The sequence below is a fragment of the Coregonus lavaretus genome, assembly GCF_964263955.1.
Source record: "Coregonus lavaretus genome assembly, contig: HAP1_SCAFFOLD_47, whole genome shotgun sequence".
Taxonomy (NCBI): domain Eukaryota; kingdom Metazoa; phylum Chordata; class Actinopteri; order Salmoniformes; family Salmonidae; genus Coregonus; species Coregonus lavaretus.
This window is the reverse complement of record NW_028161510.1, coordinates 4,094,262-4,162,278: the sequence shown is the minus strand read 5'-3', so window position 1 is coordinate 4,162,278 and position 68,017 is coordinate 4,094,262. Positions and strand designations below refer to the sequence as shown.

General features: G+C 40.1%; 1 protein-coding gene across 1 annotated transcript; it reads left to right on the top strand.

The window, feature by feature from the left end:
- The first annotated feature begins 7,943 nt into the window (after nucleotides 1-7,943).
- On the top strand, nucleotides 7,944-61,694 carry LOC311120609 (uncharacterized protein). Its single transcript, XM_084195195.1, has 4 exons — nucleotides 7,944-8,512; nucleotides 10,197-10,294; nucleotides 14,893-15,076; nucleotides 59,414-61,694. The coding sequence occupies exons 1-4, from the start codon at nucleotides 8,170-8,172 to the stop codon at nucleotides 60,793-60,795; spliced, it is 2,007 nt and encodes a 668-aa protein (XP_084051321.1). The 5' UTR covers nucleotides 7,944-8,169; the 3' UTR covers nucleotides 60,796-61,694.
- The last annotated feature ends 6,323 nt before the right edge of the window (nucleotides 61,695-68,017 follow it).

Sequence of the window (68,017 nt, the reverse complement as noted above, 5' to 3'; positions counted from 1 at the left end):
GTGTGTGTGTTCGTGCAAGTAGAAAAGCATGTTGACTCACCCTACTTGTAGAGAAACACCAATGCCAATCCTCCTCTCTTTCATGTTGATGAAACGGTCTATCACTCTGTCATACAGTACACGCTTTTAGTTTTTGTTGTCCTAGGCTACCTGGCTAAAATGCTAGCTAGCTAGCCTAACTTCCATTCATGGGCAACGTTAGCTAGTTAACGTTAGCCTTCTACATCTAGCTACATATTGAACTTCCATCCTCTCAGTCCAGGGGCACAGCAATGAATGAATTTAATGGGTGGATCAGAATCGCCATTATAACCATTGGCCAGTATGGAGAATTAAGTCCAAATCCCTATCTCCATCCATGGCTAATTTAGGAAAGGGACCATTTAAGCTAGCTAGCTAGCTAGCCACCAGAGGACAACAAGGCAACAATTCAAGTTGTTTCTGTTAATGACATCTGCTCTCAACGCCATTTGATAGGAGTGAGGCCAAATCCAACCTGGCTTCCCTTTACACTTTTTTTCTTTTCGCCAGGACCAGTCACAGTTGAGCTCAACGCTGATTAGCATTTATTTATTTTGTGTGCCTTTTTTGTCAAGGGAGGGCGAATGCTCGCTGACTTCCAATGCATTCAATGCTACGGGCAGAAACAATGTCATACTCGTTTGGACCAGACAGCATCAGATCGATGGCCTACACGTAGAGAGACAGAGGGGCGCTGTTTCGCTCGCTCGGATGTTTTCTCCTGTGAGATACAGTCAGCATCTTGCGAATTATGAAACGCAGAGAGACGAAAGATAAATTGCTTGATGTTATTTAATTATTTTCTGGGTAATTTTTTTGGGGGGGAAGCCTGGCTTCCCATGGCGTCCATGAATACACGCCACAACACAAAAAGGTTTATCTGGTAATATGGGCCATATTATTATTATTATTATTTTACAATATAGGCTAGAGACAAGCCGTTTTCTTTGCTGTAAAGCTGCAGCCATGGCAGTCGCTCCATTCTCCTGGCTGACACTCAGAGGCGGCATGATAGTGAACTTGCAAAGTCTACTCAAGACTGGTCTGTGATCTTGGTTTATAACAGACGACGAAATGATACAATGTATCAATATTGCTCGCTGCTCCAATGTAATAAATGTACAAATCTTTAACGGAAGACTCATCTGGGTCTGCATCCCCGCTCGCCATCACTGCTAAGCTCTACCAGCTGTAGCTCAGCTGGTAGAGCACGGCGCTTGTAACGCCAAGGTAGTGGGTTCGATCCCCGGGACCACCCATACACATATCTTATAAGCCTGTGGTCCTCTGTAGCTCAGCTGGTAGAGCACGGCGCTTGTAACGCCAAGGTAGTGGGTTCGATCCCCGGGACCACACATACAACAACAACAACAAAAGAGTCGGTAGTATCACATGAAAGGTATTCTAAAATGTTGGTACCATTATGTTCGGGTACCATGATATTACCGTGGTACCAGTATACCATGTGACACTAGATCCTAGAAGCTGTCAGATTTAGATGGAGATCCTAGAAGGGGGTGGTTGTCACGATCAACCCCATTATAATATATCTAGTGGTGGAGGGGGGTGGTTGTCACGATCAACCCTATTATAATACATCTAGTGGTGGAGGGGGGTGGTTGTCACGATCAACCCTATTATAATACATCTAGTGGTGGAGGGGGGTGGTTGTCACGATCAACCCTATTATAATACATCTAGTGGTGGAGGGGGGTGGTTGTCACGATCAACCCTATTATAATACATCTAGTGGTGGAGGGGGGTGGTTGTCACGATCAACCCTATTATAATAAATCTAGTGGTGGAGGGGGGTGGTTGTCACGATCAACCCCATTATAATAAAATCTAGTGGTGGAGGGGGGTGGTTGTCACGATCAACCCTATTATAATAAATCTAGTGGTGGAGGGGGGTGGTTGTCACGATCAACCCTATTATAATAAATCTAGTGGTGGAGGGGGGTGGTTGTCACGATCAACCCTATTATAATAAATCTAGTGGTGGAGGGGAGTGGTTGTCACTATCAACCCCATTATAAAACATCTAGTGGTGGAGGGGGGTGGTTGTCACTATCAACCCCATTATAATACATCTAGTGGTGGAGGGGGGTGGTTGTCACTATCAACCCCATTATAATACATCTACTGGTGGAGGGGGGTGGTTGTCACTATCAACCCCATTATAATACATCTAGTGGTAGAGGGGGGTGGTTGTCACTATCAACCCCATTATAATACATCTACTGGTGGAGGGGGGTGGTTGTCACTATCAACCCCATTATAATACATCTACTGGTGGAGGGGGGTGGTTGTCACTATCAACCCCATTATAATACATCTAGTGGTGGAGGGGGGTGGTTGTCACGATCAACCCCATTATAATAAAATCTAGTGGTGGAGGGGGGTGGTTGTCACGATCAACCCCATTATAATACATCTAGTGGTGGAGGGGGGTGGTTGTCACGATCAACCCTATTATAATAAATCTAGTGGTGGAGGGGGGTGGTTGTCACGATCAACCCTATTATAATAAATCTAGTGGTGGAGGGGAGTGGTTGTCACTATCAACCCCATTATAAAACATCTAGTGGTGGAGGGGGGTGGTTGTCACTATCAACCCCATTATAATACATCTAGTGGTGGAGGGGGGTGGTTGTCACTATCAACCCCATTATAATACATCTACTGGTGGAGGGGGGTGGTTGTCACTATCAACCCCATTATAATACATCTAGTGGTAGAGGGGGGTGGTTGTCACTATCAACCCCATTATAATACATCTACTGGTGGAGGGGGGTGGTTGTCACTATCAACCCCATTATAATACATCTACTGGTGGAGGGGGGTGGTTGTCACTATCAACCCCATTATAATACATCTAGTGGTGGAGGGGGGTGGTTGTCACGATCAACCCCATTATAATAAAATCTAGTGGTGGAGGGGGGTGGTTGTCACGATCAACCCCATTATAATACATCTAGTGGTGGAGGGGGGTGGTTGTCACTATCAACCCCATTATAATACATCTAGTGGTGGAGGGGGGTGGTTGTCACGATCAACCCCATTATAATACATCTACTGGTGGATGGGGGTGGTTGTCACTATCAACCCCATTATAATACATATACTGGTGGAGGGGGGTGGTTGTCACTATCAACCCCATTATAATACATCTAGTGGTGGAGGGGGGTGGTTGTCACGATCAACCCCATTATAATACATCTAGTGGTGGAGGGGGGTGGTTGTCACTATCAACCCCATTATAATACATCTAGTGGTGGAGGGGGGTGGTTGTCACGATCAACCCCATTATAATACATCTACTGGTGGATGGGGGTGGTTGTCACTATCAACCCCATTATAATACATATACTGGTGGAGGGGGGTGGTTGTCACTATCAACCCCATTATAATACATCTAGTGGTGGAGGGGGGTGGTTGTCACGATCAACCCCATTATAATACATCTAGTGGTGGAGGGGGGTGGTTGTCACTATCAACCCCATTATAATACATCTAGTGGTGGAGGGGGGTGGTTGTCACGATCAACCCCATTATAATACACCTAGTGGTGGAGGGGGGTGGTTGTCACTATCAACCCCATTATAATACATCTAGTGGTGGAGGGGGGTGGTTGTCACTATCAACCCCATTATAATACATCTACTGGTGGAGGGGGGTGGTTGTCACTATCATTTACATTTACATTTTAGTCATTTAGCAGACGCTCTTATCCAGAGCGACTTACAGTTAGTGCATACATTATTTTATCGAACCCACAACCCTGGCGTTGCAAACGCCATGCTCTACCAACTGAGCTACATCCCCTGCCGGCCAAATCCCTCCCCTACCCTGGACGACGCTGGGCCAATTGTGCGCGCCGCACCACGGGTCTCCCGGTCGCGGCCGGCTACGACAGAGCCTGGATACGAACCAGGATCTCTGGTGGCACTATCAACCCCATTATAATACATCTAGTGGTGGAGGGGGGTGGTTGTCACGATCAACCCCATTATAATACATCTAGTGGTGGAGGGGGGTGGTTGTCACGATCAACCCCATTATTATAAAATCTAGTGGTGGAGGGGGGTGGTTGTCACTATCAACCCCATTATAATACATCACCTGGTGGAAGGTAAAATGCAAGACTACACAGTTTACCCACTGTTTGATTTCCCAACAGTTTACCCACTGTTTGATTTCCCAACAGTTTACCCACTGTTTGATTTCCCAACAGTTTACCCACTGTTTGATTTCCCAACAGTTTACCCACTGTTTGATTTCCCAACAGTTTACCCACTGTTTGATTTCCCAACAGTTTACCCACTGTTTGATTTCCCAACAGTTTACCCACTGTTTGATTTCCCAACAGTTTACCCACTGTTTGATTTCCCAACAGTTTACCCACTGTTTGATTTCCCAACAGTTTACCCACTGTTTGATTTCCCAAGAGTTTACCCACTGTTTGATTTCCCAACAGTTTACCCACTGTTTGATTTCCCAACAGTTTACCCACTGTTTGATTTCCCAACAGTTTACCCACTGTTTGATTTCCCAACAGTTTACCCACTGTTTGATTTCCCAACAGTTTACCCACTGTTTGATTTCCCAACAGTTTACCCACTGTTTGATTTCCCAACAGTTTACCCACTGTTTGATTTCCCAACAGTTTACCCACTGTTTGATTTCCCAACAGTTTACCCACTGTTTGATTTCCCAACAGTTTACCCACTGTTTGATTTCCCAACAGTTTACCCACTGTTTGATTTCCCAACAGTTTACCCACTGTTTGTCACCAATCTTTTGCAGATAATTGCATTGAAAGTTTGAGAGTGAGAAAGTTAGAGGGTCAAATATCAAACCCCTAAGACATGCTAACCTCTCACCATTACAATAACAGGGGAGGAAGACATGCTAACCTCTCACCATTACAATAACAGGGGAGGTTAGCATTTTATATCATACCTCCAAGACATGCTAACCTCTCACCATTACAATAACAGGGGAGGTTAGCATTTTATATCATACCTCCAAGACATGCTAACCTCTCACCATTACAATAACAGGGGAGGTTAGCATTTTATATCATACCCCTAAGACATGCTAACCTCTCACCATTACAATAACAGGGGAGGTTAGCATTTTATATCATACCCCTAAGACATGCTAACCTCTCACCATTACAATAACAGGGGAGGTTAGCATTTTATATCATACCTCCAAGACATGCTAACCTCTCACCATTACAATAACAGGGGAGGTTAGCATTTTATATCATACCCCTAAGACATGCTAACCTCTCACCATTACAATAACAGGGGAGGTTAGCATTTTATATCATACCTCCAAGACATGCTAACCTCTCACCATTACAATAACAGGGGAGGTTAGCATTTTATATCATACCTCCAAGACATGCTAACCTCTCACCATTACAATAACAGGGGAGGTTAGCATTTTATATCATACCCCTAAGACATGCTAACCTCTCACCATTACAATAACAGGGGAGGTTAGCATTTTATATCATACCCCTAAGACATGCTAACCTCTCACCATTACAATAACAGGGGAGGTTAGCATTTTATATCATACCTCCAAGACATGCTAACCTCTCACCATTACAATAACAGGGGAGGTTAGCATTTTATATCATACCTCCAAGACATGCTAACCTCTCACCATTACAATAACAGGGGAGGTTAGCATTTTATATCATACCTCCAAGACATGCTAACCTCTCACCATTACAATAACAGGGGAGGTTAGCATTTTATATCATACCCCTAAGACATGCTAACCTCTCACCATTACAATAACAGGGGAGGTTAGCATTTTATATCATACCCCTAAGACATGCTAACCTCTCACCATTACAATAACAGGGGAGGTTAGCATTTTATATCAAACCCCTAAGACATGCTAACCTCTCACCATTACAATAACAGGGGAGGAAGACATGCTAACCTCTCACCATTACAATAACAGGGGAGGTTAGCATTTTATATCATACCTCCAAGACATGCTAACCTCTCACCATTACAATAACAGGGGAGGTTAGCATTTTATATCATACCTCCAAGACATGCTAACCTCTCACCATTACAATAACAGGGGAGGTTAGCATTTTATATCATACCTCCAAGACATGCTAACCTCTCACCATTACAATAACAGGGGAGGTTAGCATTTTATATCATACCTCCAAGACATGCTATCCTCTCACCATTACAATAACAGGGGAGGTTAGCATTTTATATCATACCCCTAAGACATGCTAACCTCTCACCATTACAATAACAGGGGAGGTTAGCATTTTATATCAAACCCCTAAGACATGCTAACCTCTCACCATTACAATAACATGGGAGGTTAGCATTTTATATCATACCCCTAAGACATGCTAACCTCTCACCATTACAATAACAGGGGAGGTTAGCATTTTATATCATACCTCCAAGACATGCTAACCTCTCACCATTACAATAACAGGGGAGGTTAGCATTTTATATCATACCCCTAAGACATGCTAACCCCTCACCATTACAATAACAGGGGAGGTTAGCATTTTATATCATACCCCTAAGACATGCTAACCTCTCACCATTACAATAACAGGGGAGGTTAGCATTTTATATCATACCCCTAAGACATGCTAACCTCTCACCATTACAATAACAGGGGAGGTTAGCATTTTATATCAAACCCCTAAGACATGCTAACCTCTCACCATTACAATAACAGGGGAGGTTAGCGTTTTATATCAAACCCCTAAGACATGCTAACCTCTCACCATTACAATAACAGGGGAGGTTAGCATTTTATATCATACCTCCAAGACATGCTAACCTCTCACTATTACAATAACAGGGGAGGTTAGCATTTTATATCAAACCCCTAAGACATGCTAACCTCTCACCATTACAATAACAGGGGAGGTTAGCATTTTATATCAAACCCCTAAGACATGCTAACCTCTCACCATTACAATAACAGGGGAGGTTAGCGTCACAATTAATTCAGGATTATCTGTAATCATGGTAGCATCCACATTAATGTGGAAGTGTTTATAAACATATTATATTCTGGGTCAGGGAGAGAGAAAGAGGGTCAGAGAGAGAGAGAGCAAGAAAGAGGGTCAGAGAGAGAGAGGGAGAGAGAGAGATAGGGTCAGAGAGAGAGGGTCAGAGAGAGAGGGAGAGAGAGAGAGAAAAAGGGTCAAAGAGAGAGAGGGAGAGAGAGAAAGAGGGTCAGGGAGAGAGGGAGAGAGAGAGAGGAAGGGTCAGGGAGAGAGAAAGAGGGTCAGAGGGAGAGAGAGATAGGGTCAGAGAGAGAGAAAGAGGGTCGGAGAGGGAGAGGGTCAGGGAGAAAGAAAGAGGGTCAGGGAGGGAGAAAGAGGGTCAGAGAGAGAGGGAGGATGATATTAAGCAGATTCAGATTGAATCCCAACCTACATTTTTCAAATGATGACTTTGAAATTTGAGATTCCCTCTATATACATTTCATATACTGTTATTTAATATTATATTTGAAATAAAATTCAAACAATCGTTGAAAGTTATTAACTTTTTGTCTGAAAATAATATTACAAATGTCAACTGTTTTACACACTCCAGTCTGCAGATGGCGATGTGGGTCTTTCAGGCAAGTCTGCCAGAGTATGACGTATAATTTAGTGGACGGGACGCTTCTTTCAACAACAACAACAGCTAGTCGGTCGGCACTAGTTATCACAGTCACAAATATGTCTAAACCCTGCCTTTTCTACAACTTATCTTCTTAAAATCTGATTTTAAACCTAATTACACTGCTAACGCTATGCCTAACCCTGTCCTTAAATTAAGACTAAAAAGTAAATGTTTGTTTTCATGAATTTTGGCGACAGCCAATGCTGACTTTGTGGCTGTGGTAAGTAGTGACAACCCAGCTCTTTGATAGTTCAATGAAACTGGTCAGCCACCTCGGTAGCTTGCTAGCCGAAGCATTGAAGCTCTTTAGACGCTTTCTGGTATATTAGCCACTGTGTTTTGAATTAACTTCTGTCTTCTAGTTAGTTATCCCATTTAATTTCATATTTACGGTGTTGTTGTTATTGGTCAGCTAGCTGGCTGGTTAAGTTAGCACTAGCCTAACTAGCTAACATCCCCGACCATGAGCTCACTAAGCTACTCTCCTCCTGCTAAAGAAGAGGAGGTCTGCTGGACGGAGAAAGAAGCTCTGGAGGAAGAGGAGGATGTTACAATACAAAAACAAGTAGAGGGTGAAGCTGTTACCGTGAAAGAAGAAGATAAAGATGTTACAGTGAAAGAAGAGGAAGACGCGTTCAGAGTGAAAGAGGAGGAGGATGTTACAGTGAAAGAAGAGGAAGACGCGTTCAGAGTGAAAGAGGAGGATGATGAGGATGCAGTTTTTAGAGTCAAGGAGGAGGAGAAAACTGTCACATCGAAAGAGGAGGAAGAACAAGAAGAGGAGGAGAGAGATCTGATTAACACCAGTAAGTACTGAGTGATTCCTCATGAAACCAGGACAAAAAAATACCATGATTTGCACGAAATTCTACCCATTGAACGGTATTTTTGAGCAGTGGCGATTTCAGCATGTCAATCTTGGTGGGCAAACTTTTAAAATGTTTTTTAGATGCATGCCAGCAAAAACCACTACACAACACTAAACAATACATTAATTGCAGTGGCCTAAAGTACTTAAGTAGAAATACTTTAAAGTACTACTTAAGTAGTTTTGGGGGGTATTTGTAATTTACTTTACTATTTATATTTTTGACTACTTTTACTTCCCTAGATTCCTAAAGAAAATAGTGTACTTTTTACTCCCTACATTTTCTTTGATACCCAAAAGTACTCCTTACATTTATAATGCTTTGCAGGACAGGAAAATGGTCCAATTTACTCACTTATCAAGAGAACATCCCTGGTCATCCCTACTGCCTCTGATCTGGCGGACTAACTAAACACAAATAAATCGTTTGTAAATTATGTCTGAGTGTTGGAGTGTGCCCCTGGCTATCTGTACATTTTAAAAACAAGAAAATGGTGCCGTCTGCTTTGCTTAATATCAGGAATTTGAATTTGAAAATATTTATACTTTAACTTTTGATACTTAAGTATATTTTGAACCAAATACTTTAACTTTCACTCAAGTAGTATTTTACTCAGTAAACTTTCCATTTTACTTGAGTAACTTTCTATTAAGGTATCTATACTTTTACTCAAGTATGACAATTGGGTACTTTTTCCACCACTGATTAATTGCACTATAACGGTGACAAACGGTGGTGACAAACTGTTAGGGCCTCCATAAAGCTGTCCCAAACTGTTAGGGCCTCCATAAAGCTGTCCCAAACTGTTAGGGCCTCCATAAAGCTGTCCCAACAGCAGAGTCCCAACACCTTACCACCGCTACACCTGGCTATCAGCGGAGCCTTGTCTGGCAGCGAAACACTTCATTCAGCCTCATTTACTGCCTTTAAAAAGAAACATAGCCGATATGGCTGACTTGCTTAAACAAATGTGGTTTCTACTGACAATTGAGACAATGTACAAACTATGGCATAAAGGGGACGACGAGCGGATAAGAGGCAATCCGTAATTTCGATTAAGACATTAATGAGCGAGCTAGGCTGGACGTAGTCAATATAACTATTTGTTCAGCACTTTTAAAATGTACAGCGACAGAATTCAGAACATGGGCCGTTCTTACAGTGTTCTCCCTGTACACCAAGTCAGAACAATATTCAATGACAATTCTCTAAAACAGGCTATAGGCTAAATGTGCACAACCAAGTCAGAACAGTAGGCTAAGTTATGAGGGGGAAATAGACCAAATAATTAAGGTGAGGCACTCATTGTTGAATCTTGTAATATTGATTATTGATCTTATTTCCAGTGGTTTTCTCTCTGTTGTAAAGCTGATAATGAAATAATAACCATAATAATATTGGTGACCTAAAGTTCTCTGGAACACTGCCTAAGGTTTCAGCAACTGGAATAACTTATTGGAAGACTAAAATCATAGACATACTACTATGTGAAAAATGAAGACAACATATGACTATTGTTGCTCACTTGACTGTCTTATTAATTGTAGAAGACAATTGTCAAAGTTTGTGAAAGCATTTAAACATTCACTACGTTGACTGTCTGACTTTGTCGTTCACACAGGAGAGAGACATGACTATCTTGGATCCTCTGGGGAGCCTCAACAACATCATGATGCTGACGAGGCAGAGAAGAGTCTCTCCAGATCAGATCACCAGATGGTACTTACCTAACATGACAACTGTCTGGTCTAGTTGCTACAGCTTGGTCTGGTCTAGTTGCTACAGCTTGGTCTGGTCTAGTTGCTACAGCTTGGTCTGGTCTAGTTGCTACAGCTTGGTCTGGTCTAGTTGCTACAGCTTGGTCTAGTTGCTACAGCTTGGTCTGGTCTAGTTGCTACAGCTTGGTCTGGTCTAGTTGCTACAGCTTGGTCTGGTCTAGTTGATACAGCTTGGTCTGGTCTAGTTGATACAGCTTGGTCTAGTTGCTACAGCTTGGTCTGGTCTAGTTGATACAGCTTGGTCTAGTTGCTACAGCTTGGTCTGGTCTAGTTGCTACAGCTTGGTCTGGTCTAGTTGCTACAGCTTGGTCTGGTCTAGTTGCTACAACTTGGTCTGGTCTAGTTGATACAGCTTGGTCTGGTCTAGTTGATACAGCTTGGTCTGGTCTAGTTGATACAGCTTGGTTGGTCTAGTTGATACAGCTTGGTCTAGTTGCTACAGCTTGGTATGGTCTAGTTGATACAGCTTGGTCTGGCCTAGTTGCTACAGCTTGGTCTGGTCTAGTTGCTAATGCTTGGTCTGGTCTAGTTGATACAGCTTGGTCTGGCCTAGTTGCTACAGCTTGGTCTGGTCTAGTTGCTAATGCTTGGTCTGGTCTAGTTGATACAGCTTGGTCTGGTCTAGTTGCTACAGCTTGGTCTGGTCTAGTTGCTACAGCTTGGTCTGGTCTAGTTGCTACAGCTTGGTCTGGTCTAGTTGCTACAGCTTGGTCTGGTCTAGTTGCTACAGCTTGGTCTGGTCTAGTTGCTACAGCTTGGTATGGTCTAGTTGCTACAGCTTGGTCTAGTTGCTACAGCTTGGTCTGGTCTAGTTGCTACAGCTTGGTCTAGTTGCTACAGCTTGTTCTGGTCTAGTTGCTACAGCTTGGTCTAGTTGCTACAGCTTGGTAGGGTCTAGTTGCTACAGCTTGGTCTGGTCTAGTTGCTACAGCTTGGTCTGGTCTAGTTGCTAATGCTTGGTCTGGTCTAGTTGCTACAGCTTGGTCTGGTCTAGTTGCTACAGCTTAGACTGGTCTAGTTGATACAGCTACTTCTGGTCTAGTTGCTACAGCTTGGTCTGGTCTAGTTCCTACAGCTTGGTCTGGTCTAGTTCCTACAGCTTAGTATGGTATAGTTGCTACAGCTTGGTCTAGTTGCTACAGCTTGGTCTGGTCTAGTTGCTACAGCTTGGTCTGGTCTAGTTAATACAGCTTAGACTGGTTTAGTTGATACATCTTGCTCTGGTCTAGTTGCTACAGCTTGGTATAGTTGCTACAGCTTGGTCTAGTTGCAACAGCTTGGTCTAGTTGCTACAGCTTGGCATAGTTGCTACAGCTTGGTCTGGTCTAGTTGCTACAGCTTGGTCTTGTCTAGTTGCTACAGCTTGGTCTGGTCTAGTTGCTACAGCTTGGTCTGGTCTAGTTGCTACAGCTTGGTCTGGTCTAGTTGCTACAGCTTGGTCTAGTTGCAACAGCTTGGTCTAGTTGCTACAGCTTGGTCTAGTTGCTACAGCTTGGTAGGGTCTAGTTGCTACAGCTTGGTCTGGTCTAGTTCTACAGCTTGGTCTGGTCTAGTTGCTACAGCTTGGTCTGGTCTAGTTGCTACAGCTTGGTCTGGTCTAGTTGCTACAGCTTGGTCTGGTCTAGTTGCTACAGCTTGGTCTGGTCTAATTGATACAGCTTGGTCTGGTCTAGTTGATACAGCTTGTTCTGGTCTAGTTGCTACAGCTTGGTCTGGTCTAGTTGCTACAGCTTGGTCTGGTCTAGTTGCTACAGCTTGGCCTAGTTGCTACAGCTTGGTCTGGTCTAGTTGATACAGCTTGGTCTGGTCTAGTTGCTACAGCTTGGTCTGGTCTAGTTGCTACAGCTTGGTAGGGTCTAGTTGCTACAGCTTGGTATGGTCTAATTGATACAGCTTGGTCTGGTCTAGTTGCTACAGCTTGGTCTGGTCTAGTTGCTACAGCTTGGTCTGGTCTAGTTGATACAGCTTGGTCTGGTCTAGTTGCTACAGCTTAGACTGGTCTAGTTGATACAGCTACTTCTGGTCTAGTTGCTACAGCTTGGTCTGGTCTAGTTGCTACAGCTTAGTATGGTATAGTTGCTACAGCTTGGTCTAGTTGCTACAGCTTTGTCTGGTCTAGTTGCTACAGCTTGGTCTGGTCTAGTTGCTACAGCTTATACTGGTTTAGTTGATACATCTTACTCTGGTCTAGTTGATACAGCTTGGTCTGGTCTAGTTGCTACAGCTTGGTCTGGTCTAGTTGCTACAGCTTGGTCTAGTTGCTAGAGCTTGGCCTAGTTGCTACAGCTTGGTCTGGTCTAGTTGCTACAGCTTGGTATAGTTGCTACAGCTTGGCCGTGGTTGCTACAGCTTGGTATTGTCTAGTTGCTACAGCTTGGTCTGATCTAGTTCCTACAGCTTGGTCTGGTCTAGTTGCTACAACTTGGTCTGGTCTAGTTGCTACAGCTTGGTCTGGTCTAGTTGCGACAGCTTGGTCCGGTCTAGTTGCTACAGCTAGGTCTGGTCTAGTTGCTACAGCTTGGTCTGGTCTATTTGCTACAGCTTAGACTGGTCTAGTTGATACAGCTACTTCTGGTCTAGTTGCTACAGCTTGGTCTGGTCTAGTTCCTACAGCTTAGTATGGTATAGTTGCTACAGCTTGGTCTAGTTGCTACAGCTTGGTCTGGTCTAGTTGCTACAGCTTGGTCTGGTCTAGTTGCTACAGCTTGGACTGGTTTAGTTGATACATCTTGCTCTGGTCTAGTTGATACAGCTTGGTCTGGTCTAGTTGCTACAGCTTGGTCTGGTCTAGTTGCAACAGCTTGGTCTAGTTGCTACAGCTTGGCATAGTTGCTACAGCTTGGTCTGGTCTAGTTGCTACAGCTTGGTCTAGTTGCTACAGCTTGGTAGGGTCTAGTTGCTACAGCTTGGTCTGGTCTAGTTGATACATCTTGCTCTGGTCTAGTTGCTACAGCTTAGACTGGTTTAGTTGATACATCTTACTCTGGTCTAGTTGATACAGCTTGGTCTGGTCTAGTTGCTACAGCTTGGTATGGTCTAGTTGCTACAGCTTGGTCTAGTTGCTACAGCTTGGCCTAGTTGCTACAGCTTGGTCTGGTCTAGTTGCTACAGCTTGGTGTAGTTGCTACAGCTTGGCCGTGGTTGCTACAGCTTGGTATTGTCTAGTTGCTACAGCTTGGTCTGATCTAGTTGCGACAGCTTGGTCTGGTCTAGTTGCTACAGCTAGGTCTGGTCTAGTTGCTACAGCTTGGTCTGGTCTAGTTGCTACAGCTTAGTATGGTATAGTTGCTACAGCTTGGTCTAGTTGCTACAGCTTGGTCTGGTCTAGTTGCTACAGCTTGGTCTGGTCTAGTTGCTACAGCTTAGACTGGTTTAGTTGATACATCTTACTCTGGTCTAGTTGATACAGCTTGGTATGGTCTAGTTGCTACAGCTTGGTCTGGTCTAGTTGCTACAGCTTGGTCTAGTTGCTACAGCTTGGTCTGGTCTAGTGGCTACAGCTTGGTATAGTTGCTACAGCTTGGCCGTGGTTGCTACAGCTTGGTATTGTCTAGTTGCTACAGCTTGGTCTGATCTAGTTGCTACAGCTTGGTCTGGTCTAGTTGCTACAACTTGGTCTGGTCTAGTTGCTACAGCTTGATCTGGTCTAGTTGATACACCTTGGCCTGGTCTAGTTGCTACAGCTTGGAATAGTTGCTACAGCTTGGTCTGGTCTAGTTGCTACAGCTTGGTATAGTTGCTACAGCTTGGTCTAGTTGCTACAGCTTGGTCTGGTCTAGTTGCTACAGTTTGGTATGGTCTAGTTGCTACAGCTTGGCATAGTTGCTACAGCTTGGTCTGGTCTAGTTGCTACAGCTTGGTCTGGTCTAGTTGCTACAGCTTGGTCTGGTCTAGGTAATACAGCTTGGTCTGGTCTAGTTGCTACAGCTTGGCCTAGTTGCTACAGCATTCTCTGGTCTAGTTGCTACAGCTTGGTCTGGTCTAGTTGATACAGCTTGGTCTGGTCTAGTTGCTACAGCTTGGTCTGGTCTAGTTGCTACAGCTTGGTCTGGTCTAGGTAATACAGCTTGGTCTTGTCTAGTTGCTACAGCTTGGCCTAGTTTCTACAGCTTGGTCTGGTCTAGTTGCTACAGCTTTGTCGGGTCTAGTTGCTACAGCTTGGTCTGGTCTAGTTTCTACAGCTTGGTCTAGTTTCTACAGCTTGGTCTAGTTGCTACAGCTTGGTCTGGTCTAGTTGCTACAGCTTGGTCTGGTCTAGTTGCTACAGCCTGGTCTGGTCTAGTTGCTACAGCTTGGTATGGTCTAGTTGCTACAGCTTGGTCTGGTCTAGTTTCTACAGCTTGGTCTGGTCTAGTTGCTACAGCTTGGTCTAGTTGCTACAGCTTGGTCTGGTCTAGTTGCTACAGCTTGGTCTGGTCTAGCATACAGCTTGCTCTATCAGGGTCTAGCTAGGCCAGGTTTCTTTGAAGTGCTTCATGAAATCAGTGAATGACAGAATCCATAGTGAATGTGTCTGTGTCCTCTCTTTATTATTACCAGGACAACGCTAGCCTGCCCCCCTCCACCCTCCCAGAGTCCCCCGGTCGTACCTCTCCCAGTATCACCTTACTGCTGGGTCTGAAGAGGGTGTCTTTGAGGCTGGTGGACTGCAGGAAAACACTGAGGCTGAGTGGACCTACAAGAGGAGGAGAAGAGGAGGAAGAGGGAGATTTGACACATCAAAGTCAGTTCTGAACAAATACAATAGATCTGTTCCCAGGACAACCTGCAGATAGACTGGTATATTTCCACCACAGTAGACAGTCCTGTTAGTTGACATGAAGATAGATTGGTATATTTCCACCAGTCTATTACAGGAGACAATTCTGTTAGTTGACATGAAGATAGACTGGTATTTTTCCACCATAGTAGACAGAGTTATGTTAGTTGACTTGAAAATAGACTGGTGGTATATTTCCACCACAGTAGACAGAGGTCTGTTAGTTGACATGAAGATAGACTGGTATATTTCCACCACAGTAGACAGACTTCTGTTAGTTGACATGAAGATAGACTGGTATATTTCCACCACAGTAGACAGAGTTATGTTAGTTGACATGAAGATAGACTGGTATATTTCCACCAGTCTCTCACAGGAGACAATTCTGTTAGTTGACATGAAGATAGACTGGTATTTTTCCACCAGAGTAAACAGAGTTATGTTAGTTGACATGAAGATAGACTAGTATAGTTCCACCACAGTAGACAGTTCTGTTAGTTGACATGAAGATAGACTGGTATATTTCCACAAAGGTAGACAGAGTTATGTTAGTTGACATGAAGATAGACTGGTATATTTACACCACAGTAGACAGTTATGTTAGTGGACATGAAGATAGACTGGTATATTTCCACAAAGGTAGACAGAGTTATGTTAGTTGACATGAAGATAGACTGGTATATTTCCACCACAGTAGACAGCTCTGTTAGTTGAGATGAAGGTAGACTGGTATATTTCCACCACAGTAGACAGCTCTGTTAGTTGAAATGAAGATAGACTGGTATATTTCCACCACAGTAGATAGTTATCTTAGTTGACATGAAGATATACTGGTATATTTCCACCACAGTAGACAGTTATGTTAGTTGACATGAAGATACACTGGTATATTTCCACCACAGTAGACAGTTCTGTTAGTTGACATGAAGATAGACTGGTATATTGCCACCAGTCTACCACAGGAGACAATTATGTTAGTTGACATGAAGATAGACTGGTATTTTTCCACCAGAGTAGACAGTTATGTTAGTTGACATGAAGATAGACTGTTATATTTCCACCACAGTAGACAGTTCTGTTAGTTGACATGAAGATAGACTGGTATATTTCCACCACAGTAGACAGTTCTGTTAGTTGACATGAAGATGGACTGGTACATTTCCACCACAGTAGACAGAGTTATGTTAGTTGACATAAAGATAGACTGGTATATTTCCACCACAGTAGACAGAGTTCTGTTAGTTGACGTGAAGATAGACTGGTATATTTCCACCACAGGAGACAATTATGTTAGTTGACATGAAGATAGACTGGTATTTTTCCACCAGAGTAGACAGAGTTCTGTTAGTTGACATGAAGATAGACTGGTATATTTCCACCAGTCTATCACAGGAGACAATTCTGTTAGTTGACATGAAGATAGACTGGTATATTTCCACCACAGTAGACAGCTCTGTTAATTGACATGAAGATAGACTGGTATATTTCCACCACAGTAGACAGTTCTGTTAATTGACATGAAGATAGACTGGTATATTTCCACCACAGTAGACAGTTCTGTTAAATGACATGAAGATATACTGGTATATTTCCACCAAGGTAGACAGAGTTCTGTTAGTTGACATGAAGATTGACTGGTATATTTCCACCACAGTAGACAGAGTTCTGTTAGTTGACATGAAGATGTACTGGTATATTTCCACCACAGTAGACAGAATTATGTTAGTTGACATGAAGATAGACAGGTATATTCCCACCAGTCTATCACAGGAGACAATTATGTTAGTTGCCATGAAGATAGACTGGTATTTTTCCACCAGAGTAGACAGAGTTCTGTTAGTTGACATGAAGATAGACTGGTATATTTCCACCACAGTAGACAGTTCTGTTAATTGACATGAATATAGACTGGTATATTTCCACCACAGTAGACAGAGTTCTATTAGTTGACATGAAGATAGACTGGTATATTTCCACCAAGGTAGACAGAGTTATGTTAGTTGACATGAAGATAGACTGATATATTTCCACCACAGTAGACAGAGTTCTATTAGTTGACATGAAGATAGACTGGTATATTTCCACCAAGGTAGACATAGTTCTGTTAGTTGACATGAAGATAGACTGATATATTTCCACCAGAGTAGACAGTTCTGTTAGTTGACATGAAGATGGACTGGTATATTTCCTCCAAGGTAGACAGAGTTCTGTTAGTTGACATGAAGTTAGGCTGGTATATTTCCACCACAGTAGACAGTTATGTTAGTTGACATGAAGATAGACTGGTATATTTCCACCACAGTAGACAGTTATATTAGTTGACATGAAGATAGACTGGTATATTTCCTCCAAGGTAGACAGTTCTGTTAGTTGACATGAAGATAGACTGGTATATATCCACCACAGTAGACAGTTCTGTTAGTTGAGATGAAGATAGACTGGTATATTTCCACCACAGTAGACAGCTCTGTTAGTTGACATGAAGATAGACTGGTATATTTCCACCACAGTAGACAGTTCTGTTAGTTGACATGAAGATAGGCTGGTATATTTCCACCACAGTAGACAGTTCTGTTAGTTGACATGAAGATGGACTGGTATATTTCCTCCAAGGTAGACAGTTCTGTTAGTTGACATGAAGATAGACTGGTATATTTCCACCAGTCTACCACATGAGACAATTATGTTAGTTGACATGAAGATAGACTGGTATATTTCCACCAGAGTAGACAGAGTTCTGTTAGTTGACGTGAAGATAGACTGGTATATTTCCACCACAGGAGACAATTATGTTAGTTGACATGAAGATGGACTGGTATATTTCCTACAAGGTAGACAGTTCTGTTAGTTGACATGAAGATAGACTGGTATATTTCCACCACAGTAGACAGTTCTGTTAGTTGACGTGAAGATAGGCTGGTATATTTCCACCACAGTAGACAGTTCTGTTAGTTGACATGAAGATGGACTGGTATATTTCCTACAAGGTAGACAGTTCTGTTAGTTGAGATGAAGATAGACTGGTATATTTCCACCACAGTAGACAGTTCTGTTAGTTGACATGAAGATGGACTGGTATATTTCCACCACAGTAGACAGTTCTGTTAGTTGAGATGAAGATAGACTGGTATATTTCCACCACAGTAGACAGTTCTGTTAGTTGAGATGAAGATAGACTGGTATATTTCCACCACAGTAGACAGTTCTGTTAGTTGACATGAAGATGGACTGGTATATTTCCACCACAGTAGACAGTTCTGTTAGTTGACATGAAGATAGACTGGTATATATCCACCACAGTAGACAGTTCTGTTAGTTGAGCTGAAGATAGACTGGTATATTTCCACCACAGTAGACAGCTCTGTTAGTTGACATGAAGATAGACTGGTATATTTCCACCACAGTAGACAGTTCTGTTAGTTTACATGAAGATAGGCTGGTATATTTCCACCACAGTAGACAGTTCTGTTAGTTGACATGAAGATGGACTGGTATATTTCCTCCAAGGTAGACAGTTCTGTTAGTTGACATGAAGATAGACTGGTATATTTCCACCAGTCTACCACAGGAGACAATTATGTTAGTTGACATGAAGATAGACTGGTATATTTCCACCACAGTAGACAGAGTTCTGTTACTTGACATGAAGATAGACTGGTATATTTCCACCACAGTAGACAGTTCTGTTAGTTGACATGAAGATAGGCTGGTATATTTCCACCACAGTAGACAGTTCTGTTAGTTGACATGAAGATGGACTGGTATATTTCCTACAAGGTAGACAGTTCTGTTAGTTGACATCAAGATAGACTGGTATATTTCCACCACAGTATACAGTTCTGTTAGTTGACATGAAGATAGACTGGTATATTTCCACCACAGTAGACTGTTCTGTTAGTTGAGATGAAGATAGACTGGTATATTTCCACCACAGTAGACAGTTCTGTTAGTTGAGATGAAGATAGACTGGTATATTTCCACCACAGTAGACAGTTATGTTAGTTGACATGAAGATGGACTGGTATATTTCCTCCAAGGTAGACAGAGTTCTGTTAGTTGACATGAAGATAGACTGGTATATTTCCACCACAGTAGACAGCTCTGTTAGTTGACATGAAGATAGACTGGTATATTTCCACCACAGTAGACAGTTCTGTTAGTTTACATGAAGATAGGCTGGTATATTTCCACCACAGTAGACAGTTCTGTTAGTTGACATGAAGATGGACTGGTATATTTCCTCCAAGGTAGACAGTTCTGTTAGTTGACATGAAGATAGACTGGTATATTTCCACCAGTCTACCACAGGAGACAATTATGTTAGTTGACATGAAGATAGACTGGTATATTTCCACCACAGTAGACAGCTCTGTTAGTTGACATGAAGATAGACTGGTATATTTCCACCACAGTAGACAGTTCTGTTAGTTTACATGAAGATAGGCTGGTATATTTCCACCACAGTAGACAGTTCTGTTAGTTGACATGAAGATAGACTGGTATATTTCCACCAGTCTACCACAGGAGACAATTTTGTTAGTTGACATGAAGATAGACTGGTATATTTCCACCACAGTAGACAGAGTTCTGTTACTTGACATGAAGATAGACTGGTATATTTCCACCACAGTAGACAGTTCTGTTAGTTGACATGAAGATAGGCTGGTATATTTCCACCACAGTAGACAGTTCTGTTAGTTGACATGAAGATGGACTGGTATATTTCCTACAAGGTAGACAGTTCTGTTAGTTGACATCAAGATAGACTGGTATATTTCCACCACAGTAGACAGTTCTGTTAGTTGACATGAAGATAGACTGGTATATTTCCACCACAGTAGACAGTTCTGTTAGTTGAGATGAAGATAGACTGGTATATTTCCACCACAGTAGACAGTTCTGTTAGTTGAGATGAAGATAGACTGGTATATTTCCACCACAGTAGACAGTTATGTTAGTTGACATGAAGATGGACTGGTATATTTCCTCCAAGGTAGACAGTTCTGTTAGTTGACATGAAGATAGACTGGTATATTTCCACCAGTCTACCACAGGAGACAATTATGTTAGTTGACATGAAGATAGACTGGTATATTTCCACCAGAGTAGACAGAGTTCTGTTAGTTGACGTGAAGATAGACTGGTATATTTCCACCACAGGAGACAATTATGTTAGTTGACATGAAGATAGACTGGTATTTGTCCACCAGAGTAGACAGAGTTCTCTTAGTTGACATGAAGATAGACTGGTATATTTCCACCACAGTAGACAGTTCTGTTAGTTGACGTGAAGATAGGCTGGTATATTTCCACCACAGTAGACAGTTCTGTTAGTTGACATGAAGATGGACTGGTATATTTCCTACAAGGTAGACAGTTCTGTTAGTTGACATGAAGATAGACTGGTATATTTCCACCACAGTAGACAGTTCTGTTAGTTGACATGAAGATAGACTGGTATATTTCCACCACATTAGACAGTTCTGTTAGTTGAGATGAAGATAGACTGGTATATTTCCACCACAGTAGACAGTTCTGTTAGTTGAGATGAAGATAGACTGGTATATTTCCACCACAGTAGACAGTTCTGTTAGTTGACATGAAGATGGACTGGTATATTTCCACCACAGTAGACAGTTCTGTTAGTTGACATGAAGATAGACTGGTATATATCCACCACAGTAGACAGTTCTGTTAGTTGAGCTGAAGATAGACTGGTATATTTCCACCACAGTAGACAGCTCTGTTAGTTGACATGAAGATAGACTGGTATATTTCCACCACAGTAGACAGTTCTGTTAGTTTACATGAAGTTAGGCTGGTATATTTCCACCACAGTAGACAGTTCTGTTAGTTGACATGAAGATGGACTGGTATATTTCCTCCAAGGTAGACAGTTCTGTTAGTTGACATGAAGATATACTGGTATATTTCCACCAGTCTACCACAGGAGACAATTATGTTAGTTGACATGAAGATAGACTGGTATATTTCCACCACAGTAGACAGATTTCTGTTACTTGACATGAAGATAGACTGGTATATTTTCACCACAGTAGACAGTTCTGTTAGTTGACATGAAGATAGGCTGGTATATTTCCACCACAGTAGACAGTTCTGTTAGTTGACATGAAGATGGACTGGTATATTTCCTACAAGGTAGACAGTTCTGTTAGTTGACATCAAGATAGACTGGTATATTTCCACCACAGTAGACAGTTCTGTTAGTTGACATGAAGATAGACTGGTATATTTCCACCACAGTAGACAGTTCTGTTAGTTGAGATGAAGATAGACTGGTATATTTCCACCACAGTAGACAGTTCTGTTAGTTGAGATGAAGATAGACTGGTATATTTCCACCACAGTAGACAGTTCTGTTAGTTGACATGAAGATGGACTAGTATATTTCCACCACAGTAGACAGTTCTGTTAGTTGACATGAAGATAGACTGGTATATATCCACCACAGTAGACAGTTCTGTTAGTTGAGCTGAAGATAGACTGGTATATTTCCACCACAGTAGACAGCTCTTTTAGTTGACATGAAGATAGACTGGTATATTTCCACCACAGTAGACAGTTCTGTTAGTTTACATGAAGATAGGCTGGTATATTTCCACCACAGTAGACAGTTCTGTTAGTTGACATGAAGATGGACTGGTATATTTCCTCCAAGGTAGACAGTTCTGTTAGTTGACATGAAGATAGACTGGTATATTTCCACCAGTCTACCACAGGAGACAATTATGTTAGTTGACATGAAGATGGACTGGTATATTTCATCCAAGATAGACAGAGTTCTGTTAGTTGACATGAAGATAGACTGGTATATTTCCACCACAGTAGACAGTTTTGTTAGTTGACATGAAGATAGACTGGTATATTTCCACCACAGTAGACAGTTATATTAGTTGACATGAAGATAGACTGGTATATTTCCTCCAAGGTAGACAGTTCTGTTAGTTGACATGAAGATAGGCTGGTATATTTCCACCAGAGTAGACAGAGTTCTGTTAGTTGACGTGAAGATAGACTGGTATATTTCCACCACAGGAGACAATTATGTTAGTTGACATGAAGATAGACTGGTATTTGTCCACCAGAGTAGACAGAGTTCTCTTAGTTGACATGAAGATAGACTGGTATATTTCCACCACAGTAGACAGTTCTGTTAGTTGACGTGAAGATAGGCTGGTATATTTCCACCACAGTAGACAGTTCTGTTAGTTGACATGAAGATGGACTGGTATATTTCCTACAAGGTAGACAGTTCTGTTAGTTGACATGAAGATAGACTGGTATATTTCCACCACAGTAGACAGTTCTGTTAGTTGACATGAAGATAGACTGGTATATTTCCACCACATTAGACAGTTCTGTTAGTTGAGATGAAGATAGACTGGTATATTTCCACCACAGTAGACAGTTCTGTTAGTTGAGATGAAGATAGACTGGTATATTTCCACCACAGTAGACAGTTCTGTTAGTTGACATGAAGATGGACTGGTATATTTCCACCACAGTAGACAGTTCTGTTACTTGACATGAAGATAGACTGGTATATTTCCACCACAGTAGACAGTTCTGTTAGTTGACATGAAGATAGGCTGGTATATTTCCACCACAGTAGACAGTTCTGTTAGTTGACATGAAGATGGACTGGTATATTTCCTACAAGGTAGACAGTTCTGTTAGTTGACATCAAGATAGACTGGTATATTTCCACCACAGTAGACAGTTCTGTTAGTTGACATGAAGATAGACTGGTATATTTCCACCACAGTAGACAGTTCTGTTAGTTGAGATGAAGATAGACTGGTATATTTCCACCACAGTAGACAGTTCTGTTAGTTGAGATGAAGATAGACTGGTATATTTCCACCACAGTAGACAGTTATGTTAGTTGACATGAAGATGGACTGGTATATTTCCTCCAAGGTAGACAGTTCTGTTAGTTGACATGAAGATAGACTGGTATATTTCCACCAGTCTACCACAGGAGACAATTATGTTAGTTGACATGAAGATAGACTGGTATATTTCCACCAGAGTAGACAGAGTTCTGTTAGTTGACGTGAAGATAGACTGGTATATTTCCACCACAGGAGACAATTATGTTAGTTGACATGAAGATAGACTGGTATTTGTCCACCAGAGTAGACAGTTCTGTTAGTTGACATGAAGATGGACTGGTATATTTCCTACAAGGTAGACAGTTCTGTTAGTTGACATGAAGATAGACTGGTATATTTCCACCACAGTAGACAGTTCTGTTAGTTGACATGAAGATAGACTGGTATATTTCCACCACAGTAGACAGTTCTGTTAGTTGACATGAAGATGGACTGGTATATTTCCACCACAGTAGACAGTTCTGTTAGTTGACATGAAGATAGACTGGTATATATCCACCACAGTAGACAGTTCTGTTAGTTGAGCTGAAGATAGACTGGTATATTTCCACCACAGTAGACAGCTCTGTTAGTTGACATGAAGATAGACTGGTATATTTCCACCACAGTAGACAGTTATGTTAGTTTACATGAAGTTAGGCTGGTATATTTCCACCACAGTAGACAGTTCTGTTAGTTGACATGAAGATGGACTGGTATATTTCCTCCAAGGTAGACAGTTCTGTTAGTTGACATGAAGATAGACTGGTATATTTCCACCAGTCTACCACAGGAGACAATTATGTTAGTTGACATGAAGATAGACTGGTATATTTCCACCACAGTAGACAGATTTCTGTTACTTGACATGAAGATAGACTGGTATATTTTCACCACAGTAGACAGTTCTGTTAGTTGACATGAAGATAGGCTGGTATATTTCCACCACAGTAGACAGTTCTGTTAGTTGACATGAAGATGGACTGGTATATTTCCTACAAGGTAGACAGTTCTGTTAGTTGACATCAAGATAGACTGGTATATTTCCACCACAGTAGACAGTTCTGTTAGTTGACATGAAGATAGACTGGTATATTTCCACCACAGTAGACAGTTCTGTTAGTTGAGATGAAGATAGACTGGTATATTTCCACCACAGTAGACAGTTCTGTTAGTTGAGATGAAGATAGACTGGTATATTTCCACCACAGTAGACAGTTCTGTTAGTTGAGCTGAAGATAGACTGGTATATTTCCACCACAGTAGACAGCTCTTTTAGTTGACATGAAGATAGACTGGTATATTTCCACCACAGTAGACAGTTCTGTTAGTTTACATGAAGATAGGCTGGTATATTTCCACCACAGTAGACAGTTCTGTTAGTTGACATGAAGATGGACTGGTATATTTCCTCCAAGGTAGACAGTTCTGTTAGTTGACATGAAGATAGACTGGTATATTTCCACCAGTCTACCACAGGAGACAATTATGTTAGTTGACATGAAGATGGACTGGTATATTTCCTCCAAGATAGACAGAGTTCTGTTAGTTGACATGAAGATAGACTGGTATATTTCCACCACAGTAGACAGTTTTGTTAGTTGACATGAAGATAGACTGGTATATTTCCACCACAGTAGACAGTTATATTAGTTGACATGAAGATAGACTGGTATATTTCCTCCAAGGTAGACAGTTCTGTTAGTTGACATGAAGATAGGCTGGTATATTTCCACCAGAGTAGACAGAGTTCTGTTAGTTGACGTGAAGATAGACTGGTATATTTCCACCACAGGAGACAATTATGTTAGTTGACATGAAGATAGACTGGTATTTGTCCACCAGAGTAGACAGAGTTCTCTTAGTTGACATGAAGATAGACTGGTATATTTCCACCACAGTAGACAGTTCTGTTAGTTGACGTGAAGATAGGCTGGTATATTTCCACCACAGTAGACAGTTCTGTTAGTTGACATGAAGATGGACTGGTATATTTCCTACAAGGTAGACAGTTCTGTTAGTTGACATGAAGATAGACTGGTATATTTCCACCACAGTAGACAGTTCTGTTAGTTGACATGAAGATAGACTGGTATATTTCCACCACATTAGACAGTTCTGTTAGTTGAGATGAAGATAGACTGGTATATTTCCACCACAGTAGACAGTTCTGTTAGTTGAGATGAAGATAGACTGGTATATTTCCACCACAGTAGACAGTTCTGTTAGTTGACATGAAGATGGACTGGTATATTTCCACCACAGTAGACAGTTCTGTTAGTTGACATGAAGATAGACTGGTATATATCCACCACAGTAGACAGTTCTGTTAGTTGAGCTGAAGATAGACTGGTATATTTCCACCACAGTAGACAGCTCTGTTAGTTGACATGAAGATAGACTGGTATATTTCCACCACAGTAGACAGTTCTGTTAGTTTACATGAAGTTAGGCTGGTATATTTCCACCACAGTAGACAGTTCTGTTAGTTGACATGAAGATGGACTGGTATATTTCCTCCAAGGTAGACAGTTCTGTTAGTTGACATGAAGATAGACTGGTATATTTCCACCAGTCTACCACAGGAGACAATTATGTTAGTTGACATGAAGATAGACTGGTATATTTCCACCACAGTAGACAGATTTCTGTTACTTGACATGAAGATAGACTGGTATATTTCCACCACAGTAGACAGTTCTGTTAGTTGACATGAAGATAGGCTGGTATATTTCCACCACAGTAGACAGTTCTGTTAGTTGACATGAAGATGGACTGGTATATTTCCTACAAGGTAGACAGTTCTGTTAGTTGACATCAAGATAGACTGGTATATTTCCACCACAGTAGACAGTTCTGTTAGTTGACATGAAGATAGACTGGTATATTTCCACCACAGTAGACAGTTCTGTTAGTTGAGATGAAGATAGACTGGTATATTTCCACCACAGTAGACAGTTCTGTTAGTTGAGATGAAGATAGACTGGTATATTTCCACCACAGTAGACAGTTCTGTTAGTTGACATGAAGATGGACTAGTATATTTCCACCACAGTAGACAGTTCTGTTAGTTGACATGAAGATAGACTGGTATATATCCACCACAGTAGACAGTTCTGTTAGTTGAGCTGAAGATAGACTGGTATATTTCCACCACAGTAGACAGCTCTTTTAGTTGACATGAAGATAGACTGGTATATTTCCACCACAGTAGACAGTTCTGTTAGTTTACATGAAGATAGGCTGGTATATTTCCACCACAGTAGACAGTTCTGTTAGTTGACATGAAGATGGACTGGTATATTTCCTCCAAGGTAGACAGTTCTGTTAGTTGACATGAAGATAGACTGGTATATTTCCACCAGTCTACCACAGGAGACAATTATGTTAGTTGACATGAAGATGGACTGGTATATTTCCTCCAAGATAGACAGAGTTCTGTTAGTTGACATGAAGATAGACTGGTATATTTCCACCACAGTAGACAGTTTTGTTAGTTGACATGAAGATAGACTGGTATATTTCCACCACAGTAGACAGTTATATTAGTTGACATGAAGATAGACTGGTATATTTCCTCCAAGGTAGACAGTTCTGTTAGTTGACATGAAGATAGGCTGGTATATTTCCACCACAGTAGACAGTTCTGTTAGTTGACATAAAGATAGACTGGTATATTTCCACCACAGTAGACAGTTCTGTTAGTTGAGATGAAGATAGACTGGTATATTTCCACCACAGTAGACAGCTCTGTTAGTTGACATGAAGATAGACTGGTACATTTCCACCACATTAGACAGTTCTGTTAGTTGACATGAAGATGGACTGGTATATTTCCACCACAGTAGACAGTTCTGTTAGTTGACATGAAGATAGACTGGTATATATCCACCATAGTAGACAGTTCTGTTAGTTGAGATGAAGATAGACTGGTATATTTCCACCACAGTAGACAGCTCTGTTAGTTGACATGAAGATAGGCTGGTATATTTCCACCACAGTAGACAGTTCTGTTAGTTGACATGAAGATGGACTGGTATATTTCCTCCAAGGTAGACAGTTCTGTTAGTTGACATGAAGATAGACTGGTATATTTCCACCAGTCTACCACAGGAGACAATTATGTTAGTTGACATGAAGATAGACTGGTATATTTCCACCAGAGTAGACAGAGTTCTGTTAGTTGACGTGAAGATAGACTGGTATATTTCCACCACAGGAGACAATTATGTTAGTTGACATGAAGATGGACTGGTATATTTCCTACAAGGTAGACAGTTCTGTTAGTTGACATGAAGATAGACTGGTATATTTCCACCACAGTAGACAGTTCTGTTAGTTGACGTGAAGATAGGCTGGTATATTTCCACCACAGTAGACAGTTCTGTTAGTTGACATGAAGATGGACTGGTATATTTCCTACAAGGTAGACAGTTCTGTTAGTTGAGATGAAGATAGACTGGTATATTTCCACCACAGTAGACAGTTCTGTTAGTTGACATGAAGATGGACTGGTATATTTCCACCACAGTAGACAGTTCTGTTAGTTGAGATGAAGATAGACTGGTATATTTCCACCACAGTAGACAGTTCTGTTAGTTGAGATGAAGATAGACTGGTATATTTCCACCACAGTAGACAGCTCTGTTAGTTGACATGAAGATAGACTGGTACATTTCCACCACATTAGACAGTTCTGTTAGTTGACATGAAGATGGACTGGTATATTTCCACCACAGTAGACAGTTCTGTTAGTTGACATGAAGATAGACTGGTATATATCCACCACAGTAGACAGTTCTGTTAGTTGAGATGAAGATAGACTGGTATATTTCCACCACAGTAGACAGCTCTGTTAGTTGACATGAAGATAGACTGGTATATTTCCACCACAGTAGACAGTTCTGTTAGTTGACATGAAGATAGGCTGGTATATTTCCACCACAGTAGACAGTTCTGTTAGTTGACATGAAGATGGACTGGTATATTTCCTCCAAGGTAGACAGTTCTGTTAGTTGACATGAAGATAGACTGGTATATTTCCACCAGTCTACCACAGGAGACAATTATGTTAGTTGACATGAAGATAGACTGGTATATTTCCACCAGAGTAGACAGAGTTCTGTTAGTTGACGTGAAGATAGACTGGTATATTTCCACCACAGGAGACAATTATGTTAGTTGACATGAAGATGGACTGGTATATTTCCTACAAGGTAGACAGTTCTGTTAGTTGACATGAAGATAGACTGGTATATTTCCACCACAGTAGACAGTTCTGTTAGTTGACGTGAAGATAGGCTGGTATATTTCCACCACAGTAGACAGTTCTGTTAGTTGACATGAAGATGGACTGGTATATTTCCTACAAGGTAGACAATTCTGTTAGTTGAGATGAAGATAGACTGGTATATTTCCACCACAGTAGACAGTTCTGTTAGTTGACATGAAGATGGACTGGTATATTTCCACCACAGTAGACAGTTCTGTTAGTTGAGATGAAGATAGACTGGTATATTTCCACCACAGTAGACAGTTCTGTTAGTTGAGATGAAGATAGACTGGTATATTTCCACCACAGTAGACAGTTCTGTTAGTTGACATGAAGATGGACTGGTATATTTCCACCACAGTAGACAGTTCTGTTAGTTGACATGAAGATAGACTGGTATATATCCACCACAGTAGACAGTTCTGTTAGTTGAGCTGAAGATAGACTGGTATATTTCCACCACAGTAGACAGTTTTGTTAGTTGACATGAAGATAGACTGGTATATTTCCACCACAGTAGACAGTTTTGTTAGTTGACATGAAGATAGACTGGTATATTTCCACCACAGTAGACAGTTATATTAGTTGACATTCAGATAGACTGGTATATTTCCTCCAAGGTAGACAGTTCTGTTAGTTGACATGAAGATAGGCTGGTATATTTCCACCACAGTAGACAGTTCTGTTAGTTGACATAAAGATAGACTGGTATATTTCCACCACAGTAGACAGTTCTGTTAGTTGACATAAAGATAGACTGGTATATTTCCACCACAGTAGACAGTTCTGTTAGTTCAGATGAAGATAGACTGGTATATTTCCACCACAGTAGACAGTTCTGTTAGTTGACATGAAGATAGACTGGTATATTTCCACCACAGTAGACAGTTCTGTTAGTTGACGTGAAGATAGGCTGGTATATTTCCACCACAGTAGACAGTTCTGTTAGTTGACATGAAGATGGACTGGTATATTTCCTACAAGGTAGACAGTTCTGTTAGTTGAGATGAAGATAGACTGGTATATTTCCACCACAGTAGACAGTTCTGTTAGTTGACATGAAGATGGACTGGTATATTTCCACCACAGTAGACAGTTCTGTTAGTTGAGATGAAGATAGACTGGTATATTTCCACCACAGTAGACAGTTCTGTTAGTTGAGATGAAGATAGACTGGTATATTTCCACCACAGTAGACAGTTCTGTTAGTTGACATGAAGATGGACTGGTATATTTCCACCACAGTAGACAGTTCTGTTAGTTGACATGAAGATAGACTGGTATATATCCACCACAGTAGACAGTTCTGTTAGTTGAGCTGAAGATAGACTGGTATATTTCCACCACAGTAGACAGTTTTGTTAGTTGACATGAAGATAGACTGGTATATTTCCACCACAGTAGACAGTTTTGTTAGTTGACATGAAGATAGACTGGTATATTTCCACCACAGTAGACAGTTATATTAGTTGACATGAAGATAGACTGGTATATTTCCTCCAAGGTAGACAGTTCTGTTAGTTGACATGAAGATAGGCTGGTATATTTCCACCACAGTAGACAGTTCTGTTAGTTGACATAAAGATAGACTGGTATATTTCCACCACAGTAGACAGTTCTGTTAGTTGAGATGAAGATAGACTGGTATATTTCCACCACAGTAGACAGCTCTGTTAGTTGACATGAAGATAGACTGGTACATTTCCACCACATTAGACAGTTCTGTTAGTTGACATGAAGATGGACTGGTATATTTCCACCACAGTAGACAGTTCTGTTAGTTGACATGAAGATAGACTGGTATATATCCACCACAGTAGACAGTTCTGTTAGTTGAGATGAAGATAGACTGGTATATTTCCACCACAGTAGACAGCTCTGTTAGTTGACATGAAGATAGACTGGTATATTTCCACCACAGTAGACAGTTCTGTTAGTTGACATGAAGATAGGCTGGTATATTTCCACCACAGTAGACAGTTCTGTTAGTTGACATGAAGATGGACTGGTATATTTCCTCCAAGGTAGACAGTTCTGTTAGTTGACATGAAGATAGACTGGTATATTTCCACCAGTCTACCACAGGAGACAATTATGTTAGTTGACATGAAGATAGACTGGTATATTTCCACCAGAGTAGACAGAGTTCTGTTAGTTGACGTGAAGATAGACTGGTATATTTCCACCACAGGAGACAATTATGTTAGTTGACATGAAGATGGACTGGTATATTTCCTACAAGGTAGACAGTTCTGTTAGTTGACATGAAGATAGACTGGTATATTTCCACCACAGTAGACAGTTCTGTTAGTTGACGTGAAGATAGGCTGGTATATTTCCACCACAGTAGACAGTTCTGTTAGTTGACATGAAGATGGACTGGTATATTTCCTACAAGGTAGACAGTTCTGTTAGTTGAGATGAAGATAGACTGGTATATTTCCACCACAGTAGACAGCTCTGTTAGTTGACATGAAGATGGACTGGTATATTTCCTCCAAGGTAGACAGTTCTGTTAGTTGACATGAAGATAGACTGGTATATTTCCACCACAGTAGACAGAGTTATGTTAGTAGACATGAATATAGACTGGTATATTTCCACCACAGGAGACAGTTCTGTTAGTTGACATGAAGATAGACTGGTATATTTCCACCAGTCTACCACAGGAGACAATTATGTTAGTTGACATGAAGATAGACTGGTATATTTCCACCACAGTAGACAGTTCTGTTAATTGACATGAAGATGGACTGGTATATTTCCTACAAGGTAGACAGTTCTGTTAGTTGAGATGAAGATATACTGGTATATTTCCACCACAGTAGACAGTTATGTTAGTTGACATGAAGATGGACTGGTATATTTCCACCACAGTAGACAGTTCTGTTAGTTGAGATGAAGATAGACTGGTATATTTCCACCACAGTAGACAGTTCTGTTAGTTGACATGAAGATGGACTGGTATATTTCCACCACAGTAGACAGTTCTGTTAGTTGACATGAAGATAGACTGGTATATATCCACCACAGTAGACAGTTCTGTTAGTTGAGCTGAAGATAGACTGGTATATTTCCACCACAGTAGACAGCTCTGTTAGTTTACATGAAGATATGCTGGTATATTTCCACCACAGTAGACAGTTCTGTTAGTTGACATGAAGATGGACTGGTATATTTCCTCCAAGGTAGACAGTTCTGTTAGTTGACATGAAGATAGACTGGTATATTTCCACCAGTCTACCACAGGAGACAATTATGTTAGTTGACATGAAGATAGACTGGTATATTTCCACCACAGTAGACAGAGTTCTGTTACTTGACATGAAGATAGACTGGTATATTTGCACCACAGTAGACAGTTCTGTTAGTTGACATGAAGATAGGCTGGTATATTTCCACCACAGTAGACAGTTCTGTTAGTTGACATGAAGATGGACTGGTATATTTCCTACAAGGTAGACAGTTCTGTTAGTTGACATGAAGATAGACTGGTATATTTCCACCACAGTAGACAGTTCTGTTAGTTGACATGAAGATAGACTGGTATATTTCCACCACAGTAGACAGTTCTGTTAGTTGAGATGAAGATAGACTGGTATATTTCCACCACAGTAGACAGTTCTGTTAGTTGAGATGAAGATAGACTGGTATATTTCCATCACAGTAGACAGTTCTGTTAGTTGACATGAAGATGGACTGGTATATTTCCACCACAGTAGACAGTTCTGTTAGTTGACATGAAGATAGACTGGTATATATCCACCACAGTAGACAGTTCTGTTAGTTGAGCTGAAGATAGACTGGTATATTTCCACCACAGTAGACAGCTCTTTTAGTTGACATGAAGATATACTGGTATATTTCCACCACAGTAGACTGTTCTGTTAGTTTACATGAAGATAGGCTGGTATATTTCCACCACAGTAGACAGTTCTGTTAGTTGACATGAAGATGGACTGGTATATTTCCACCACAGTAGACAGTTCTGTTAATTGACATGAAGATAGACTGGTATATTTCCACCAGTCTTTCACAGGAGACAATTATGTTAGTTGACATGAAGATAGACTGTTATATTTCCTCCAAGGTAGACAGATTTCTGTTAGTTGACATGAAGATATACTGGTATATTTCCACCACAGTAGACAGAGTTCTGTTACTTGACATGAAGATATACTGGTATATTTCCACCACAGTAGACAGTTCTGTTAATTGACATGAAGATAGACTGGTATATTTCCACCAGTCTTTCACAGGAGACAATTATGTTAGTTGACATGAAGATAGACTGGTATATTTCCACCACAGTAGACAGTTCTGTTAATTGACATGAAGATAGACTGGTATTTTTCCACCAGAGTAGACAGAGTTCTGTTACTTGACATGAAGATATACTGGTATATTTCCACCACAGTAGACAGTTCTGTTAGTTGACATGAAGATAGACTGGTATATTTCCACCACATTAGACGGTTCTGTTAATTGACATGAAGATAGACTGGTATTTTTCCACCAGAGTAGACAGAGTTCTGTTAGTTGACATGAAGATAGACTGGTATATATCCACCACAGTAGACAGTTCTGTTAATTGACATGAAGATAGACTGGTATATTTCCACCACAGTAGACAGTTATGTTAGTTGACATGAAGATATACTGGTATATTTCCACCAAGGTAGACAGAGTTCTGTTAGTTGACATGAAGATAGACTGGTATTTTTCCACCAGAGTAGACAGAGTTATGTTAGTTGACATGAAGATAGACTGGTATATTTCCACCAGAGTAGACAGTTCTGTTAGTTGACATGAAGATAGACTGGTATATTTCCACCACACTAGATAGTTCTGTTAGTTGACATGAAGATAGACTGGTATATTTCCACCACAGTAGACAGAGTTCTGTTAGTTGACATGAAGATAGACTAGTATATTTCCACCACAGTAGACAGTTCTGTTAATTGACATGAAGATAGACTGGTATATTTCCACCAGTCTATCACAGGAGACAATTCTGTTAGTTGACATGAAGATAGACTGGTATATTTCCACCACAGTAGACAGTTCTGTTAATTGACATGAAGATAGACTGGTATTATTCCACCACAGTAGACAGTTCTGTTAAATGACATGAAGATAGACTGGTATATTTCCACCACAGTAGACAGTTATGTTAGTTGACATTAAGATAGACTGGTATATTTCCACCACAGTAGATAGTTATGTTAGTTGACATGAAGATATACGGGTATATTTCCACCAAGGTAGACAGAGTTCTGTTAGTTGACATGAAGATAGACTGGTATATTTCCACCACAGGAGACAGTTCTGTTAGTTGACATGAAGATAGACTGGTATATTTCCACCACAGTAGACAGAGTTCTGTTAGTTGACATGAAGATAGACTGGTATATTTCCAACACAGTAGACAGAGTTCTGTTAGTTGACATGAAGATAGACTGGTATATTTCCACCACATTAGATAGTTATGTTAGTTGACATGAAGATAGACTGGTATATTTCCACCACAGTAGACAGTTCTGTTAGTTGAGATGAAGATAGACTGGTATATTTCCACCACAGTAGACAGCTCTGTTAGTTGACATGAAGATAGACTGGTATATTTCCACCACAGTAGACAGTTATGTTAGTTGACATGAAGATGGACTGGTATATTTCCTCCAAGGTAGACAGAGTTCTGTTAGTTGACATGAAGATAGACTGGTATATTTCCACCACAGTAGACAGCTCTGTTAGTTGACATGAAGATAGACTGGTATATTTCCACCACAGTAGACAGTTCTGTTAGTTGACATGAAGATGGACTGGTATATTTCCACCACAGTAGACAGTTCTGTTAGTTGACATGAAGATAGACTGGTATATATCCACCACAGTAGACAGTTCTGTTAGTTGAGATGAAGATAGACTGGTATATTTCCACCACAGTAGACAGCTCTGTTAGTTGACATGAAGATGGACTGGTATATTTCCTCCAAGGTAGACAGTTCTGTTAGTTGACATGAAGATAGACTGGTATATTTCCACCACAGTAGACAGAGTTATGTTAGTAGACATGAATATAGACTGGTATATTTCCACCACAGTAGACAGTTCTGTTAGTTGACATGAAGATAGACTGGTATATTTCCACCAGTCTACCACAGGAGACAATTATGTTAGTTGACATGAAGATAGACTGGTATATTTCCACCACAGTAGACAGTTCTGTTAATTGACATGAATATGGACTGGTATATTTCCACCACAGTAGACAGTTCTGTTAGTTGACATGAATATATACTGGTATATTTCCACCAAGGTAGACAGTTCTGTTAATTGACATGAAGATGGACTGGTATATTTCCACCACAGTAGACAGTTATTTTAGTTGACATGAAGATAGACTGTTATATTTCCTCCAAGGTAGACAGATTTCTGTTAGTTGATATGAAGATATACTGGTATATTTCCACCACAGTAGACAGTTCTGTTAGTTGACATGAAGATAGACTGGTATATTGCCGAAAGTCTACCACAGGAGACAATTATGTTAGTTGACATGAAGATGGACTGGTATATTTCCACCACAGTAGACAGAGTTCTGTTAGTTGACATAAAGATAGACTGGTATATTTCCACCAAGGTAGACAGAGTTCTGTTAGTTGACATGAAGATAGACTGGTATATTTCCACCACAGTAGACAGTTCTGTTAATTGACATGAAGATAGACTGGTATTTTTCCACCAGAGTAGACAGAGTTCTGTTACTTGACATGAAGATATACTGGTATATTTCCACCACAGTAGACAGTTCTGTTACTTGACATGAAGATAGACTGGTATATTTCCACCACACTAGACAGAGTTCTGTTACTTGACATGAAGATAGACTGGTATATTTCCACCACAGTAGACAGTTCTGTTAGTTGACATGAAGATAGACTGGTATATTTCCACCACATTAGACAGTTCTGTTAATTGACATGAAGATAGACTGGTATATTTCCACCACAGTAGACAGTTCTGTTACTTGACATGAAGATAGACTGGTATATTTCCACCACACTAGACAGAGTTCTGTTACTTGACATGAAGATAGACTGGTATTTTTCCACCAGAGTAGACAGAGTTCTGTTAGTTGACATGAAGATAGACTGGTATATTTCCACCACAGTAGACAGTTCTGTTAATTGACATGAAGATAGACTGGTATATTTCCACCACAGTAGACAGTTCTGTTAAATGACATGAAGATATACTGGTATATTTCCACCAAGGTAGACAGAGTTCTGTTAGTTGACATGAAGATAGACTGGTATTTTTCCACCAGAGTAGACAGAGTTATGTTAGTTGACATGAAGATAGACTGGTATATTTCCACCAGAGTAGACAGTTCTGTTAGTTGACATGAAGATAGACTGGTATATTTCCACCACACTAGATAGTTCTGTTAGTTGACATGAAGATAGACTGGTATATTTCCACCACAGTAGACAGTTCTGTTAGTTGACATGAAGATAGACTGGTATATTGCCACCAGTCTACCACAAGAGACAATTATGTTAGTTGACATGAAGATGGACTGGTATATTTCCACCACAGTAGACAGAGTTCTGTTAGTTGACATAAAGATAGACTGGTATTTTTCCACCAGAGTAGACAGAGTTCTGTTAGTTGACATGAAGATAGACTAGTATATTTCCACCACAGTAGACAGTTCTGTTAATTGACATGAAGATAGACTGGTATATTTCCACCAGTCTATCACAGGAGACAATTCTGTTAGTTGACATGAAGATAGACTGGTATATTTCCACCACAGTAGACAGTTCTGTTAATTGACATGAAGATAGACTGGTATATTTCCACCACAGTAGACAGTTCTGTTAAATGACATGAATATAGACTGGTATATTTCCACCACAGTAGACAGTTATGTTAGTTGACATTAAGATAGACTGGTATATTTCCACCACAGTAGATAGTTATGTTAGTTGACATGAAGATATACGGGTATATTTCCACCAAGGTAGACAGAGTTCTGTTAGTTGACATGAAGATATACTGGTATATTTCCACCAAGGTAGACAGAGTTATGTTAGTTGACATGAAGATAGACTGGTATATTTCCACCAGAGTAGACAGTTCTGTTAGTTGACATGAAGATAGACTGGTATATTTCCACCACACTAGATAGTTCTGTTAGTTGACATGAAGATAGACTGGTATATTTCCACCACAGGAGACAGTTCTGTTAGTTGACATGAAGATAGACTGGTATATTTCCACCACAGTAGACAGAGTTCTGTTAGTTGACATGAAGATAGACTGGTATATTTCCACCAAGGTAGACAGAGTTCTGTTAGTTGACATGAAGATAGACTGGTATATTTCCACCACATTAGATAGTTATGTTAGTTGACATGAAGATAGACTGGTATATTTCCACCACAGTAGACAGTTCTGTTAGTTGAGATGAAGATAGACTGTTATATTTCCACCACAGTAGACAGCTCTGTTAGTTGACATGAAGATAGACTGGTATATTTCCACCACAGTAGACAGTTATGTTAGTTGACATGAAGATGGACTGGTATATTTCCTCCAAGGTAGACAGAGTTCTGTTAGTTGACATGAAGATAGACTGGTATATTTCCACCACAGTAGACAGCTCTGTTAGTTGACATGAAGATAGACTGGTATATTTCCACCACAGTAGACAGTTCTGTTAGTTGACATGAAGATGGACTGGTATATTTCCACCACAGTAGACAGTTATGTTAGTTGACATGAAGATAGACTGGTATATATCCACCACAGTAGACAGTTCTGTTAGTTGAGATGAAGATAGACTGGTATATTTCCACCACAGTAGACAGCTCTGTTAGTTGACATGAAGATGGACTGGTATATTTCCTCCAAGGTAGACAGTTCTGTTAGTTGACATGAAGATAGACTGGTATATTTCCACCACAGTAGACAGAGTTATGTTAGTAGACATGAATATAGACTGGTATATTTCCACCACAGTAGACAGTTCTGTTAGTTGACATGAAGATAGACTGGTATATTTCCACCAGTCTACCACAGGAGACAATTATGTTAGTTGACATGAAGATAGACTGGTATATTTCCACCACAGTAGACAGTTCTGTTAATTGACATGAATATGGACTGGTATATTTCCACCAAAGTAGACAGTTCTGTTAGTTGACATGAATATATACTGGTATATTTCCACCAAGGTAGACAGTTCTGTTAATTGACATGAAGATGGACTGGTATATTTCCACCACAGTAGACAGTTCTTTTAGTTGACATGAAGATAGACTGTTATATTTCCTCCAAGGTAGACAGATTTCTGTTAGTTGATATGAAGATATACTGGTATATTTCCACCACAGTAGACAGTTCTGTTAGTTGACATGAAGATAGACTGGTATATTGCCGAAAGTCTACCACAGGAGACAATTATGTTAGTTGACATGAAGATGGACTGGTATATTTCCACCACAGTAGACAGAGTTCTGTTAGTTGACATAAAGATAGACTGGTATATTTCCACCAAGGTAGACAGAGTTCTGTTAGTTGACATGAAGATAGACTGGTATATTTCCACCAGAGTAGACAGAGTTCTGTTAGTTGACGTGAAAATAGACTGGTATATTTCCACCACAGGAGACAATTATGTTAGTTGACATGAAGATAGACTGGTATTTTTCCACCAGATTAGACAGAGTTCTGTTAGTTGACATGAAGATAGACTAGTATATTTCCACCACAGTAGACAGTTCTGTTAATTGACATGAAGATAGACTGGTATATTTCCACCAGTCTATCACAGGAGACAATTATTTTAGTTGACATGAAGATAGACTGGTATATTTCCACCACAGTAGACAGTTCTGTTAATTGACATGAAGATAGACTGGTATATTTCCACCACAGTAGACAGTTCTGTTAAATGACATGAATATAGACTGGTATATTTCCACCACAGTAGACAGTTATGTTAGTTGACATTAAGATAGACTGGTATATTTCCACCACAGTAGATAGTTATGTTAGTTGACATGAAGATATACTGGTATATTTCCACCAAGGTAGACAGAGTTCTGTTAATTGACATGAAGATAGACTGGTATATTTCCACCACAGTAGACAGTTCTCTTAAATGACATGAAGATAGACTGGTATATTTCCACCACAGTAGACAGTTATGTTAGTTGACATTAAGATAGGCTGGTATTTTTCCACCAGAGTAGACAGTTATGTTAATTGACATGAAAATAGACTGGTATATTTCCACCACAGTAGACAGAGTTCTATTAGTTGACATGAAGATAGACTGGTATATTTCCACCAAGGTAGACAGAGTTATGTTAGTTGACATGAAGATACACTGGTATATTTCCACCACAGTAGACAGTTCTGTTAGTTGACATTAAGATAGACTGGTATATTGCCACCAGTCTACCACAGGAGACAATTATGTTAGTTGACATGAAGATGGACTGGTATATTTCCACCACAGTAGACAGAGTTCTGTTAGTTGACATAAAGATAGACTTGTATTTTTCCACCAGAGTAGACAGAGTTCTGTTAGTTGACATGAAGATAGACTAGTATATTTCCACCACAGTAGACAGTTCTGTTAATTGACATGAAGATAGACTGGTATATTTCCACCAGTCTATCACAGGAGACAATTCTGTTAGTTGACATGAAGATAGACTGGTATATTTCCACCACAGTAGACAGTTCTGTTAATTGACATGAAGATAGACTGGTATATTTCCACCACAGTAGACAGTTCTGTTAAATGACATGAAGATAGACTGGTATATTTCCACCACAGTAGACAGTTATGTTAGTTGACATTAAGATAGACTGGTATATTTCCACCACAGTAGATAGTTATGTTAGTTGACATGAAGATACACGGGTATATTTCCACCAAGGTAGACAGAGTTCTGTTAGTTGACATGAAGATAGACTGGTATTTTTCCACCAGAGTAGACAGTTATGTTAATTGACATGAAGATATACTGGTATATTTCCACCAAGGTAGACAGAGTTATGTTAGTTGACATGAAGATAGACTGGTATATTTCCACCAGAGTAGACAGTTCTGTTAGTTGACATGAAGATAGACTGGTATATTTCCACCACAGGAGACAGTTCTGTTAGTTGACATGAAGATGGACTGGTATATTTCCTCCAAGATAGACAGAGTTCTGTTAGTTGACATGAAGATAGACTGGTATATTTCCAACACAGTAGACAGAGTTCTGTTAGTTGACATGAAGATAGACTGGTATATTTCCACCAAGATAGACAGAGTTCTGTTAGTTGACATGAAGATAGACTGGTATATTTCCACCACATTAGATAGTTATGTTAGTTGACATGAAGATAGACTGGTATATTTCCACCACAGTAGACAGTTCTGTTAGTTGAGATGAAGATAGACTGGTATATTTCCACCACAGTAGACAGCTCTGTTAGTTGACATGAAGATAGACTGGTATATTTCCACCACAGTAGACAGTTATGTTAGTTGACATGAAGATGGACTGGTATATTTCCTCCAAGGTAGACAGAGTTCTGTTAGTTGACATGAAGATAGACTGGTATATTTCCACCACAGTAGACAGCTCTGTTAGTTGACATGAAGATAGACTGGTATATTTCCACCACAGTAGACAGTTCTGTTAATTGACATGAAGATGGACTGGTATATGTCCACCACAGTAGACAGTTCTGTTAGTTGACATGAAGATATACTGGTATATTTCCACCAAGGTAGACAGTTCTGTTAATTGACATGAAGATGGACTGGTATATTTCCACCACAGTAGACAGTTCTATTAGTTGACATGAAGATAGACTGTTATATTTCCTCCAAGGTAGACAGATTTCTGTTAGTTGGCATGAAGATAGACTGGTATATTTCCACCAAGGTAGACAGTTCTGTTAAATGACATGAAGATAGACTGGTATATTTCCACCACCGTAGACAGAGTTCTGTTAGTTGACATGAAGATAGACTGGTATATTTCCACCACATTAGATAGTTATGTTAGTTGACATGAAGATAGACTGGTATATTTCCACCACAGTAGACAGTTCTGTTAGTTGACATGAAGATAGACTGGTATATTTCCACCACAGTAGACAGAGTTCTATTAGTTGACATGAAGATAGACTGGTATATTTCCACCAAGGTAGGCAGAGTTATGTTAGTTGACATGAAGATAGACTGGTATATTTCCACCAGAGTAGACAGTTCTGTTAGTTGACATGAAGATAGACTGGTATATTTCCACCACAGTAGACAGTTCTGATAGTTGACATGAAGATGGACTGGTATATTTCCTCCAAGATAGACAGAGTTCTGTTAGTTGACATGAAAATAGACTGGTATATTTCCACCACAGTAGACAGTTTTGTTAGTTGACATGAAGATAGACTGGTATATTTCCACCACAGTAGACAGTTCTGTTAGTTGACATGAAGATAGACTGGTATATTTCCACCACACTAGATAGTTCTGTTAGTTGACATGAAGATAGACTGGTATATTTCCACCACAGGAGACAGTTCTGTTAGTTGACATGAAGATGGACTGGTATATTTCCTCCAAGATAGACAGAGTTCTGTTAGTTGACATGAAGATAGACTGGTATATTTCCACCACAGTAGACAGTTTTGTTAGTTGACATGAAGATAGACTGGTATATTTCCACCACAGTAGACAGAGTTCTGTTAGTTGACATGAAGATGGACTGGTATATTTCCTCCAAGATAGACAGAGTTGAGTTAGTTGACATGAAGATAGACTGGTATATTTCCACCACAGTAGACAGCTCTGTTAGTTGACATGAAGATAGACTGTTATATTTCCTCCAAGGTAGACAGATTTCTGTTAGTTGACATGAAGATAGACTGGTATATTTCCACCAAGGTAGACAGAGTTCTTTTAGTTGACATGAAGATAGACTGGTATATTTCCACCACAGGAGACAGTTTTGTTAGTTGACATGAAGATATACTGGTATATTTCCACCACAGTAGACATAGTTCTGTTAGTTGACATGAAGATAGACTGGTATATTTCCACCACATTAGATAGTTATATTAGTTGACATGAAGATAGACTGGTATATTTCCACCACAGTAGACAGTTCTGTTAGTTGACATGAAGATAGACTGGTATATTTCCACCACAGTAGACAGAGTTCTATTAGTTGACATGAAGATAGACTGGTATATTTCCACCAAGGTAGGCAGAGTTATGTTAGTTGACATGAAGATAGACTGGTATATTTCCACCAGAGTAGACAGTTCTGTTAGTTGACATGAAGATAGACTGGTATATTTCCACCACACTAGATAGTTCTGTTAGTTGACATGAATATAGACTGGTATATTTCCACCACAGTAGACAGTTCTGTTAGTTGACATGAAGATGGACTGGTATATTTCCTCCAAGATAGACAGAGTTCTGTTAGTTGACATGAAGATAGACTGGTATATTTCCACCACAGTAGACAGTTTTGTTAGTTGACATGAAGATAGACTGGTATATTTCCACCACAGTAGACAGTTCTGTTAGTTGACATGAAGATGGACTGGTATATTTCCACCACAGTAGACAGTTCTGTTAGTTGACATGAAGATAGACTGGTATATTTCCACCAGTCTACCACAGGAGACAATTATGTTAGTTGACATGAAGATAGACTGGTATATTTCCACCACAGTAGACAGTTCTGTTAATTGACATGAAGATGGACTGGTATATTTCCACCACAGTAGACAGTTCTGTTAGTTGACATGAAGATATACTGGTATATTTCCACCAAGGTAGACAGTTCTGTTAATTGACATGAAGATGGACTGATATATTTCCACCACAGTAGACAGAGTTCTTTTAGTTGACATGAAGATAGACTGTTATATTTCCTCCAAGGTAGACAGATTTCTGTTAGTTGACATGAAGATATACTGGTATATTTCCACCAAGGTAGACAGAGTTATTTTAGTTGACATGAAGATAGACTGGTATATTTCCACCAAGGTAGACAGAGTTATTTTAGTTGACATGAAGATAGACTGGTATATTTCCACCAGTCTATCACAGGAGACAATTCTGTTAGTTGCCATGAAGATAGACTGGTATATTTCCACCACAGTAGACAGTTTTGTTAGTTGACATGAAGATATACTGGTATATTTCCACCACAGCAGACAGAGTTCTGTTAGTTGACATGAAGATAGACTGGTATATTTCCACCACATTAGATAGTTATGTTAGTTGACATGAAGATAGACTGGTATATTTCCACCACAGTAGACAGTTCTGTTAGTTGACATGAAGATAGACTGGTATATTTCCACCACAGTAGACAGTTATGTTAGTTGACATGAAGATGGACTGGTATATTTCCTCCAAGGTAGACAGAGTTCTGTTAGTTGACATGAAGATAGACTGGTATATTTCCACCACAGTAGACAGCTCTGTTAGTTGACATGAAGATGGACTGGTATATTTCCACCACAGTAGACAGTTCTGTTAGTTGACATGAAGATAGACTGGTATATTTCCACCAAGGTAGACAGAGTTCTGTTAGTTGACATGGAGATAGACTGGTATATTTCCACCACAGTAGACAGTTCTGTTAGTTGACATGAAGATAGACTGGTATTTTTCCACCAGTCTATCACAGGAGACAATTCTGTTAGTTGCCATGAAGATAGACTGGTATATTTCCACCACAGTAGACATAGTTCTGTGAAGATAGACTGGTATATTTCCACCACAGTAGACAGAGTTCTGTTAGTTGACATGAAGATAGACTGGTATATTTTCACCACAGTAGACAGAGTTCTGTTAGTTGACATGAAGATAGACTGGTATATTTCCTCCAAGGGAGACAGTTCTGTTAGTTGACATGAAGATGGACTGGTATATTTCCTCCAAGATAGACAGAGTTGAGTTAGTTGACATGAAGATAGACTGGTATATTTCCACCACAGTAGACAGCTCTGTTAGTTGACATGAAGATAGACTGGTATATTTCCACCACAGTAGACAGTTATGTTAGTTGACATGAAGATGGACTGGTATATTTCCACCACAGTAGACAGTTCTGTTAGTTGACATGAAGATAGACTGGTATATATCCACCACAGTAGACAGTTCTGTTAATTGACATGAAAATAGACTGGTATATTTCCACCACAGTAGACAGAGTTCTATTAGTTGACATGAAGATAGACTGGTATATTTCCACCAGAGTAGACAGTTCTGTTAGTTGACATGAAGATAGACTGGTATATTTCCACCACACTAGATAGTTCTGTTAGTTGACATGAAGATAGACTGGTATATTTCCACCACAGTAGACAGTTCTGTTAGTTGACATGAAGATGGACTGGTATATTTCCTCCAAGATAGACAGAGTTCTGTTAGTTGACATGAAGATACACTGGTATATTTCCACCACAGTAGACAGTTCTGTTAGTTGACATGAAGATAGACTGGTATATTGCCACCAGTCTACCACAGGAGACAATTATGTTAGTTGACATGAAGATGGACTGGTATATTTCCACCACAGTAGACAGAGTTCTGTTAGTTGACATAAAGATAGACTTGTATTTTTCCACCAGAGTAGACAGAGTTCTGTTAGTTGACATGAAGATAGACTAGTATATTTCCACCACAGTAGACAGTTCTGTTAATTGACATGAAGATAGACTGGTATATTTCCACCAGTCTATCACAGGAGACAATTCTGTTAGTTGACATGAAGATAGACTGGTATATTTCCACCACAGTAGACAGTTCTGTTAATTGACATGAAGATAGACTGGTATATTTCCACCACAGTAGACAGTTCTGTTAAATGACATGAAGATAGACTGGTATATTTCCACCACAGTAGACAGTTATGTTAGTTGACATTAAGATAGACTGGTATATTTCCACCACAGTAGTTAGTTATGTTAGTTGACATGAAGATACACGGGTATATTTCCACCAAGGTAGACAGAGTTCTGTTAGTTGACATGAAGATAGACTGGTATTTTTCCACCAGAGTAGACAGTTATGTTAATTGACATGAAGATATACTGGTATATTTCCACCAAGGTAGACAGAGTTATGTTAGTTGACATGAAGATAGACTGGTATATTTCCACCAGAGTAGACAGTTCTGTTAGTTGACATGAAGATAGACTGGTATATTTCCACCACACTAGATAGTTCTGTTAGTTGACATGAAGATAGACTGGTATATTTCCACCATAGGAGACAGTTCTGTTAGTTGACATGAAGATGGACTGGTATATTTCCTCCAAGATAGACAGAGTTCTGTTAGTTGACATGAAGATAGACTGGTATATTTCCAACACAGTAGACAGAGTTCTGTTAGTTGACATGAAGATAGACTGGTATATTTCCACCAAGATAGACAGAGTTCTGTTAGTTGACATGAAGATAGACTGGTATATTTCCACCACATTAGATAGTTATGTTAGTTGACATGAAGATAGACTGGTATATTTCCACCACAGTAGACAGTTCTGTTAGTTGAGATGAAGATAGACTGGTATATTTCCACCACAGTAGACAGCTCTGTTAGTTGACATGAAGATAGACTGGTATATTTCCACCACAGTAGACAGTTATGTTAGTTGACATGAAGATGGACTGGTATATTTCCTCCAAGGTAGACAGAGTTCTGTTAGTTGACATGAAGATAGACTGGTATATTTCCACCACAGTAGACAGCTCTGTTAGTTGACATGAAGATAGACTGGTATATTTCCACCACAGTAGACAGTTCTGTTAGTTGACATGAAGATGGACTGGTATATTTCCACCACAGTAGACAGTTCTGTTAGTTGACATGAAGATAGACTGGTATATTTCCACCACAGTAGACAGCTCTGTTAGTTGACATGAAGATAGACTGGTATATTTCCACCAGTCTACCACAGGAGACAATTATGTTAGTTGACATGAAGATAGACTGGTATATTTCCACCACAGTAGACAGTTCTGTTAATTGACATGAAGATGGACTGGTATATTTCCACCACAGTAGACAGTTCTGTTAGTTGACATGAAGATATACTGGTATATTTCCACCAAGGTAGACAGTTCTGTTAATTGACATGAAGATGGACTGGTATATTTCCACCACAGTAGACAGTTCTTTTAGTTGACATGAAGATAGACTGTTATATTTCCTCCAAGGTAGACAGATTTCTGTTAGTTGACATGAAGATAGACTGGTATATTTCCACCAAGGTAGACAGTTCTGTTAAATGACATGAAGATAGACTGGTATATTTCCACCACCGTAGACAGAGTTCTGTTAGTTGACATGAAGATAGACTGGTATATTTCCACCACATTAGATAGTTATGTTAGTTGACATGAAGATAGACTGGTATATTTCCACCACAGTAGACCGTTCTGTTAGTTGACATGAAGATAGACTGGTATATTTCCACCACAGTAGACAGAGTTCTATTAGTTGACATGAAGATAGACTGGTATATTTCCACCAAGGTAGGCAGAGTTATGTTAGTTGACATGAAGATAGACTGGTATATTTCCACCAGAGTAGACAGTTCTGTTAGTTGACATGAAGATAGACTGGTATATTTCCACCACAGTAGACAGTTCTGTTAGTTGACATGAAGATGGACTGGTATATTTCCTCCAAGATAGACAGAGTTCTGTTAGTTGACATGAAAATAGACTGGTATATTTCCACCACAGTAGACAGTTTTGTTAGTTGACATGAAGATAGACTGGTATATTTCCACCACAGTAGACAGTTCTGTTAGTTTACATGAAGATAGACTGGTATATTTCCACCACACTAGATAGTTCTGTTAGTTGACATGAAGATAGACTGGTATATTTCCACCACAGGAGACAGTTCTGTTAGTTGACATGAAGATGGACTGGTATATTTCCTCCAAGATAGACAGAGTTCTGTTAGTTGACATGAAGATAGACTGGTATATTTCCACCACAGTAGACAGTTTTGTTAGTTGACATGAAGATAGACTGGTATATTTCCACCACAGTAGACAGAGTTCTGTTAGTTGACATGAAGATAGACTGGTATATTTCCAACACAGTAGACAGAGTTCTGTTAGTTGACATGAAGATGGACTGGTATATTTCCTCCAAGATAGACAGAGTTGAGTTAGTTGACATGAAGATAGACTGGTATATTTCCACCACAGTAGACAGCTCTGTTAGTTGACATGAAGATAGACTGGTATATTTCCACCACAGTAGACAGTTATGTTAGTTGACATGAAGATGGACTGGTATATTTCCACCACAGTAGACAGTTCTGTTAGTTGACATGAAGATAGACTGGTATATTTCCACCAAGGTAGACAGAGTTCTGTTAGTTGACATGAAGATAGACTGGTATATTTCCAACACAGTAGACAGAGTTCTGTTAGTTGACATGAAGATGGACTGGTATATTTCCTCCAAGATAGACAGAGTTGAGTTAGTTGACATGAAGATAGACTGGTATATTTCCACCACAGTAGACAGCTCTGTTAGTTGACATGAAGATAGACTGGTATATTTCCACCAGTCTACCACAGGAGACAATTATGTTAGTTGACATGAAGATAGACTGGTATATTTCCACCACAGTAGACAGTTCTGTTAATTGACATGAAGATGGACTGGTATATTTCCACCACAGTAGACAGTTCTGTTAGTTGACATGAAGATATACTGGTATATTTCCACCAAGGTAGACAGTTCTGTTAATTGACATGAAGATGGACTGGTATATTTCCACCACAGTAGACAGTTCTTTTAGTTGACATGAAGATAGACTGTTATATTTCCTCCAAGGTAGACAGATTTCTGTTAGTTGACATGAAGATAGACTGGTATATTTCCACCAAGGTAGACAGTTCTGTTAAATGACATGAAGATAGACTGGTATATTTCCACCACCGTAGACAGAGTTCTGTTAGTTGACATGAAGATAGACTGGTATATTTCCACCACATTAGATAGTTATGTTAGTTGACATGAAGATAGACTGGTATATTTCCACCACAGTAGACAGTTCTGTTAGTTGACATGAAGATAGACTGGTATATTTCCACCACAGTAGACAGAGTTCTATTAGTTGACATGAAGATAGACTGGTATATTTCCACCAAGGTAGGCAGAATTATGTTAGTTGACATGAAGATAGACTGGTATATTTCCACCAGAGTAGACAGTTCTGTTAGTTGACATGAAGATAGACTGGTATATTTCCACCACAGTAGACAGTTCTGTTAGTTGACATGAAGATGGACTGGTATATTTCCTCCAAGATAGACAGAGTTCTGTTAGTTGACATGAAAATAGACTGGTATATTTCCACCACAGTAGACAGTTTTGTTAGTTGACATGAAGATAGACTGGTATATTTCCACCACAGTAGACAGTTCTGTTAGTTTACATGAAGATAGACTGGTATATTTCCACCACACTAGATAGTTCTGTTAGTTGACATGAAGATAGACTGGTATATTTCCACCACAGGAGACAGTTCTGTTAGTTGACATGAAGATGGACTGGTATATTTCCTCCAAGATAGACAGAGTTCTGTTAGTTGACATGAAGATAGACTGGTATATTTCCACCACAGTAGACAGTTTTGTTAGTTGACATGAAGATAGACTGGTATATTTCCACCACAGTAGACAGAGTTCTGTTAGTTGACATGAAGATAGACTGGTATATTTCCAACACAGTAGACAGAGTTCTGTTAGTTGACATGAAGATGGACTGGTATATTTCCTCCAAGATAGACAGAGTTGAGTTAGTTGACATGAAGATAGACTGGTATATTTCCACCACAGTAGACAGCTCTGTTAGTTGACATGAAGATAGACTGGTATATTTCCACCACAGTAGACAGTTATGTTAGTTGACATGAAGATGGACTGGTATATTTCCACCACAGTAGACAGTTCTGTTAGTTGACATGAAGATAGACTGGTATATTTCCACCAAGGTAGACAGAGTTCTGTTAGTTGACATGAAGACAGACTGGTATATTTCCAACACAGTAGACAGAGTTCTGTTAGTTGACATGAAGATGGACTGGTATATTTCCTCCAAGATAGACAGAGTTGAGTTAGTTGACATGAAGATAGACTGGTATATTTCCACCACAGTAGACAGCTCTGTTAGTTGACATGAAGATAGACTGGTATATTTCCACCACAGTAGACAGTTATGTTAGTTGACATGAAGATGGACTGGTATATTTCCACCACAGTAGACAGTTCTGTTAGTTGACATGAAGATAGACTGGTATATATCCACCACAGTAGACAGTTCTGTTAGTTGAGATGAAGATAGACTGGTATATTTCCACCACAGTAGACAGCTCTGTTAGTTGACATGAAGATGGACTGGTATATTTCCTCCAAGGTAGACAGTTCTGTTAGTTGACATGAAGATAGACTGGTATATTTCCACCACAGTAGACAGAGTTATGTTAGTAGACATGAATATAGACTGGTATATTTCCACCACAGGAGACAGTTCTGTTAGTTGACATGAAGATAGACTGGTATATTTCCACCAGTCTACCACAGGAGACAATTATGTTAGTTGACATGAAGATAGACTGGTATATTTCCACCACAGTAGACAGTTCTGTTAATTGACATGAAGATGGACTGGTATATTTCCACCACAGTAGACAGTTCTTTTAGTTGACATGAAGATAGACTGTTATATTTCCTCCAAGGTAGACAGATTTCTGTTAGTTGACATGAAGATAGACTGGTATATTTCCACCAAGGTAGACAGAGTTATTTTAGTTGACATGAAGATAGACTGGTATATTTCCACCACAGGAGACAGTTTTGTTAGTTGACATGAAGATATACTGGTATATTTCCACCACAGTAGACAGAGTTCTGTTAGTTGACATGAAGATAGACTGGTATATTTCCACCACATTAGATAGTTATGTTAGTTGACATGAAGATAGACTGGTATATTTCCACCACAGTAGACAGTTCTGTTAGTTGACATGAAGATAGACTGGTATATTTCCACCACAGTAGACAGAGTTCTATTAGTTGACATGAAGATAGACTGGTATATTTCCACCAAGGTAGGCAGAGTTATGTTAGTTGACATGAAGATAGACTGGTATATTTCCACCACACTAGATAGTTCTGTTAGTTGACATGAATATAGACTGGTATATTTCCACCACAGTAGACAGTTCTGTTAGTTGACATGAAGATGGACTGGTATATTTCCTCCAAGATAGACAGAGTTCTGTTAGTTGACATGAAGATAGACTGGTATATTTCCACCACAGTAGACAGTTTTGTTAGTTGACATGAAGATAGACTGGTATATTTCCACCACAGTAGACAGTTATGTTAGTTGACATGAAGATGGACTGGTATATTTCCACCACAGTAGACAGTTCTGTTAGTTGACATGAAGATAGACTGGTATATTTCCACCAAGGTAGACAGAGTTCTGTTAGTTGACATGAAGATAGACTGGTATATTTCCAACACAGTAGACAGAGTTCTGTTAGTTGACATGAAGATGGACTGGTATATTTCCTCCAAGATAGACAGAGTTGAGTTAGTTGACATGAAGATAGACTGGTATATTTCCACCACAGTAGACAGCTCTGTTAGTTGACATGAAGATAGACTGGTATATTTCCACCACAGTAGACAGTTATGTTAGTTGACATGAAGATGGACTGGTATATTTCCACCACAGTAGACAGTTCTGTTAGTTGACATGAAGATAGACTGGTATATATCCACCACAGTAGACAGTTCTGTTAGTTGAGATGAAGATAGACTGGTATATTTCCACCACAGTAGACAGCTCTGTTAGTTGACATGAAGATGGACTGGTATATTTCCTCCAAGGTAGACAGTTCTGTTAGTTGACATGAAGATAGACTGGTATATTTCCACCACAGTAGACAGAGTTATGTTAGTAGACATGAATATAGACTGGTATATTTCCACCACAGGAGACAGTTCTGTTAGTTGACATGAAGATAGACTGGTATATTTCCACCAGTCTACCACAGGAGACAATTATGTTAGTTGACATGAAGATAGACTGGTATATTTCCACCACAGTAGACAGTTCTGTTAATTGACATGAAGATGGACTGGTATATTTCCACCACAGTAGACAGTTCTTTTAGTTGACATGAAGATAGACTGTTATATTTCCTCCAAGGTAGACAGATTTCTGTTAGTTGACATGAAGATAGACTGGTATATTTCCACCAAGGTAGACAGAGTTCTTTTAGTTGACATGAAGATAGACTGGTATATTTCCACCACAGGAGACAGTTTTGTTAGTTGACATGAAGATATACTGGTATATTTCCACCACAGTAGACAGTTCTGTTAGTTGACATGAAGATAGACTGGTATATTTCCACCACAGTAGACGGAGTTCTATTAGTTGACATGAAGATAGACTGGTATATTTCCACCAAGGTAGGCAGAGTTATGTTAGTTGACATGAAGATAGACTGGTATATTTCCACCAGAGTAGACAGTTCTGTTAGTTGACATGAAGATAGACTGGTATATTTCCACCACACTAGATAGTTCTGTTAGTTGACATGAATATAGACTGGTATATTTCCACCACAGTAGACAGTTCTGTTAGTTGACATGAAGATGGACTGGTATATTTCCTCCAAGATAGACAGAGTTCTGTTAGTTGACATGAAGATAGACTGGTATATTTCCACCACAGTAGACAGTTTTGTTAGTTGACATGAAGATAGACTGGTATATTTCCACCACAGTAGACAGTTCTGTTAGTTGACATGAAGATGGACTGGTATATTTCCACCACAGTAGACAGTTCTGTTAGTTGACATGAAGATAGACTGGTATATTTCCACCAGTCTACCACAGGAGACAATTATGTTAGTTGACATGAAGATAGACTGGTATATTTCCACCACAGTAGACAGTTCTGTTAATTGACATGAAGATGGACTGGTATATTTCCACCACAGTAGACAGTTCTGTTAGTTGACATGAAGATATACTGGTATATTTCCACCAAGGTAGACAGTTCTGTTAATTGACATGAAGGTGGACTGATATATTTCCACCACAGTAGACAGAGTTCTTTTAGTTGACATGAAGATAGACTGTTATATTTCCTCCAAGGTAGACAGATTTCTGTTAGTTGACATGAAGATATACTGGTATATTTCCACCAAGGTAGACAGAGTTATTTTAGTTGACATGAAGATAGACTGGTATATTTCCACCAAGGTAGACAGAGTTATTTTAGTTGACATGAAGATAGACTGGTATATTTCCACCAGTCTATCACAGGAGACAATTCTGTTAGTTGCCATGAAGATAGACTGGTATATTTCCACCACAGTAGACAGTTTTGTTAGTTGACATGAAGATAGACTGGTATATTTCCACCACAGTAGACAGTTCTGTTAGTTGACATGAAGATGGACTGGTATATTTCCTCCAAGGTAGACAGAGTTCTGTTAGTTGACATGAAGATAGACTGGTATATTTCCACCACAGTAGACAGCTCTGTTAGTTGACATGAAGATGGACTGGTATATTTCCACCACAGTAGACAGTTCTGTTAGTTGACATGAAGATAGACTGGTATATTTCCACCAAGGTAGACAGAGTTCTGTTAGTTGACATGGAGATAGACTGGTATATTTCCACCACAGTAGACAGTTCTGTTAGTTGACATGAAGATAGACTGGTATATATCCACCACAGTAGACAGTTCTGTTAGTTGAGATGAAGATAGACTGGTATATTTCCACCACAGTAGACAGCTCTGTTAGTTGACATGAAGATGGACTGGTATATTTCCTCCAAGGTAGACAGTTCTGTTAGTTGACATGAAGATAGACTGGTATATTTCCACCACAGTAGACAGAGTTATGTTAGTAGACATGAATATAGACTGGTATATTTCCACCACAGGAGACAGTTCTGTTAGTTGACATGAAGATAGACTGGTATATTTCCACCAGTCTACCACAGGAGACAATTATGTTAGTTGACATGAAGATAGACTGGTATATTTCCACCACAGTAGACAGTTCTGTTAATTGACATGAAGATGGACTGGTATATTTCCACCACAGTAGACAGTTCTTTTAGTTGACATGAAGATAGACTGTTATATTTCCTCCAAGGTAGACAGATTTCTGTTAGTTGACATGAAGATAGACTGGTATATTTCCACCAAGGTAGACAGAGTTCTTTTAGTTGACATGAAGATAGACTGGTATATTTCCACCACAGGAGACAGTTTTGTTAGTTGACATGAAGATATACTGGTATATTTCCACCACAGTAGACAGAGTTCTGTTAGTTGACATGAAGATAGACTGGTATATTTCCACCACATTAGATAGTTATGTTAGTTGACATGAAGATAGACTGGTATATTTCCACCACAGTAGACAGTTCTGTTAGTTGACATGAAGATAGACTGGTATATTTCCACCACAGTAGACAGAGTTCTATTAGTTGACATGAAGATAGACTGGTATATTTCCACCAAGGTAGGCAGAGTTATGTTAGTTGACATGAAGATAGACTGGTATATTTCCACCAGAGTAGACAGTTCTGTTAGTTGACATGAAGATAGACTGGTATATTTCCACCACACTAGATAGTTCTGTTAGTTGACATGAATATAGACTGGTATATTTCCACCACAGTAGACAGTTCTGTTAGTTGACATGAAGATATACTGGTATATTTCCACCACAGTAGACAGAGTTCTGTTAGTTGACATGAAGATAGACTGGTATATTTCCACCACATTAGATAGTTATGTTAGTTGACATGAAGATAGACTGGTATATTTCCACCACAGTAGACAGAGTTCTATTAGTTGACATGAAGATAGACTGGTATATTTCCACCAAGGTAGGCAGAGTTATGTTAGTTGACATGAAGATAGACTGGTATATTTCCACCAGAGTAGACAGTTCTGTTAGTTGACATGAAGATAGACTGGTATATTTCCACCACACTAGATAGTTCTGTTAGTTGACATGAATATAGACTGGTATATTTCCACCACAGTAGACAGTTCTGTTAGTTGACATGAAGATGGACTGGTATATTTCCTCCAAGATAGACAGTTCTGTTAGTTGACATGAAGATAGACTGGTATATTTCCACCACAGTAGACAGTTTTGTTAGTTGACATGAAGATAGACTGGTATATTTCCACCACAGTAGACAGTTATGTTAGTTGACATGAAGATGGACTGGTATATTTCCACCACAGTAGACAGTTCTGTTAGTTGACATGAAGATAGACTGGTATATTTCCACCAAGGTAGACAGAGTTCTGTTAGTTGACATGAAGATAGACTGGTATATTTCCAACACAGTAGACAGAGTTCTGTTAGTTGACATGAAGATGGACTGGTATATTTCCTCCAAGATAGACAGAGTTGAGTTAGTTGACATGAAGATAGACTGGTATATTTCCACCACAGTAGACAGCTCTGTTAGTTGACATGAAGATAGACTGGTATATTTCCACCACAGTAGACAGTTATGTTAGTTGACATGAAGATGGACTGGTATATTTCCACCACAGTAGACAGTTCTGTTAGTTGAGATGAAGATAGACTGGTATATTTCCACCACAGTAGACAGCTCTGTTAGTTGACATGAAGATGGACTGGTATATTTCCTCCAAGGTAGACAGTTCTGTTAGTTGACATGAAGATAGACTGGTATATTTCCACCACAGTAGACAGAGTTATGTTAGTAGACATGAATATAGACTGGTATATTTCCACCACAGGAGACAGTTCTGTTAGTTGACATGAAGATAGACTGGTATATTTCCACCAGTCTACCACAGGAGACAATTATGTTAGTTGACATGAAGATAGACTGGTATATTTCCACCACAGTAGACAGTTCTGTTAATTGACATGAAGATGGACTGGTATATTTCCACCACAGTAGACAGTTCTTTTAGTTGACATGAAGATAGACTGTTATATTTCCTCCAAGGTAGACAGATTTCTGTTAGTTGACATGAAGATAGACTGGTATATTTCCACCAAGGTAGACAGAGTTCTTTTAGTTGACATGAAGATAGACTGGTATATTTCCACCACAGGAGACAGTTTTGTTAGTTGACATGAAGATATACTGGTATATTTCCACCACAGTAGACAGTTCTGTTAGTTGACATGAAGATAGACTGGTATATTTCCACCACAGTAGACGGAGTTCTATTAGTTGACATGAAGATAGACTGGTATATTTCCACCAAGGTAGGCAGAGTTATGTTAGTTGACATGAAGATAGACTGGTATATTTCCACCAGAGTAGACAGTTCTGTTAGTTGACATGAAGATAGACTGGTATATTTCCACCACACTAGATAGTTCTGTTAGTTGACATGAATATAGACTGGTATATTTCCACCACAGTAGACAGTTCTGTTAGTTGACATGAAGATGGACTGGTATATTTCCTCCAAGATAGACAGAGTTCTGTTAGTTGACATGAAGATAGACTGGTATATTTCCACCACAGTAGACAGTTTTGTTAGTTGACATGAAGATAGACTGGTATATTTCCACCACAGTAGACAGTTCTGTTAGTTGACATGAAGATGGACTGGTATATTTCCACCACAGTAGACAGTTCTGTTAGTTGACATGAAGATAGACTGGTATATTTCCACCAGTCTACCACAGGAGACAATTATGTTAGTTGACATGAAGATAGACTGGTATATTTCCACCACAGTAGACAGTTCTGTTAATTGACATGAAGATGGACTGGTATATTTCCACCACAGTAGACAGTTCTGTTAGTTGACATGAAGATATACTGGTATATTTCCACCAAGGTAGACAGTTCTGTTAATTGACATGAAGGTGGACTGATATATTTCCACCACAGTAGACAGAGTTCTTTTAGTTGACATGAAGATAGACTGTTATATTTCCTCCAAGGTAGACAGATTTCTGTTAGTTGACATGAAGATATACTGATATATTTCCACCAAGGTAGACAGAGTTATTTTAGTTGACATGAAGATAGACTGGTATATTTCCACCAAGGTAGACAGAGTTATTTTAGTTGACATGAAGATAGACTGGTATATTTCCACCAGTCTATCACAGGAGACAATTCTGTTAGTTGCCATGAAGATAGACTGGTATATTTCCACCACAGTAGACAGTTTTGTTAGTTGACATGAAGATAGACTGGTATATTTCCACCACAGTAGACAGTTCTGTTAGTTGACATGAAGATGGACTGGTATATTTCCTCCAAGGTAGACAGAGTTCTGTTAGTTGACATGAAGATAGACTGGTATATTTCCACCACAGTAGACAGCTCTGTTAGTTGACATGAAGATGGACTGGTATATTTCCACCACAGTAGACAGTTCTGTTAGTTGACATGAAGATAGACTGGTATATTTCCACCAAGGTAGACAGAGTTCTGTTAGTTGACATGGAGATAGACTGGTATATTTCCACCACAGTAGACAGTTCTGTTAGTTGACATGAAGATAGACTGGTATATATCCACCACAGTAGACAGTTCTGTTAGTTGAGATGAAGATAGACTGGTATATTTCCACCACAGTAGACAGCTCTGTTAGTTGACATGAAGATGGACTGGTATATTTCCTCCAAGGTAGACAGTTCTGTTAGTTGACATGAAGATAGACTGGTATATTTCCACCACAGTAGACAGAGTTATGTTAGTAGACATGAATATAGACTGGTATATTTCCACCACAGGAGACAGTTCTGTTAGTTGACATGAAGATAGACTGGTATATTTCCACCAGTCTACCACAGGAGACAATTATGTTAGTTGACATGAAGATAGACTGGTATATTTCCACCACAGTAGACAGTTCTGTTAATTGACATGAAGATGGACTGGTATATTTCCACCACAGGAGACAGTTCTTTTAGTTGACATGAAGATAGACTGTTATATTTCCTCCAAGGTAGACAGATTTCTGTTAGTTGACATGAAGATAGACTGGTATATTTCCACCAAGGTAGACAGAGTTCTTTTAGTTGACATGAAGATAGACTGGTATATTTCCACCACAGGAGACAGTTTTGTTAGTTGACATGAAGATATACTGGTATATTTCCACCACAGTAGACAGAGTTCTGTTAGTTGACATGAAGATAGACTGGTATATTTCCACCACATTAGATAGTTATGTTAGTTGACATGAAGATAGACTGGTATATTTCCACCACAGTAGACAGTTCTGTTAGTTGACATGAAGATAGACTGGTATATTTCCACCACAGTAGACAGAGTTCTATTAGTTGACATGAAGATAGACTGGTATATTTCCACCAAGGTAGGCAGAGTTATGTTAGTTGACATGAAGATAGACTGGTATATTTCCACCAGAGTAGACAGTTCTGTTAGTTGACATGAAGATAGACTGGTATATTTCCACCACACTAGATAGTTCTGTTAGTTGACATGAATATAGACTGGTATATTTCCACCACAGTAGACAGTTCTGTTAGTTGACATGAAGATGGACTGGTATATTTCCTCCAAGATAGACAGAGTTCTGTTAGTTGACATGAAGATAGACTGGTATATTTCCACCACAGTAGACAGTTTTGTTAGTTGACATGAAGATAGACTGGTATATTTCCACCACAGTAGACAGTTCTGTTAGTTGACATGAAGATGGACTGGTATATTTCCACCACAGTAGACAGTTCTGTTAGTTGACATGAAGATAGACTGGTATATTTCCACCAGTCTACCACAGGAGACAATTATGTTAGTTGACATGAAGATAGACTGGTATATTTCCACCACAGTAGACAGTTCTGTTAATTGACATGAAGATGGACTGGTATATTTCCACCACAGTAGACAGTTCTGTTAGTTGACATGAAGATATACTGGTATATTTCCACCAAGGTAGACAGTTCTGTTAATTGACATGAAGGTGGACTGATATATTTCCACCACAGTAGACAGAGTTCTTTTAGTTGACATGAAGATAGACTGTTATATTTCCTCCAAGATAGACAGAGTTCTGTTAGTTGACATGAAGATAGACTGGTATATTTCCACCACAGTAGACAGTTTTGTTAGTTGACATGAAGATAGACTGGTATATTTCCACCACAGTAGACAGTTCTGTTAGTTGACATGAAGATGGACTGGTATATTTCCACCACAGTAGACAGTTTTGTTAGTTGACATGAAGATAGACTGGTATATTTCCACCACAGTAGACAGTTCTGTTAGTTGACATGAAGATAGACTGGTATATTTCCACCAGTCTACCACAGGAGACAATTATGTTAGTTGACATGAAGATAGACTGGTATATTTCCACCACAGTAGACAGTTCTGTTAATTGACATGAAGATGGACTGGTATATTTCCACCACAGTAGACAGTTCTTTTAGTTGACATGAAGATAGACTGTTATATTTCCTCCAAGGTAGACAGATTTCTGTTAGTTGACATGAAGATATACTGGTATATTTCCACCAAGGTAGACAGAGTTATTTTAGTTGACATGAAGATAGACTGGTATATTTCCACCAAGGTAGACAGAGTTATTTTAGTTGACATGAAGATAGACTGGTATATTTCCACCAGTCTATCACAGGAGACAATTCTGTTAGTTGCCATGAAGATAGACTGGTATATTTCCACCACAGTAGACAGTTTTGTTAGTTGACATGAAGATATACTGGTATATTTCCACCACAGTAGACAGAGTTCTGTTAGTTGACATGAAGATAGACTGGTATATTTCCACCACATTAGATAGTTATGTTAGTTGACATGAAGATAGACTGGTATATTTCCACCACAGTAGACAGTTCTGTTAGTTGACATGAAGATAGACTGGTATATTTCCACCACAGTAGACAGTTATGTTAGTTGACATGAAGATGGACTGGTATATTTCCTCCAAGGTAGACAGAGTTCTGTTAGTTGACATGAAGATAGACTGGTATATTTCCACCACAGTAGACAGCTCTGTTAGTTGACATGAAGATGGACTGGTATATTTCCACCACAGTAGACAGTTCTGTTAGTTGACATGAAGATAGACTGGTATATTTCCACCAAGGTAGACAGAGTTCTGTTAGTTGACATGGAGATAGACTGGTATATTTCCACCATAGTAGACAGTTCTGTTAGTTGACATGAAGATAGACTGGTATTTTTCCACCAGTCTATCACAGGAGACAATTCTGTTAGTTGCCATGAAGATAGACTGGTATATTTCCACCACAGTAGACATAGTTCTGTGAAGATAGACTGGTATATTTCCACCACAGTAGACAGAGTTCTGTTAGTTGACATGAAGATAGACTGGTATATTTCCACCACAGTAGACAGAGTTCTGTTAGTTGACATGAAGATAGACTGGTATATTTCCTCCAAGGGAGACAGTTCTGTTAGTTGACATGAAGATAGACTGGTATATTTCCTCCAAGGGAGACTGTTCTGTTAGTGGACATGAAGATAGACTGGTATATTTCCTGTCAAATGATTCCCAGTTATGCTTGGCTATCCCCTTACTCTTGCAATTAACATTTTTGGCCACTACAGTTAAACAGAAGTACACTTGATTTAGCCCAATATATTCCCAATGACCATCTCTTCAAAGTAAGTTACTACATATAGTTTAGTTACTAACATTATCTATGAAATGGGCTTTTAAATGATACATGATTCAATGTAGTGGGCTTTGAAATGATGGAGTACGGTGGCACTTGGCTTCCAAGTGCCCAAAACAATCCTGCTTTTTTATTTATTTAAATTAGATAATTATCACGTTAATACAATAGAATTATCACGTAAATATGTGATACCCAAATCATTAAGTTATTATGTGAAAACGTCACGTTATAGTAAGCATATTAAGAAACACTGCCCTAGTTTAACACAATGGAAGGTCCCTGGTTGGATTTAGCTTGGAATAGAAGTCAGAAGTTAACCATTTGTCTGATTTTGTTGTTCACACAGGAGAGACACGTGACTATCTTGGATCCTCTGGGGAGCCTCAACAACATCATGATGCTGAAGAGGCAGAGAAGAATCTCTCCAGATCAGAACATCTCAAGAAACCCGAGCGGAGACCCACAGGGAAGAAATCTCACTGCTCTGACAGTGGGAAGAATTGCAAATCTTCAACAGAACTTAAAATACGCCAAAGAAGCCACACAGGAGAAAAGCCATACCACTGCTCTCAGTGTGGAATGAGTTTCTCTAAATCACAATCATTGAAATCACACCTGAGAATTCACACAGGAAAGAAATCTTATGGCTCTGATCAATTTGGGAAGAGATTTACTAAGCCAAGCAACATGAAATCACACCAGCAGACACACACTGGAGAGAAGCCTTACCACTGCTCAGATTGTGGGAAAAGCTTTTCAACATCACAGTATTTGAAGCTGCACCAGCGAGTACACACAGGAAAGAAGCCTTACAGCTGTGATCTATGTGGGAAGAGATTCATTCGGTCAGCCCACCTGACTGTACACAAGCGAATACACACTGGGAAAAAACCATACCACTGCCCCGACTGTGGGATTAGTTTTACTCATTCAAGTAGTCTGAAAACACACCTGCTGACACACACAGGTCAGAAGCCTTACCACTGCTCTGACTGTGAGAAGAGCTTTTCAACATCACATCATTTAAAGCTGCACCAGAGAACCCACACTGGAGAGAAGCCTTACCACTGCTCAGACTGTGGGAAAAGCTTTACCACCTCAAGTGGACTGAATATACACCAGAGAACACACACAGGAGAGAAGCCTTATAGCTGTGATCAATGTGGGAAGAGATTCACTCAGTCATCAAACATGACTGTCCACAAGAAAATACACACTGGAGAGAAGCCTTACCACTGCTCTGACTGTGGGAAAAGCTTTACCACCAGAAGTGACCTGATTATACACCAGAGAACACACACAGGAGAGAAGCCTCACCACTGCTCCGACTGTGGTAAGAGTTTTACTCAGCCAAGTCACCTGATTGGACACCAGAGAACACACACAGGAGAGAAGCCTCACCACTGCTCCGACTGTGGGAAGAGTTTTGCTAGATTAGACAAACTGATATCACACCAGAGAACCCACACTGGGGAGAAGCCGTATGGTTGTGATCGGTGTGAGAAGAGATTTGCTTTCTCAAGTAGCCTGACTTATCATAAGCGAAGCCACACTGGAGAGAAACCGTACCACTGCTCAGACTGTGGTAAAAGCTTTACCACCTCAAGTGGACTGAATATACACCAGAGAACACACACAGGAGAGAAGCCTCACCACTGCTCTGACTGTGGGATGAGTTTTGCTACCTCACACAATCTGGCAGTACACCAAAGAACCCACACTGGATAGAAACTTTGTAGCTGTGATCAATGGGACAAGAGATACTCTCATTCAAGTTCTCTGATTAAACCTAAAAAAGGAGATCCACTGAGTGTGCAATGATCTCCAATACCAGACCTGAGTAGTAGAACACAGAGTGTGGAATGATCTCCATCACCAGACCTGAGTTTTCCCTCCAAAGAGGGAGAGACTAGAAGATGTGACATGTTTGCAACACTGATATTTTGAATCTAACAGTGTCAATTCCATCTCTTGGTTTAAGCCACTGTACCAGTTGTGTTTGAACGTGTTGACTGGCTAAAGAGACGTTCCAGAATGCCTGCCAACTGGCGCTATGGCAACATGTTGCTAAATGAGGCGTGGCCAAGCCTGGTCTGCAGCAGTCAGGTTTACGCTGTTGGCTTTTCAGAGGTAAGCTGTACCCAGAGCAATGGCGGACGCTATATGTTGGTAGGATGCCCAGAATTATTATCCATAATGAAGGAGCAAAATGGCGATTTGAACGTTTAGTCCGGTTTTATTGTACAATATTTTTCCCTAAAAGTAAATTGAATGTCTTCCTTATTTCATCAAAAGTAGATCCATAAACTCAACACTTCCATCACTTTGCATGGGGTCGTTGGCAAAGTAGTTTTTTACCAGGAGACTGTAGCGCCCCACAAAATGAACATGAATATGCTGTAGCCTTTTCAGGATTGTGTGTATTAGATCAACTTTGTTTCAATGACTGTGAATTTGCATTAATCAAATCATTGTTCCCTATATGTAGGCTTCATATATGTATTATCACTATTATACTCTATTGTAATGTTATAAAATGTTATTCTTGAAATAAAAGAAAAACAGTAATTGAAAGTGATTTAACTTTTTTGGGTCTGAAATTAAAATAAACATTACCCACTCCAGTCAGCAGATGGCGATGTGGATCTTTCATTTGGTGCTGCCAGTGTGACGTATAATGTAGTGGACGGGACGCTTCTTCAACAACAACATGGCTGCTACTGATTCTATGGATTTAACCACCTCGGTAGCTTGCTAGACTAAATAAAACACAAATATTGAAGCTCTTTACACCGTTTTTCGGTTTATATTAGTCACTGTTTGTTTTATTAACACACTTCTGTTGTCTAGCTATTTATCCCATTTAATTTCATATTTACTTTGTTGTTATTGGTCAGCTAGCTGGATTGATACATTTTCCTAGCAATAGGCTAGTCGCTAATGCTAACTAGCTAGCTAACATCCCCGACCATGAGGTCACTAAGCTACTCTCCTCCTGCTAAAGAAGAGGAGGTCTGCTGGACGGAGAAAGAAGCTCTAGTGAAAGTGGAGGAGGAAGAGGAGTATGTTACAATACAAAAACAAGCAGAGGGTGAAGCTGTTACCGTGAAAGAAGAAGAGAAAGACTTTACAGTGAAAGAAGAGGAAGACGCGTTCAGACTGAAAGAGGGGGAGGATGTTACAGTGAAAGAAGAGGAAGGAGATGTTACAGTGAAAGAAGCGGAAGACGCGTTCAGAGTGAAAGAGGAGGAGGATGTTACAGTGAAAGAAGAGGAAGACGCGTTCAGAGTGAAAGAGGGGGAGGATGTTACAGTGAAAGAAGAGGAAGACGCGTTCAGAGTGAAAGAGGAGGAGAATGTTACAGTGAAAGAAGCGGAAGACGCGTTCAGAGTGAAAGAGGAGAAGGATGTTACAGTGAAAGAAGAGGAAGACGCGTTCAGAGTGAAAGAGGAGGAGGATGTTACAGTGAAAGAAGACGAAGACGCGTTCAGAGTGAAAGAGGAGGAGGATGTTACAGTGAAAGAAGAGGATGATGAGGATGCAGTTTTTAGAGTCAAGGAGGAGGAGAAAACTGTCACATTGAAAGAGGAGGAAGAACAAGAAGAGGAGGAGAGAGATCTGATTAACACCAGTAAGTACTAAGTGATTCCTCATGAAACCAGGACAAAAAAAAAGACCATGATTTGCACGAAATCCTACCCATTGAATGGTATTTTTGAGCAGTGGCGATTTTAGCATGTCAATCTTGGTGGGCAAACTTTTAAAATGTTTTTTAGATGCATACCAGCAAAAACCACTACACAACACTAAACAATACATTAATTGCAGGGGCCTAAAGTACTTCAGTATAAATACTTTAAAGTACTACTTAAGTAGTTTTGGGGGGTATTTGTAATTTACTTTACTATTTATATTTTTGACTACATTTACTTCACTAGATTCCTAAAGAAAATAATGTACTTTTTACTCCCTACATTTTCTTTGATACCCAAAAGTACTCGTTACATTTAGAATGCTTAGCAGGACAGGAAAATGGTCAAATTCATGCACTTATCAAGAGAACACGTGGTCATCCCTACTGCCTCTGATCTGGCGGACTCACTAAACACAAATACATCGTTTGTAAATAATGTCTGAGTGTTGGAGTGTGCCCCTGGCTATCTGTACATTTTAAAAACAAGAAAATGGTGCCTTCTGCTTTGCTTAATATAAGGAATTTTTAATTTGAAAATATTTATACTTTTACTTTTGATACTTAAATATATTTTGAACCAAATACTTTGACTTTCACTCAAGTAGTATTTTACTCAGTAACTTTCCATTTTACTTGAGTAACTTTCTATTAAGGTATCTATACTTTTACTCAAGTATGACAATTGGGTACTTTTTCCACCACTGATTAATTGCACTATAACGGTGACAAACGGTGGTGACAAACTGTTAGGGCCTCCATAAAGCTGTCCCAAACTGTTAGGGCCTCCATAAAGCTGTCCCAAACTGTTAGGGCCTCCATAAAGCTGTCCCAAACTGTTAGGGCCTCCATAAAGCTGTCCCAAACTGTTAGGGCCTCCATAAAGCTGTCCCAACAGCAGAGTCCCAACACCTTACCACCGCTACACCTGGCTATCAGCGGAGCCTTGTCTGGCAGCGAAACACTTCATTCAGCCTCATTTACTGCCTTTAAAAAGAAACATAGCCGATATGGCTGACTTGCTTAAACAAATGTGGTTTCTACTGACAATTGAGACAATGTACAAACTGGCATAAAGGGGACGACGAGCGGATAAGAGGCAATCCGTAATTTCGATTAAGACATTAATGAGCGAGCTAGGACGGACGTAGTCAATATAACTATTTGTTCAGCACTTTTGAAATGTACAGCGACAGAATTCAGAACATGGGCCGTTCTTACAGTGTTCTCCCTGTACACCAAGTCAGAACAATATTCAATGACAATTCTCTAAAACAGGCTATAGGCTAAATGTGCACAACCAAGTCAGAACAGTAGGCTAAGTTATGAGGGGGAAATAGACCAAATAATTAAGGTGAGGCACTCATTGTTGAATCTTGTAATATTGATTATTGATCTTATTTCCAGTGGTTTTCTCTCTGTTGTAAAGCTGATAATGAAATAATAACCATAATAATATTGGTGACCTAAAGTTCTCTGGAACACTGCCTAAGGTTTCAGCAACTGGAATAACTTATTGTAAGACTAAAATCATAGACATTACTACTATGTGAAAAATGAAGACAACATATGACTATTGTTGCTCACTTGACTGTCTTATTAATTGTAGAAGACAATTGTCAAAGTTTGTGAAAGCATTTAAACATTCACTACGTTGACTGTCTGACTTTGTCGTTCACACAGGAGAGAGACATGACTATCTTGGATCCTCTGGGGAGCCTCAACAACATCATGATGCTGACGAGGCAGAGAAGCGTCTCTCCACATCAGAACACCAGATGGTACTTACCTAACATGACAACTGTCTGGTCTAGTTGCTACAGCTTGGTCTGGTCTAGTTGCTACAGCTTGGTCTGGTCTAGTTGCTACAGCTTGGTCTGGTCTAGTTGCTACAGCTTGGTCTGGTCTAGTTGCTACAGCTTGGTCTGATCTAGTTGATACAGCTTGGTCTGGTCTAGTTGATACAGCTTGGTCTGGTCTAGTTGCTACAGCTTGGTCTAGTTGCTACAGCTTGGTCTGGTCTAGTCGCTACAGCTTGGTCTGGTCTAGTTGCTACAGCTTGGTCTAGTTGCTACAGCTTGGTCTGGTCTAGTTGCTAAAGCTTGGTCTGGTCTAGTTGCTACAGCTTGGTCTAGTTGCTACAGCTTGGTCTAGTTGCTACAGCTTGGTCTGGTCTAGTTGATACAGCTTGGTCTGGTCTAGTTGCTACAGCTTGGTCTGGTCTAGTTGATACAGCTTGGTCTGGTCTAGTTGCTACAGCTTGGTCTGGTCTAGTTGCTACAGCTTGGTCTGGTCTAGTTGCTACAGCTTGGACTGGTCTAGTTGCTACGGCTTGGTCTGGTCTAGTTGATACAGCTTGGTCTTGTCTAGTTGATACAGCTTGGTCTTGTCTAGTTGCTACAGCTTGGTCTAGTTGCTACAGCTTGGTCTGGTCTAGTTGCTACAGCTTGGTCTGGTCTAGTTGCTACAGCTTGGTCTGGTCTAGTTGATACAGCTTGGTATGGTCTAGTTGATACAGTTTGGTCTGGTCTAGTTGCTACTGCTTGGTCTGGTCTAGTTGCTACAGCTTGGACTGGTCTAGTGATTACAGCTTGGTCTGGTCTAGTTGTTACAGCTTGGTCTGGTCTAGTTACTACAGCTTGGTCTGGCCTAGTTGCTACAGCTTGGTCTGGTCTAGTTGCTACAGCTTGGTCTGGTCTAGTTGCTACAGCTTGGTCTGGTCTAGTTGCTACAGCTTGGTATGGTCTAGTTGCTACAGCTTGGTCTGGGCTAGTTGCTACAGCTTGGTCTGGTCTAGTTGCTACAGCTTGGTATGGTCTAGTTGCTACAGCTTGGTCTAGTTGCTACAGCTTGGTCTAGTTGCTACAGCTTGGTCTGGTCTAGTTGCTACAGCTTGGTCTGGTCTAGTTGCTACAGCTTGGTATGGTCTAGTTGCTACAGCTTGGTCTGGTCTAGTTGATACAGCTTGGTCTGGTCTAGTTGCTACAGCTTGGTCTGGTCTAGTTGCGACAGCTTGGTCTGGTCTAGTTGCTACAGCTTGGTCTGATCTAGTTGCTACAGCTTAGACTGGTTTAGTTGATACATCTTGCTCTGGTCTAGTTGATACAGCTTGGTCTGGTCTAGTTGCTACAGCTTGGTCTGGTCTAGTTGCTACAGCTTGGTATGGTCTAGTTGCTACAGCTTGGTTTGGTCTAGTTGCTACAGCTTGGTCTGGTCTAATTGCTACTGCTTGGTCTGGTCTAGTTGATACATCTTGGTCTGGTCTAGTTACTACAGCTTGGTATGGTATAGTTGCTACAGCTTGGTCTAGTTGCTACAGCTTGGTCTGGTCTAGTTGCTACAGCTTGGTCTGGTCTAGTTGCTACAGCTTAGACTGGTTTAGTTGATACATCTTGCTCTGGTCTAGTTGATACAGCTTGGTCTGGTCTAGTTGCTACAGCTTGGTCTGGTCTAGTTGCTACAGCTTGGTCTGGTCTAGTTGCTACAGCTTGTACTGGTCTAGTTGCTACAGCTTGGTCTGGTCTAGTTGCTACTGCTTGGTCTGGTCTAGTTGCTACAGCTTGGTCTGGTCTAGTTCCTACTGCTTGGTCTGGTCTAGTTGCTACAGCTTGGTCTGGTCTAGTTGATACATCTTGGTCTGGTCTAGTTTCTACTGCTTGGTCTGGTCTAGTTTCTACTGCTTGGTCTGGCCTAGTTGCTACAGCTTGGTCTGGTCTAGTTGATACAGCTACTTCTGGTCTAGTTGCTACAGCTTGGTCTGGTCTAGTTGCGAAAGCTTGGTCTAGTTGCTACAGCTTGGTATAGTTGCTACAGCTTTGTCTTGTCTAGTTGCTACAGCTTGGTCTGGTCTAGTTGATACAGCTTGGTCTGGTCTAGTTGATACAGCTTGGTCTGGTCTAGTTGCTACAGCTTGGTCTGGTCTAGTTGCTACAGCTTGGTCTGGTCTAGTTGCTACAGCTTGGTCTGGTCTAGTTGCTACAGCTTGGTATGGTCTAGTTGCTACAGCTTGGACTGGTCTAGTTGCTACGGCTTGGTCTGGTCTAGTTGATACAGCTTGGTCTTGTCTAGTTGATACAGCTTGGTCTTGTCTAGTTGCTACAGCTTGGTCTAGTTGCTACAGCTTGGTCTGGTCTAGTTGCTACAGCTTGGTCTGGTCTAGTTGCTACAGCTTGGTCTGGTCTAGTTGATACAGCTTGGTATTGTCTAGTTGATACAGCTTGGTCTGGTCTAGTTGCTACTGCTTGGTCTGGTCTAGTTGCTACAGCTTGGACTGGTCTAGTGATTACAGCTTGGTCTGGTCTAGTTGCTACAGCTTGGTCTGGTCTAGTTACTACAGCTTGGTCTGGCCTAGTTGCTACAGCTTGGTCTGGTCTAGTTGCTACAGCTTGGTCTGGTCTAGTTGCTACAGCTTGGTCTGGTCTAGTTGCTACAGCTTGGTCTGGTCTAGTTGCTACAGCTTGGTCTGGGCTAGTTGCTACAGCTTGGTCTGGTCTAGTTGCTACAGCTTGGTATGGTCTAGTTGCTACAGCTTGGTCTAGTTGCTACAGCTTGGTCTAGTTGCTACAGCTTGGTCTGGTCTAGTTGCTACAGCTTGGTCTGGTCTAGTTGCTACAGCTTGGTATGGTCTAGTTGCTACAGCTTGGTCTGGTCTAGTTGATACAGCTTGGTCTGGTCTAGTTGCTACAGCTTGGTCTGGTCTAGTTGCGACAGCTTGGTCTGGTCTAGTTGCGAAAGCTTGGTCTGGTCTAGTTGCTACAGCTAGGCTGGTCTAGTTGCTACAGCTTGGTCTGGTCTAGTTGCTACAGCTTGGTCTGGTCTAGTTACTACAGCTTGGTATGGTATAGTTGCTACAGCTTGGTCTAGTTGCTACAGCTTGGTCTGGTCTAGTTGCTACAGCTTAGACTGGTTTAGTTGATACATCTTGCTCTGGTCTAGTTGATACAGCTTGGTCTGGTCTAGTTGCTACAGCTTGGTCTGGTATAGTTGCTACAGCTTGGTATGGTCTAGTTGCTACAGCTTGGTTTGGTCTAGTTGCTACAGCTTGGTCTGGTCTAATTGCTACTGCTTGGTCTGGTCTAGTTGATACATCTTGGTCTGGTCTAGTTACTACAGCTTGGTATGGTATAGTTGCTACAGCTTGGTCTAGTTGCTACAGCTTGGTCTGGTCTAGTTGCTACAGCTTAGACTGGTTTAGTTGATACATCTTGCTCTGGTCTAGTTGATACAGCTTGGTCTGGTCTAGTTGCTACAGCTTGGTCT

What these genes read in the sequence shown, in the direction of transcription:
- LOC311120609 (XM_084195195.1), top strand. Translation starts at nt 8,170, where the DNA reads ATGAGCTCACTAAGCTACTCTCCTCCTGCTAAAGAAGAGGAGGTCTGC. An exon ending in CCAGATCAGATCACCAGATG is followed by an intron (nt 10,295 to 14,892) that starts GTACTTACCTAA and finishes TATTATTACCAG; the next exon opens with GACAACGCTAGCCTGCCCCC. An exon ending in GGGAGATTTGACACATCAAA is followed by an intron (nt 15,077 to 59,413) that starts GTCAGTTCTGAA and finishes TTGTTCACACAG; the next exon opens with GAGAGACACGTGACTATCTT.